General features: G+C 36.3%; 5 protein-coding genes and 1 long non-coding RNA gene across 7 annotated transcripts; 2 read left to right on the forward strand and 4 right to left on the reverse strand.

Annotated features, from left to right (window-relative positions):
* Positions 1 to 297: 297 nt before the first annotated feature.
* On the reverse strand, positions 298 to 2650 carry LOC106376753 (3-deoxy-manno-octulosonate cytidylyltransferase, mitochondrial). Its single transcript, XM_013816871.3, has 8 exons — positions 2387 to 2650; positions 2267 to 2312; positions 1370 to 1456; positions 1165 to 1289; positions 951 to 1090; positions 824 to 875; positions 620 to 730; positions 298 to 556 (listed from the first exon to the last, which is right to left on the reverse strand). Exons 1-8 carry the CDS (start codon positions 2600 to 2602, stop codon positions 464 to 466), a joined length of 870 nt encoding a protein of 289 aa, XP_013672325.1. The 5' UTR covers positions 2603 to 2650; the 3' UTR covers positions 298 to 463.
* Positions 2651 to 8294: 5644 nt separating this feature from the next.
* LOC106376752 (putative ubiquitin-conjugating enzyme E2 38) lies at positions 8295 to 11494 on the reverse strand. Its single transcript, XM_048750570.1, has 7 exons — positions 11294 to 11494; positions 10216 to 10722; positions 10065 to 10128; positions 9844 to 9983; positions 9460 to 9771; positions 8991 to 9298; positions 8295 to 8541 (listed from the first exon to the last, which is right to left on the reverse strand). Exons 1-7 carry the CDS (start codon positions 11363 to 11365, stop codon positions 8496 to 8498), a joined length of 1449 nt encoding a protein of 482 aa, XP_048606527.1. The 5' UTR covers positions 11366 to 11494; the 3' UTR covers positions 8295 to 8495.
* Positions 11495 to 30978: 19484 nt separating this feature from the next.
* On the forward strand, positions 30979 to 33550 carry LOC125583525. Its single transcript, XR_007320542.1, has 2 exons — positions 30979 to 31795; positions 33190 to 33550. It is a non-coding gene; the product is annotated as an uncharacterized LOC125583525 (long non-coding RNA).
* An 18843-nt stretch (positions 33551 to 52393) lies between these two features.
* On the forward strand, positions 52394 to 52792 carry LOC106373705 (thioredoxin). Its single transcript, XM_013813844.1, has one exon. The coding sequence runs from the start codon at positions 52394 to 52396 to the stop codon at positions 52790 to 52792; it is 399 nt and encodes a 132-aa protein (XP_013669298.1).
* A 2978-nt stretch (positions 52793 to 55770) lies between these two features.
* Positions 55771 to 62671, reverse strand: LOC106373704 (carbonyl reductase [NADPH] 2-like). Of its 2 annotated transcripts, XM_048750571.1 has the most exons (4): positions 62446 to 62579; positions 61947 to 62376; positions 61379 to 61695; positions 55771 to 55871 (listed from the first exon to the last, which is right to left on the reverse strand). In XM_048750571.1, the coding sequence occupies exons 1-3, from the start codon at positions 62526 to 62528 to the stop codon at positions 61417 to 61419; spliced, it is 792 nt and encodes a 263-aa protein (XP_048606528.1). In that variant the 5' UTR covers positions 62529 to 62579; the 3' UTR covers positions 55771 to 55871; positions 61379 to 61416. The 2 variants fall into 2 exon arrangements, with proteins under 2 accessions (XP_048606528.1, XP_048606529.1); XM_048750572.1 differs by lacking the exon at positions 55771 to 55871 and having other exon boundaries at positions 61308 to 61695; positions 62446 to 62671.
* Positions 62672 to 67555: 4884 nt separating this feature from the next.
* BNAC03G78100D (probable hexosyltransferase MUCI70) lies at positions 67556 to 70532 on the reverse strand. Its single transcript, XM_013816868.3, has 11 exons — positions 70419 to 70532; positions 70298 to 70342; positions 69934 to 70202; positions 69623 to 69865; positions 69235 to 69451; positions 69054 to 69163; positions 68780 to 68982; positions 68468 to 68571; positions 68214 to 68401; positions 67938 to 68137; positions 67556 to 67861 (listed from the first exon to the last, which is right to left on the reverse strand). The coding sequence occupies exons 3-11, from the start codon at positions 70076 to 70078 to the stop codon at positions 67670 to 67672; spliced, it is 1602 nt and encodes a 533-aa protein (XP_013672322.1). The 5' UTR covers positions 70079 to 70202; positions 70298 to 70342; positions 70419 to 70532; the 3' UTR covers positions 67556 to 67669.
* Between the last annotated feature and the right edge of the window lie 1557 nt (positions 70533 to 72089).

The raw sequence follows: 72089 nt of genomic DNA on the forward strand, positions 1-72089 counted from the left end.
ACTGTAATGCGATATTAGTGAAATACTAGTATTTAGATATCTAAATATAGAAAATGCTATATTGTTTTCATATATTTTTGAGAAAATATAGTATTACTTTACTTTAGAAAAATATAGTGAAGTAAAACTTACCTCTGTTTTTAAAGTTATTCTATTTTTGAGAAAAATATATAAAGGTGAGTTAGAGAAACGTTTGCACCAGAGTTACTAAGTAATGTACATCCTTTTTGAAATTTTATTAATTAATATTTTGCTGCTTAGGTATGGTTGTGATTCTACAGTTTTTCTAGTTACATATAATTTTGAAAACTCAATCTTTGTATTGTTCGTTTCTGATTGCGCTTTTAAACTTAGTCGCCATACTTGCATAATGTTTACAAACAAGTAACAGATAATATTTAGGGAGAATTAGCCTATTGTAGACAGTGGAGACATTATGCATAGGATCTCTGTATTATGTGGACTAGAGGAGGTTTCTTTCGCGCATTAAAGATTCGATTTTTTCGACATCATCAGGTGTATCAACTCCATGAGCTTCATGATCCACCTTTATAACCTGTGAAAATCAACTTTTTAGGTTAAAAGAATTTATCAAAATAGTGGGAAAGGGTTCTGTTACCTTCATTTTGTAGCCATTTTCAAGGACTTTGAGCTGCTCTAGATCCTCTTCTAGCTGCAATGGTGTTGGCTGAAGCTCCGAATATACTTTGAGAAACTTTGAATCAAAGCTCTAAGAACAAGGAAAGCAACCGTACCCGAGATTAAATAGACTATAATAGATACGTGAAATCACTTATATAATAAGGAGAGAAGCATGAGGCACCTGTATTCCAAGATGAAGCATGTAAGGAAAATCTGGATTGACTTTACCACTCCTAAACCGCACAAAACATAATTGATTACAATTTGTGCATATATGCAAAGTATATAATAAGACAAAAGAATATTACTTGTTATAAGGAATCAAACCCCTGGAGAAATAGATAGCGTAGCCACGGTTATCCACTACACATTTGACTCGGTTAGGGTCAAGTCCATCTTCTGGTTTCAATGACGTCACCGCTGTGCTGAACACCGCATCAGGTGCTACCTAAAAACCACAATAACAATATTCAACAGCTTCTAAAGTTTGAGGACATCCCAATAGTATACTAAGATAAAGACCTGAAGTGCTTTGACAACACCGTCTATAATCTCAGGCTCAATGAGTGGTTCATCTCCTTGAATGTTAACAACCACATCATACTTCTTCTCCAATTTTTCAAGTGCTTCATTGCACCGCTCAGTACCTACAGATCGACCAGATGATACAGAGCTTAAGACAAGAGAACAAACCAAATTAGGGGACAGAAGAAAATGGCATACAGACCATTTCTGCAAGACTCTGAAGTCATGATGACATCTGCACCAAACCCACGACAGCAATCCGCAATCCTTTCATCATCCGTTGCTACAACTGATGAGTCAAACATACAACAAAACAGACATTTTTAATCTCAGCAGACACAACTTAACGAAAAGGAAAGGACTTCCAAGTTCTAAGCCTGCGGATTTTGTCCGTACGGAACCGAACCTTCGGTTTTGAGTTCGGTTGAATTTTGAAAATGATTCGGTTTTGGTTATATCAATACGGTTTTCGATTTTCAAAAATAACTAACTGAATTATCCGAAATTAACCAAACTGAAATAACCAAACTAAGAGAAGATAACCGAATTTAACCGAACTGACCGAATTTAACTAAAAATATCTCAGTTTTTAGAAAATGATACCGAAATCTAACCAAAACCAAAAAATCGGTTATCCTGGAAATAAAATTAAAACCTGAAATTAACCAAAAATCGAACTGAACCAATTTTTTCTGTTTACTTCGGTACGGTAGGATTGTGACAGAACCAAACTACCCGAAACCGAAAATTACCCGACCCGAAAAAACCGAATCCGCAGCGCTACCAAGTTCCAACAATGCACTTATGAAAGTCAAGCAAGGAGGTAACAGAAGAGATCTTAGATCCATAAAGCACACATTTTTTTCTATCATAGAACCAGTAAGACTAGAGATCAAACTATGTAAAAACAAGAAACCAGACATCTTGTAATCTCAACTGGTCACAGGTTACCGACAAAACTAAAGATATATTCCAACCAAAAACATGACAATTAATGAAACTCAAGCAACTTAACATCGTAGACGAGATCTAAAATCCATCAAGTAGACAACTTTTTGATGTATAGAGCCATAAAGAGTAGAGATCTGAGCCACATTACCAACGTGATCAAGCGTAGAAGCTAACTTCGACCTCTCCCAAGTTCTCTGATCCAACACATAAGCACGAAGAAGCTGAGAGTTATATACATATATGTATATAAACTAGACTAAGGAGGAACCTGGATCATGGGTTTGCCGAGGATTTGCACGAGAGGCTTGCCCTCGAATCGAGAGGAAGCGTAACGGGCGGGGATGATTCCGACGACCCGGCTCCGGAATTTCCTGGATCGACCAAGATAGGCACGCGCGCCAATCGCCGCTGCGATCGCTGTTCCGGCTAAGATACCGTGAACGATCCATGTCTTTTGAGTAGATGAAGAAGAAGAGAGTGCCATTAATCAAGCAGCGGTCTTTCTGTTTGATCTGGTGAGAGTGTGTTCAGTGGAGAGTTTGTTTATTTAATAAAACCGGTGGACGTGCCAGCGAAGGACCGGTCTGTTCCGGTTAAATTAGATTTACATGACCAAACTCAATTTTGTTAAATCACTTTAATATGGAATCAGATAACAAACTTTACTAAATAAAATATAGTTAATTCAAATATAGTTTTGTGGAAAATATAATTTAGTGGTTTTGAAGGAAAAATATATTTATATGATTTTGGCAGAAAAATAGTTTTTGTGGTTTTAACAAAAAATTCGATTTTGCAGTTTTGGCAGGAAATACGTTTTTGCAGTTTTAGCATAAAAATGTAGTTTTGCAGTTTTGGCTGAAATGTGTTTTTACGGTTTTATGTGATTTGTGGTTTTAGCGAAAAAATGTAATTTTACGGTTCTGGCAAAAAAAAAAATATATGTTCCCACCAAAAATTCAAACACGCATTTTGGTGAGAACATATATGTTTTCAGTTTTAGCAGGAAAACATACTTTTTGTGATTTTGGCAGAAAATTACGATTTTGCGATTTTGGTGAAAAATGTAGTTTTGTGATTTAGCGGAAAAATGCGTTTTTCTAAAAAATGTGATTTGGTCGTTTTGTGAAAAATGCGCTTTGTGGTTTTGGCGAGAAATATATTTTGCGTGTTTTTCAGAAAAATGTGAGTTGCCGGTTCTTTTGTGAAACACAATTCCCACCAAAAAAATGCATTTTTTCATTTAAAAAAACCTCCAAATCACATTTCTCCCAAAAAACCACAAAATGCATTTCCTTTGGTAATTTCATATTTTTGGAAATTAAATTTCGGACATGATTATTGGGGAATTTTTAGGGTGGGATATTTAAAATACGATTTTTAGTTTTTCTTAGTTAAAAACTTCAAGAACCACTAATAAACATGGCCTTAGATACGATATGATAAGTTACGATCAGAACGAAATAAACAAAAAATAGAAAGATGATAAGTCGACGATTTGCAACCGGATTTTCTTTTCTTTCAAGGAAAACATTTAAGAAAACATAAAATAGGCATTTACCAATTAAATCTAATTTTAGCATATTTAATTCGTATAGCATTCTATTTTAATATAACACAAATTATAATTATAAATTTATAAAAAAAAAGCAAAGATTCTTTTATAATAAAATTTGCATTCTTATTAATTTATAATAATATTATATTGCTAATTAAATGAATTAATTTATGATATAATATATATATTTTTTTTTTTTTTTTGGGTAAAATTTTGTTGGATTTTTTCTCAACTGATTTTGTTAGAACCAAAAAATAAAATTTAAATTTATAGTTGAAATTAATTTATTTCTAATATCATTATTAAGATTTCTAGAAATATATTATATTTGACCGATTAATGTAAATTATCAAATATGACATTAAATGATTAATTAAATGGTTCAACTCTATTTTAATATAATAGATAAATTAGAAAAACAAAAATGTCAGAAAGCATAAGAAATTAATTTGAATCAAACCTTAACCTTAGAAATATCAACACAAATCACCCCCTGGCTTATCCTAAACTATTGAACAAAGGAGCTTGAACTCGTTTCTCGCAAGAAAATGATGAGCTCAGAAAAAGATATGCTTAGTTTCATCACCGTCCTTTTCAAAAAAAATAAAAAAAATAATCACCGTGCTTGGCCTCTGCATCTTGCTCGTTATTCTTATAGCAACCTCAGCGATCGACCATACGTGTAATTACATCATCAAAGATTGCATTTTCCAACCACTCTTAGGAGCATGCCTCGACCAAAGAAGACAACAACGTCCTCGGATCGTGATGTACCAAACAATCATGAATCACCCCGACCGATCTATGATTACAACATTCCGAGATAGATGGAAAAAGAAATCGCACCAAAGCCCTACTACCAAAGTTGCTTGTTGTACAAGGCAACAACCACGAAGACGAAGGGAGATCAAGAGAATATGTTTGAACCGAAAATGGTGTGTTTGTCGGATTCATACAATAAAGAATTTAAGAAATATATTTCTTAGATTCTTGAGGCTTAAGAGAAATCAACATAGAAATCAAATGGAAAATGAACATCAAAAAGAGTTTATTGATTAAAAATTGTATTACATGTATGATTACAAGTGTAAATTAAATCTAAGAATTCATAAACTCTTTGTAAGAAGTGTTCAAGGTCTCAAATGGAGAAGAGAAGATCAGAAGTATATCTCTATTTATACAAGTAAGAAGCTAAGGCTTCATAGTAAAATGAGCCTAATTAATTGTCTAATGGGCTTTGAGGTAGGATGTAAATCTACCCCCAACAGTAAGCCTCTCCAAGTTCGTAGAGAGAAATGAACTCGATCTCTATGAATTTTACGAATAGGGTTTATTAGACAAGTAACTAGACACATTCATGCCTACGACGATTTACACGAGTTTACTTTGAACTTGTGCCTAGTAAAAGGCGAGTTTGCTTTAAACTCGTGCTTAGCGAATGACAAGTTTACTGGACTCACGCTGTTACAAATGCGAGTTTACTGAGAACTCGTGCCTAGTAGAAGGAGAGTTCCTGTAAACTCATGCCTAGCCAAAGGCGAGTTTTTGTAAATTTGTGTCTAACAATAAGCGAGTCGACTGCAAACTCGTGCTTAATAACAAGCAAGTTCAATTTAAACTCGTGCCTAAAATATAAGTTTACCGAACTATTGCCGACCCGAAGTCTCGTGCTGAGATCGCGTGTGCCGAGCAAGTCAGGCTGTGACGTTGAGAAACGTTCTGGCTTGCTCCACTTGTACCGCTTCCGGCAAGCTCGTAGCTGAGGGCCGTCCTTCGAAGCATGAGGACATGATGGTGGCAGCCGCTTGTTGGCTCTGGTTCACAAAAAGCATGATCATGATTAGACCAATATAAACCAAAAGAAATGACCAACTGTTGCATAATTAATATGCAAGCTATCAAACTTGTTTTTATTTAGTGCTCTCAAATGCATATGATGATATAATAATTGTCCACCAACAGCAAAGCAATTACAAGAGTCATCTTCATAAAAGTTATATGAGTGAGCAGCTTAGAGTTGTGTTGTTTAATAATCAACCAAAGCTATAATATCTATCGTGACACGTGTGATTTAAAAGAAAAACATGTGATGATAAAAGAACTTATCTTTGTCGTGAGCAGCAAGCTGTGCTGATCTGTTACTGAGGTGATCGCTCGCGCGACTGTTGGGGTCGAACTGGTGTCGAGTCGCCGATGAAATTCATTGCCGCACCTCGACGCCTCACATACGACGTAACTAGGCGAGGAATCGGGAACCAAAGCTTCGTGTCATCTTGAAAGTAAGATTCATAGACGCACTGGAACCTGACCGGCGCCGACCAAGGCCTCTGACTCTCCGAGGGGATCAGGAAAGTCACCCCCAGCCCCCGACGTTCCCTCAGGAGCCTCTTTACGCTATCGGGAGTCGACCGTGTCTTGATAACGTTCTCCCAGGCCTGGCCACTCACATCTGGGGAGCGCAGGAATTCAGGAGCTAGAGCCGGGAGCTCCTCGAAGATTTCTCCAGGGTAATAGCACGTCGGTACATAATTGACGAGAGGGACCTCGTCTCCCGCACCAGTCGAACCGTCTCTTTCACAGATCTGCGGCTCGGATGGAGCTCCTCCTACTTCTCGTCGATGTAAGCGCGACTCGGAAACCAAAATCCTTTGAGACAGCTCCAAACTCCTAGTGTCCATCATCGCTTCGCGATGGACTTGTTCGAACTCGTCGAGCGGAACCCCGCTCGTGTCTCTCGCGGGACTAGGTGCAGCCGCGACCTCTTTCCCTTTCTGTTCACGAGATAACCTCCCACCAGACGACATAACGCAATCTATTCTACAACAACAATTTAGAGAGAGAAGCCGAGAGGATGAGAGAGAAAGTACCTGAATAATGCGGAGAAGAATGGAGAAAACGAGAAGTGGACAAGTATTTAAAGGGGAGGAGCGGGGCGTTTCCCCGAGGCGTCATCATAGGGTCTATGTGGGCCTACTTGCCTCGAAACAATATCTAGCCGCCCAAGAAACTGGCGCGTCGCTTCGACTCCCTGCGATAACCGGCTCAGACCCAGATCAAATCGATGGTCGAAGTAAGAATCAGGTTTAACCGGACGGAAACCGGTTTAACCGGACGGAAACCGGTTTAACCGAGACTCGATCAAACCGACAAAATACGAGATACACGACAACATCTCGCGATACGCCGACCGAGCACCACGTTTTTGCGACGACCCGTCTATCCTTCCAAACCATTAACCTTCCAAATTCATCGAGCTCGACAGAACGTCACTCACCGATGAACTGGGGGGACTTACTGTAGAGGATGGATTCGGCCATCCCTCAAGGCCCGACGAATAGACGGCCCGGCCCGTATAAGATGCTGCAACAGCTCGGCTCGACAGCCAGAGCGCCGATCTCTCGGCGCGACGCGAGAGTACTTTTAGTCGATCGCACATCGACTAGACGCATCCAGCTCGACGGCTCCTCGAAGCAACATAGGTTTCTCGGCCCAACGAGTTAAAAGCCCACGAAGGCGACGCAAGCTAGATCACGAAAGAGCACCAAGTCGACTATAAAAGAGGAGAGGGGTGCAACGTAAAGAAGATCCGAAATCACTCACACATACTTGGCGGTTAGATTAGGGTTTTTACTTTTATTATCTCGCTGTGTTGTATCTTTCCGGTAAAGCTCTTCGAGCTCCGGTTCCCTTTCCCTTACGCATCTCCTTTCCTTGTAACCGACGAAACGCTTTTCCGATTATCAATAAGACGTCTTTGCTTAACCCACATCTAAAACCAAACGTTCCCTCATTTAGTACCGTTTCCCGATCAAACAGAATACAAGAGGTTCATGACAATGACAAGCTAAGCTTGGGCATCCGGGTCTTCGGGTCGGGTTCGGGTCGGGTATTGTCGGGTCCGGGTCCTTCGAGTCCTAGCAATTTAGACCCATATAGATACCTATAACTTTTCGGGTCGGTTCCGGGTCGGATCTTGTCGGGTCCGGGTCGGTTCGGATCTATAATTTCAATACCCGTAAAATACCCAAAATTTATGGGTATATTTCGGATCCGGGTCGGTTCGGGTATTTAGGACCCGAAATAGACCCGAAATACCCGAACTGGACCCGAAAACTCTAAAAATACCCGAAGAACCGCAAAAATTTATCCAAATTCAGACCCGAAAACCCAAAACATACCTGAATTTTACCTGAATACCCAAATTATATTTTCTAAAAATCTAAAATTTCACCAAAAACCTACAATTATACCCGAAAATCCAAACCCGAAACTTTAAAAAAAATCCGAAATACCAAAAATATAGCCAATCACTCAAATATACCTAGTATATACAATTATTTGCGAATACTTCGGATACCCGAACGGATCTCGGGTAGGACCCAGACCCGAACCGAGACCCGCGGATCCAAAAGAAAAAGACCCAATAGGTACTTAGCATGGACCCGGACCCGGATCCGAACCTGTATTTTCGGGTCGGTTCCAGTTCGGGTCTTCGGGTCTGGGTAAAATGCCCAGGCCTATGACAAGCCCCTTGTATTGTCCTTAGCTGTCCATAGATAAGTCATCTCTTCTCCAAGAGATCTCTAATCGATTTTGTTTGTTTGATTTGAAATAGGCCTGATTTGAAATCTCTTAAATTTGTAAATCAGAACTAAAAACACTAAAAACTAAAACTTCTTGTCCACATACTAAACGATTAAAGAAAATCTAATAATAATAGATCAAACTTCTGCGCCTTGTTAGATTCCTCCGACTCACCAAATCTTTCATCCCTCTGTGTTTCTTCAAACTTTATACTTGTTTGTTGCACGCCTCACTCTTACTGAAAAACGCAGCGTCCGATATTCGCGAGAAATTCTTTGATGCTATCACCAAAAAGGAAAAAATAATAATTACATAAATAAATAAATATCAAAAGTAATCAATCAATAATACACTTGAAACTGAGAGAATGCCATGAAATTTCATTACTAAAGATGTACATATGAGAATTATTTTTGTATTTTCCCAAATCCCATATAGTACTCATAAAAATATACTTTTCATAATATAATTTTATTAGTTAAAAGTAAAACTACTAAAAATTAACTTTTTAGAAAATATATTTACTATATAAATTAAATATAACTCAACCAATCATAAAAAATACTTTAAATAATTGGTTACAAAGTTTTCAATAAATATAAAACAGCAAAAACATTTTTTTAAAAAAATATATATTTTGAAGCAAAAAATATTTCTAAAACCAAACATATTATAAATTTGGGAAAAAAAAGAATTAAAAAAAAAAACAAAATGGAGGATTTGGCTTTACCTCGATGATCTGCTTCTCTTACGGTTAGCTGTATTACTCTCAGTATTAGCATTAACCACAGGCGGTGGTTTAGGTTTTTCTTCAAGCTCCTTGATTCCTAACTTAACGAACTCACCAACAACTGTCTTCATAAAGGCAGCCACATCGGTCCTAAACTTCTTAGAGCCACTCTGGCTAGTTTCCTCAATACCTTGAACACCACCTTTCAAAATGGAACCAACAGGAGCTCCATCTTTATAAGCATTACACGCTTTCACTATGTCAAGTGCCCTCACAAAGTAATGGCTATGAACAAACTCTTCAAAATGCTGCACATTCATCAGAACTATTAAAACTCTTCAAAGAACCAATAAACGCTTAATTTATATATTAAATACTAGCATTTATACACCTTCAGATTTTTTATTTATTTAATATGATAATTATATTCAAAGAACCAAAAAAAAAACTAGTTGTCCAATTATTTTACCTTGGGTGGTTTCCTCATGCTGTAAACCATCGTTTTTAACGACAATATGAAGACGTTCTCGCTGTAAACTTTGGAGTGAGCCTCGCCTGATACAGTCCCCTTGGTGGGCTCGTAGCCAGGTTCGTTGAAGTACGGTTTTTGATTCAAGATGAGTGCTTGGATTGAGACGAGAAGCTGCAACATTGTGGACTCCTGTGGGAGCCATTTCTCCCTCTTGTTGCCGGTCCATGTACCGAGAAGGCTCAAGCATACTTTACCACAGTTGTATAGATTGGGGTTGATTCTAAGCCCACCGGAATGGTAATGAACTTTCTGTCAGCAATAAAACGAAACTAATCATCATCTAAGGGTTCTAAAAATAGAATAAAGTTTTTGAGGACATACTGGTGGCACTGAAGGATAGGAATCTGGGAACTGAATATCGAAAAAGAAAAGACCGTCATGGTAAGGAGTTCCCTCAGCTCCAATTATTACAGCTCTTAGTAGATCCATTCTTGACTCACAGGCTCTGACAAATATTGTCTCTGTTAGCAAAACAGAAGAGTGATTTTTTAAGAACACATAGAGAACCAGCATTGATTTACTACATTAGTATATAATCCAACCTGGCAAATCATTCTCAAGAATCTTCCAGTCTGCTTGAACCTTTTTCAACCAAGTCTTTGAGTGCTAATAAGATAAAAGAGAGTCAGATAAAAGTTGAATACCAAAGTAAAGAAACAATCTCTGAGATGATAAGATTGTAACCATCATCACCTGTTTTGAAGCTTTCCCCTTGGAAAGATAGTGATGATCTGAGAAATCCTCAACAGTGTCAAACCTTTTAAAGTCCTTCAGAAAATTAGCCTGAGCTGAAGGAACAGCCTCAGCGGAAGAAGAGCTAGCAGAAGCATCAGAATCAACAGGTTGAACCGCAGAGGAGGAAACCGTTTGATTGTTCTGAGCAAAGGAGGCTGACAGGGAGGCAAAATCCAATGACTGAGGAACAGAAGATGGAGTTGCCAGAAACGAGTTTGAACTGTTTCTACTTGATTTAGAAGTTCCTTTGCTGCTATAATTCTGAAACTCACAGGGCTGAGTAGTAGACATCACCACTTTTACACCGGTTGGGATATCATTTAGAACGACTGTGTAGCTATCGACATCTATAGGCATCACTCCATTAGCTACATGACTAAAGGGGTTATGGCCATCTTGTATAGCCTTCCCTTTGTTCATCTTATCAACATGATATTGCTCCACATCGATCACTTCAAGATTAACCTAAACCCACATAAAACAGAGAAACAAGTGACACAACATAAACTATAACAAAAAAATATACTACAAACAGGAAACTGTAAGAAAACAATGTAACCAACGGCAAAAAGAAACAGTAGAAGCATAGTAAAACGCTAGCAAACAAAACAAGATTAACCTAAACAACCCACACAAAGCCTAAACACACAGAGATAACCCAGATGATCATTACTTCAGGAGCTACAGACAAAATAAAACAGAGAAACAAGTGACACAACAAAAACTAAAACGAATCTATTACAACTCAGGAAACTGTAAGAACACATCAACAAATCAACGCCAAAGGGAAACAGTAGAAGCATATAGTAAAACGCTAGCAAACAAAACAAAATTCAAAATTAAACTAAACCCACATAAACCCTAAACACACAGAAACAACCCAGATGATCATCACGCATTAACGAAGCAATAAGGGTAAAAAAAATAAAGTTCACTTTTTCTCAGGTAAATCAGTAAAATTGAGCACAGTTAAAAACCCTTTTCTCTTCTGGAAAACCCATTAACAGTGGAGGATTAAGAGCACGAAAGATTAAACCTTTCTAGGTTTACGAGTTCTAGAAGCTGAAGCTAAAGGAGGAGGATCGATCTCCATCACGTCGGGATCCATCAACGAAATTTCAGAGGAAGATTGGTTCTTTCTGTTTCACAACTAAATAGAAGAAAAAAGATATTTTCTCGTCGGTATTATAGGGGAAGATTAAAGATATGATTTTTAGGTCTCTTCACATTCGCGCTGTAGTAATATATAAACTGTGTGAATATCCTTTTTCTTAATAGCTTTGAATGGTTTATTTTTTATGGATAAATTTCAAGTTAATGTGTTATTTTCAAATAACCGTATGATTGACATTGAAGCAGTCATCGTTGGAATAAAAGTCTATATGACGTTTGTTTATGGGGATCCTGTACTAGAAAGACGTGATAAAGTTTGGGAACGTCTTACGCATTTCTCAACGACAAGATCTAGACCTTGGTTTATGATAGGAGATTTTAATGAAATTACAGGGCATGATGAGAAGGTAGGGGGAAGACAACGGCCTGATAGTTCATTCCTGCCTTGTAAGAAGATGCTTAATGATTGTGGAATGCTAGAGTTCCCTTTTACGGGAGAAATGCTTTCATGGGTAGGGAAGATAGCAGGCGGCTCAACTGTTAGATGTCGCTTAGACAGAGCAGTAGGATTGGCATGAGAAGTTTTCCCACTCGTCTGTCAAGTATATGAGGTTGTGAAGATTGGACCATCGTCTGATTCTTGCAGATATACTCATAAAGCCAATAAGAAGATCAAAAAAATTCAAGTTTGATAAAAGATGGCTAGATAACGATGAGCTAAGGCAAGTCATTCTTGAGGGATGGAAATCTCCTGATCTTCCTCCCAACGCGACTATTATGGAATATATTTCAAGCTGCCGAAAAGCCTTGAGCGAATGGAGGAGACAACATAATGTTAACTCTGCGAAATTAGTGGAGGAGCTTAAAGAAAAAGTGGAAGGTGTGTATGCAGATGATAATGCTACGACTGAGGAAATTGCTGCAGCGTTGAAGGAGCTCTCTGATGCTTTTAAGGCAGAAGAAATATTCTGGAAACAGAAAAGTCGAGTGTTTTGGCTGAGAGAGGGGGATCGAAATACAAATTTTTTTCATGCCTTGACAAAGCAAAGGAGAGCAAGGAATAAAATTATGCAGCTCCTAGACGCTGATGGGAATATAGTCGAGGATGAAGAAGGCTTAGTAGCCATTGCTACTAGCTATTTTAGACAGATCTTTGAATCGTCTAACCCAGAGGACATTGCAGAGGCACTAGCTAATGTTCCTACGACAATCACTGGGGCAATGAATGATAACCTTACAGCTCCAGTAACAAAATGGGAGGTCAAATTAGCACTTTTTGCTATGCATCCAGAAAAGGCCCCAGGACCAGATGGGATGACTGCGCTTTTCAATCAAAAATTCTGGGATAATGTAAATGATGATTTAACTCTTATGGTTAATAAATTCCTTATTGAGGGAACAGTGGTGAATGGACTAAATGATATGAATATATGTCTCATCCCAAAGACGGCCAAGCCTAATGACATGGCTCAATTCCGACCCATAAGCCTGTGTAATGTCAGCTACAAGATAATTTCGAAAGTCTTATGCCAAAGATTAAAGAAAGTGCTACCATGCTTGATCTCAGAAACCCAGTCAGCCTTTGTTACTGGAAGGCAGATTTCAGATAACATTATGATTGCCCAGGAAATGTTCCATGCGCTGAGAACAAAACCTAGTGGACGAAGTAAAAGGATGACCATTAAGACGGACATGAGTAAAGCTTATGACAGGATGGAATGGTCATTTATCGAAGCGGTCATGCGTAAAATGGGTTTCTCAGAGACTTGGATCACCTGGATAATGAGATGCATTACGTCGGTGAAATATAAGGTACTTATGAATGGACAGCCAAGAGGAAATATTGTTCCTGGTAGAGGCCTATGGCAAGGAGATCCTTTGTCTCCTTTCATTTTTATTCTATGCACGGAAGCGCTCGCTAGCCTTCTCAATCATGCAGAGAATCAAGGGAAGATAACGGGGATGCGTGTCACACGCGCGTGTCCTTCGGTATTCCACCTTCTCTTTGCTGATGATAGCCTTTTCTTCTGTAAGGCGGAGCCCCGTGAATGTGAAGAAGTAATGAAAGTAGTCAAGAAATATGGTAAAGCATCAGGCCAATGTATCAACTTTGATAAATCGCCTTTACTCTTTGGTAAGCGAATTAATGCAACCACCAGAAAAGAGATCAAAGATGCACTTGGAATACAAAATGAAGGAGGAATGGGAACCTACTTAGGTATCCTGGAAGACATTAGCGGCTCCAAGTGTAAATTGTTTGCATTTCTCAAAGATAAGTTGATGCACAGAGTAAATGGATGGACAGGTAGATGGCTCTCAAAAGGAGGGAAGGAGGTTTTGATAAAATCTATTCTGGTATCTCTTCCGACTTATGTCATGTCTACTTTCCTGCTCCCTTTGGAGATATGTGAAAACCTAGCTAGTGTCATCGCACAATTCTGGTGGAGCTCTAACCCACCAAAAAGAGGAATACACTGGGCGAAATGGGAAAAAGTATGTCTACCAAGAGAGGAGGGTGGGATTGGGTTTTGTATGATCCATGAGTTCAATCTGGCTCTGCTGGAAAACCAATTATGGAGGCTAGTTCAATTTCCAGATTCATTGGTTGCCCGGGTTTTGAGGAGAAGATACTACAGATTAAGTTTGCCACTACGAGTACATTATGCTAGTAGCCCATCCTATGTGTGAACTAGCATTTCTGCTTCGAGGAAGTTGCTTCTACTAGGAATCGGATAGAAGATACACTCAGGGTATGACGTTAAGGTGTGGGAGGATCCGTGGATCCCAACGACCCAAGCGAGGCCAGCTATCTCTGTTGCGCCAGTTATGCATCCCAATATAAGAGTCAGTGATCTCATTAATCAGGCAACAAATGATTGGGATGTTGGACTTTTGGAAAACTATGTCAATCTTGAGGACATACCGCTCATAAGAAGCATGGCCATAAGCTCAGCTCATCGCCGCGATACCTATTGCTGGAGCTACACAAGGAATGGCCAATATACGGTTAAATCTAGATACTGGGTGGAACATAATTTATTAAAGCCGAAGGATGAGAAGGAGGTCTTAGAGCCGAGTATCACCAAGCTTCAAGCCTTTGCTTTGAAGTTAAGGGCACCTACGAAGATATGTCATCTAATATGGTAGTTGTTAACTGGTCATGTGGCAGTAACAAGGAACTTAGCGAGACGTAATATGAGATGTGATAATTACTGCCCAAGATGCGGAGATTTAGAAGAATCTGTAACCCACGCCATTTTTGAATGCCCGCCAGCTCTACAAGTTTGGTCCTTATCAGCAACTCCAACAAGCCCAGAGGTATTTCCAGTATCAAGTGTCTACACAAATATGGACTACCTTTTCTGGAGGAAAAACAATATTATTGAGCCGGAAGAAGACATAGACCCGTACCCTGGATTATCTGGTATATCTGGAAGGCAAGGAATGATAAACTGTTTAGGGGGATCGACAGAGATCCTTTGGAGTTAGTTCGATATGCAGAAAGTGAATGTCAGGCCTGGTTTGAAGCGAATGAAGTGGCACAACCAGTGGTACAAAATAACAATATGGAGAATCCCCAAGTCATAAGCTTGGGTAATATATGCTTGCTGGATCGATCTTGGACTGCCTCTGCCAATTATAGTGGATGTGGGTGGGTTTGGCTGGACAGTAGTGGAAAGACCCAGCTCATGGGGACAAGAAATCTCACTCGACGTGAATCAACCTTACATACGGAAGTAGAAGCACTGAGGTGGGCGATGGAGAATATGCTTCAGCACTCAAAATGTCAGAGTTTTGGGACGGACTGCAAGGAGCTGATTGCAATGTTAAAGGAGTTTCATGCTTGGTCAAGCTTTGCGACGTAATTGGAGAGGATAGAGACACTACAGATATGCTTCCCGGATTTCAACATCATACATGTTCCACAAGCGCGCAATCAAATTTCAGATTTTTTACCTAAGACTGCTAGATCCTTCAATAGGGAGTTAAATTTTATTGGTTGTTGTATTCCGGTATGATTACCCAGGCCACATCAAGTTTGAGTAATAAAATAACCGTTTGATGTCAAAAAAAAAAATTAGCTTTGAGTACTTTTTTTTTTGTAAAACCAGTACCTTAATTGTTTTTAATTAATTATAAATTACCACTTTTGGGGTTTAACGCAAATAATACTAGAAAGATGGTCTATGCTGAATTGCTGATGGACCACACTCAACCAGAAACAATTATTTTTCGCATTTTGCTGTCGTGTCATAATTGACGGTGTGGATTTCGCCAAGAAGAAAGAGGTAAAGAATTTACGGTCGTTGGATATGAGAACTGATTTAACGGCTGAGAACTTAAATTTGTTTTTAAAAATTCACAGATCAATCCTCGCAAATCAACGAGAAGATAAGATAAACTTGAATAAGATTACACCAACAATATCGATAATTAAGTTTTTCTGTGAAAAATAGAAAATAAATAAGGAAGTTGAACATATTAAAAAGGGATAATTTAGAAAAATAATAAGGAAGTTGAACATATTAAAAAGGATAATTTGAAAATACCATATTTGCAGTTTAAATTTTGGAAAATAGTGATAAGACGACTTTATTCAAACTCGAATTAATGTTGTATTTTTAATAACTAAAATAAAAATTTGGAAATATAATTATTATTATCTATGTCTAAAATAAATATATCTTCAAGAGAAAAATAATGATTTTTTAATATTTATAATAACACTAATTAATATAATGAAATAGTTTAAATATTATCTTTTTTTTGTCAATCATTTAAATATTATCTCTATAAAATTATTATAATAAATAAATTTCACAACAATTCTTATTCTTCATGCAAAACAAATCCCGTTTTAGATCCAGATAGTTAATGACTATCAATTTATGCTTTAGATTTAGAATTATAGTTGCGGAGATTTTGAATTTAAAAGTGGTAGATGTTACTTAAATATTTTTAAAAGCTTGATGTTATCAAAAGCTTTATAAGTTGTGGCTATTATAAAAATATATTTTTATATTTATGAATCATTTCCAAAACGTGCTAAATGGTTTTTCAATCTACCTTTTTACTTGTTGACAAAATTATTTTTACCTTTTTACTTATGCAAATACATAAATTAGATAGGGTAATTTAAAACAAAAAGTCAGTCAAAATTTATCAGTAAAATATTTTTTATTTTATTTTGAAAGAGAATAATTAAAATTGTAACCAACAATTTTATTGGTTATTAAATTTTAAATAATACTATAATGTATTAAATAAATCAAGAAAATATTAAAAATCTAACGAGTCCTAGCCTATATGTTGTTTGCAACTTCATCTCGAAAACCTTTCATGAATTGTCTTGAACTAAGGTATTATTCCATCGTATTTGAAAGTTTTTTATCATTCGCTAATTGAAAGTCAGTATCCATTTACTATGGTATATTTGGAAGAGTCGGAACAACAAAGAATTTAGTAATATGGATATTGATCCAAGAGATACACTTAAATTAGCGAAACTAGATTCAACACTTTGGGCGGAGGCACAAGTAGTAAGTGACCAGAGGTTTGCATATCAAGTGCAGGACATGACATTATCATCAATTCCAGGAAGATGGTGTTTCATAAATGGTTCCTGAAAAGATAAAGAACAATTTTCAAGACAAGGTTGGTACAATACTTTAGCAGGGTTTGATGGATTGTTAGGGGCAAGGAATGTAAGGGCAAGTCTTTCACCTCTTCATTCGGAAGTGAAAGCGCTAATCTGGCCAACAGAATGTATGAGGAATTTAAGGCAATTTAAGGTCACATTTGCGACGGTTTGTTCTCAATTGGTAAAGATGGTTTAAGAACCAAAAGAAAGGCCAGCGTTTGACAGTTACCTGGAAGACATTAAGCTTTTGAAAAGAAGCTTCTTAAACTCAGAGGCGGATAGCTTAGCACACAGTGCTAAGAAACAACCGTCTTTCGTCGTTCACATGGATGCGGAGTTACCGGTTTGGTTTACAGAGTCAGTATGAGTCTTGATGTAAAAAAAAAAGTCAGTATCCATTAAATTTAACTTGCAAATAAAATTATGGAGAACCATGGTTGTCACCACAATTTGACACATTGTAGATATATTATACATAGCTTCGTCTTTCATAGTAGCCCATTTTTTTCTAGATTCCAAAAGTTTTTTCAATCACTGATCGAAGTAATGAATGGCAACAATTAAACACTTCTCTATAGTTTCTTTATTCTTCTTGATTTTGGAGCCGACTTTGGTGATATCACTATACTAGGAGTTTTACTGCGTCATGCACAGAAATAATAATTTTTAACATAATATTTTTTATTTCAAAAGAAAATTTTGATTTATATTTCAACATTATTAATTTATATTTTAACTTCAATAGTTATAAAAAATCATAAACGTATTTTTGTAATCTTATTTTTTTTATTTGGTATAATTATTTAAATTTGATTTGATTTAATTTTTAATAAAGATAAAATTAGATTTTATAAAAATAGTTTAAATTATATTATTGTGTTTAATGATTATTTATTTTAAATATATATATATATATATATATATTCCCATCTAATTTTAAATATATACATATATATATATATATATATATATATTTACATATAAATATAAATTCTAATAAATTTGAAACTTTGTTTGTTTCAGTTAAACTAAAAAATCTTTTTTTTTTTAATTTAAATGATGAAGATGAACGGATAAATTTAAATAATGTTTAAATATTTAACTATCAATTTTTTTTTGGATTAGTGTTACTTTATTTAGTTTATTTTTATTAATGTGAGATAGATATATACATATATATTATTATTTTAATTGTGATATATGAATTATTAATATATTTAATAGTTTACCATAAATAAATATTTATATGGAAAATTGACATTAATGATGATATATGATTTATTTTTATTACCATATTTAAAATCTCTGAAAAAAATTTAAATTTTTATAAGGAAATTTTACATCTCACAATTAATATGATGACATATCACTATTTTCTAAAACAATGTCATCTATTTTAAGTGTCATGTCATCTTTTTTTCAGCGAGAATGATTGTAGTGACGACATGTGTATAAATCACTTCGCAAATATAGTCTAGGGGATTCTATATAAAAAGAAATCCATGACGTAATACATATCAGGAATCACCTAAATAATATTTACCACTAGGGGGTTGTCCGCGCTTCGCGCGGAATATTATTTTATTATGGTTAAATATGATGTTTTTTGATGATGTAATTATGTTATCAGTATTTATTTGTGAAGACCATGATTTAATATTTTATTGTGTTATGTAGTATTAGGTTATAAGTTAATATATTATGTGTTCGTCTTTTCAATAATGTGTTGTTGTGTGTATAGTAGTATTTGTTAGTGGTGAATTGAGCTTATAATCTAAAACATATTGAATTTCAATAACTTTGAATTTAAGCATTTGTTGATTCTAACATTAACAGTTTCAGCGTCAAAATTGTATTTCATATTTTCACATTTTCGAACATTATTCTTTTTTTAACAACATTGAACATTATTCTTCTAAAATGTTCTTTTGTCTCCGCATATTTTGACTTGAGCCGTCACCATCTATGTATTTATTTACATTTTCGGTATGCGGTGTTTCTTGCCATCACCGGAAAAGGCTCACTTTTGTTGCTCTTGTTTTTCCTCTCCTTCTTCTCTTGTGAGATTATCTGATATTTGTTGTAGATCAGGTTTATGAGTTCCCAGTTGTGCGGTTGTTTCTCATGATGTTGTACGCTGTTCTGGTCAATATTTTTCCTTCTTCTTTAAATTTGGCTAATGTTAGGAACTACATCTCCTTGGACCGGGACAGAGTTTAGTTGTCTTCCTCGTAGTTGGCTTGCCGTTGATAGTCCCTGCTAATCTTGGTTTTCAAGATCTGGTTTTTGGTGATCTGACTTTTATGTTCTCTTCATAGCTCGAAGATGGCTCCACAGTTTACTGATTTTGTGTAGTCTCTTTTTCTTTCTTTGTTCTCTTATCTCGTTGCACTTTTCATCTCTGGTTGTGTCTCTGGTGGCTCTCCATTTCACATATATCTCACTCAAGGTTTGGATAGTGTTTTCCTTTGTGTATGTTTTGTGGGTTTGGAAGGTTATTTCTTGTCTCAAATTTGAGCTATGATTTCTCTGTGGTTGGCTTCCATTCTCCCTCCCTTATGTTGCTTTTCTTTTTTTCCTGCTTCCTTTGGTATAGGTGTGTGGAGTTAGTCTCTTGGTGCTTTGATTTCTTCTATTCAGAGCTTTGTGGTTCTTCATTGGCATGTGCTCCTTGTATGTGGTTGTTTTGTTTGTGAGGTGTTTCATACCTTTTAGTGGTGGTTGTGCATTATGCATGTGTTTTCCTGCTTCGTGGTGACTTTGGTCCGGTGATTATTCTTTCTTTGATCCTTTTTTTGGTGTTTTGGATTGGGGCTTGATACGTTCATTTGTGTTCCAGACTTTTATTGAGTAAGTGTTACTATAGTATTCTATTTTTTCTTTGTGATTGTGAAGATTTAAGTTTAGATTATGTGTCTTACTCTAGTTTTTTTTTAGTTTAGTTATTTTATGATTTTTAATAGTAAAATAAATTATAATTTGTAAATAAAAATAATAGAAAATTAATAAAAATAATAAAATAGTAAAAAAATATATTATTTTTAGTTGTGAATAAATAAAATATTTAAAATCTATTTTTATTTTTTCTTTATTCATCTCCAATTTTATTAACTAATAAACTATATTATAAAACTTCATATAATAATGGTTAGTGTGAAAAAAATAAAAGTGCACAATTAGAAAGTACTAAGCCAAATTACAGTAGTGTAAAAGAAGAAAGATCTAAAATGTAAAAACAAAAATACATAGGGACAAATGTCATCAAACTCCCTTGCCACTTGTCATAAGAAGAGAAAAAACTAATTTTATATATATTTTTTTAGTTTAGTTATTTTATGATTTTTATTAGTAAAATAAATTATAATTTGTAAATAAAATAATAGGAAATTAATAAAAAATAATAAAATAGTAAAAAATTATATTATTTTTAGTTGTGAATAGATAAAATATTTAAAATCTATTTTTATTTTTTCTTTATTCATCTCTAATTTTATTAACTAATAAAATATATTATAAAACTTCATATAATAATGGTTAGTGTGAAAAAATAATAGTGCACAATTAGAAAGTATTAAGCCAAATTACAATAGTGTAAAAGAAGAAGGATCTAAAATGTAAAAACAAAAATACATGGGGACAAATGTCATCAAACCCTTTTGCTACTTGTCATAAAAAGAGAAAAAACTAACTTTATATATATCGATGAAAAAATTACTATTATCAGCAATAGAAGTAGAAGAACTTTGGCATCATGAACAGAACTTGGAATTACAACATAAACATATGTAAATAATATATGTTCATAGATGTATATCCCCGTACATATTCCCAATATATTCGTTGATCTCTTCTAAACATCATAACAGAAATACGAGTTCCACCGATTACAACAATAAATATTTTGAAATATGGTCAGTAATACTTATTTGATTCCAATTTAGGATGAACTTTCATAAGAGATGTCAGATCTGTAGCAAACATATCAATGGCCATTGGTACAAGTGTAACAAGTACTTCATGAAAATTTCTAGAAATTATTTCTACTCAATGAGCAAATGTATGCATTGTAGTCCGTTGTGTTATATTATGTCCACGTATGTAAAAATAAGCCACACTTTCTTTTGCAGACATATTATATGTATCACACAAACTGTACATTATTACAGATCACTGCATAATTTAGTAAATACCTCCGGCAACATCCTTAACATATTGGTGCATTGTGTTGGATGAAAATTGATCATATCATGAAGAAACTGTCATCCAAGGTCTTTATCTGAACATTAAGGCCTCATGACTCTTTTATCTTGATCGGTTTCTTCTGGTTTGAGTAAAAAATAATAACCATGTTCATTTTAATTTTTTTCCTAGCAATGTCATATTCTATATTTATGAGGGAAAATATTAAAAAATTATTCAAACATAGAAAATAAAAATAAGATCAAACCAACGAGGATTTGTTTCACATGATAAAACATATATTTTAATATTTATCATTTGACAATTTTTAAATTACATGTGGTTTACTATAAGAAGAAGAAGATGATGCCATTTTTGATGGATTTGAAAGTTTTAAAATACAAAAAATAATTGATTGAGAAAATATTTCCAGTTTTGTTTTAAGGAAAACTTATAATAATTTTGCTTTTAACTTCTTCGTGGTCACCTGATATTTATTGCTTTTTAATTTTTATTTTATAATATTTTTTATTACTTCATTTCTTGTTAGAATAAAAATTCACATGAGAAGCGGCAGATGTTATTTGAGTGCATTTGAGATCTAAATTTGAAAATAATATTGAATATTTTATTAATAAAAAGTTAAAATATTTCAGAAAAAACAGAAAACATCAAAAACTAAATATTATTTAAATATAAAAATTTTAAATTATTTGTCAAAGTAATTGAAGTCTAGATTACGTACTCTTCGGCGTCACTCGTGTGTGTTGGATGCCGACGTACTTAGTGAAATAGTTCTGAGATATGGAAGTCTCAAGAGGAGTCCAGCACAAGCAGTTTTATTGTAGTGGTCTTTGAAGATTACAACTGTTTGAAGATAGTAAACTTTGGTGAGACTATACGGTGATTTATGCATGCGTGCTTGATCTCTATCTTCATAGATATTTATTTAGAAAAGAGGGATACTTCAGGAGGGTTGTGCCTAATGTATGCATAAGCAGATTGGTGTAATTTAATTTGCGTTTTTGTTCTAGTGATCAATAAATTCTGGACAAGATCACGATGATGTAAGAAAACAAACCCCGTTAACAACTTTAATGTGTCTTTTACTTTCTGCACTTTATTTTATGGCTTACCGATAGAGTGACAGTGAAAACGTGGTGAATTCTATATGAAACTATAAAAAAGCATTTGACTATTAGGAACTTGGAAGAAGAAAGTAATGTCCTGGAGAAATGTATACAAATTGATCAAGTAAACTTAGTTAGTAGTGTGCAACAGTTTTGGTGATTGGTTAATGTAAATCTTGTGGACGCTTAAAAATCCAGTAGAAGTTTAAGAAAAAGAAAGATGTTGAGAAATTCTTTAAACAAAAGATGTTTAGGAAATTCGTGATCCCCTATATATTATTCATGGAGTATTACAACATGTTTTCGTAGCCACGTGTCATCACAAAGATGATTCTTATAATCCTTAGAAAAATAAGTTGGTACATCTAAATATATATTATATTTTTTTTATTAAACTAACTATCAAATTTATTAATAGTGTACAAAATAATATTTTTATTTCCATAAATAAAAGCTACGGAATTACATAATATGATTAACATATATATGACAATTAATTATTATGAATAAAACATATTTGATAACAATTTTGAATCATTTTTTTTTTAATTTTATATTATTAAAAGAAATTAATAATATTTTGAATTTTATATTTATTAAAAGAAACTAAGAAATTAGATTTTTTCTTATATGTTATATTTTGAATTTCTTAGACCGGCTATAAATTACTAAAACTGGTAAACGTCCTATATTGAAAATTTGTGATCAATGGTTTAACTTTTTATTTTTGTTCAAGCAAGATACTAATGATCATAAATCGTATGAATAAGAATTCTCATTAATAGATATCATATTATATATATATTAATTATCATTTAAAATAAATTAGCACTACAAGAAAACATAATCTTAACGAGGGCGGTTATCCTCGTTATTTCGTCGTAAAAGAGGCTTTACGACGAATTAGCGAGGAAACGCGTTTGCTCGTTACACGTCCGTCGTAACACATATTTCCTCGCTAATTCGTCGTAACTTAGCGAGGAATATATTTCGTCATAAAGACGAAGTAGAACGATTCGTCGTAAAGACGTCGCTACAATTCCTCGTAAGGACGTCGCTACAATTCCTCGTAAAGAACTCGAAAACAGTTCCTCGTAATCTACACGTAAATACCTTGAAAGATTTTCCTCGCAAAATACACGTAACAACCACGAAATGATTTCCTCGTAAAATGGTCGTAAACATTTCCTCGTTATTTCCTCGTAAATAATTCCTCGTAAAATACTCGTAAACTGTTTCTCGTCATTTCCTCGTAAGATTTCCACGTAAAGAGGTCGTACTTTAGCTACGAATTTACTTCGTTTTTATTATTTTACAGAATTTTAAAATATAATTAAAAAATAATTAAAATTATTTAATTTAATAATAAATTAAAATTCAAAATAAAAATAAATTCATATGAAAATATTTTATAAATAAATAAGTTTTGAATTTATATAATACAACAACAAAAAAAAAACTAAGGGTCGTTCATCGCCCGGTAGAATTCATCACTCCTCCTCGTAACATCCGCCTCGTTATGTACGTCGTCGGATGACTCGCCATGAATGGGATGTTGTTGTCGCATGTTCCTCAACATGGACTCCCATTCCGGATTTGTGGCCGCAATAACGTCCAAGAAGCCCTCGACTCCACCCATACGAGATTTTGTCGCGGTCAACTCGTTACGCAGCTGAGCGGACTCTCTACGCAGCTCCGTGACTTCATCATCCCGTCGCTGACCATAAGACGATGTCGCTCTCGGAACATCGTTGACGGAACCAATAACCAACGTCCGTCCCTTTTTTTTAGGGACAACCTTAAAAACAAAAAATAAATATTGTAAGTAAATATTTAAAGTTAAATTAAATGAATAATTAAAAATTAATTTTTTTGAAAATTTACCTCCTCGTAAATCTTATCCACTTCAAGTGTGGATAAGGTGACGGGTAATCCGTCAGTAGACTGCTGGGTCAGCTGAGTCTGGCGGTCTTCAACCCGAGCAACTACGTCGTTGTAGATTTGCTCAGACTTGCCATATACAAATACGCCCGCCTTGTTCTTGTGGGTCCTCTCGTAAAGTTCCATAAGAGACGGGAGATGTCCCGTCTCTTTGGCCTAAAAAACAGTTAAGAAAGTTAGAATAAATTAATATAATTATTACAAAAATTATTTAATAAAATATTTAATTACCATTTCCAAACGGACACCGGCGTGGGGTTTTTGGCCCGTAGTGTGAAGCATCGGCCCGTTCCAGTGCTCATCGACCGTGTTACGGGAGTTAGAGCAAGCCTGGGCGATTCTAATCGAATCAGGAAGGCGCCAATAACGGATGAGGCCATCCCACACGTCCGTGGTGAGCTCAGCGGGTTTGCCACGCTCATACCCCTTCACGATCGAGTCACCCTTCCAGTTGGAGACCGTGTCCAACAAGCGAACTTTCGCTTTCGCGTTAAACTTCTTCCTCACCCTCTCAGTGATCCCCAAAGCCCAATTATATTTTTGCTGTTGGAAAAAATAAATTAACAATTAGTTTTTTAGAAAGTATATATATAAATCATGAAAAAATTAAAATATATATAATTAATTAATAGAAACTTACAGCGTAAATTTTGAACCACGTCTTTCTGACGTAGTGAGGCGTCTTACTCCAGTTTGGATGTGCCATGGAGAAGTAACCCTTGATCGCGTCGGTTACGTCCGATGCAAGACATCCGTCAACCCCCCACCTGGAAAATACAAATTTAAAATATAAATTATTTTTTAATGTTATAAAAGATATTTAAACGAATTAAAAAAATTAATGCAACATACCACAACGTTTCGTCCGGTCGGTCTGGGTCGATGACTGGTAAACCTTCTCTGCCTGGCAGACTGAGAATGTCCTCTACCGTGTACTGCGAGTAAGGAGCACTCGGAGGCACCATCAGATCAGGATGAATATCAGCGACCATCGGAGGTGCCATCGGAGGAGGCACAGGAGGAGGCATCGGAGGAGGCACATGAGGAGCCGATGGTGCACTAGAAGAAGTAGACCCAGAGACTCTCTGAGTGTACTGAGTCTCGGGGACAGTCTCCTGGCCCGAAGAACTGGGAGCGGAAGAAGAGGCCGGGTCTAAACGACTACCCGGCTCACCGAAGATCTCTCTGTAATGGGCAGTAAGTCTTCCTTTTCGAACCTGGAAAAAAAAATGAAATTTTTAAAATTAACATCAACAATATATTTTCCAACATTATCCACCTAATCAACACTAAATAACATAAAATCTGCAAACCTATCTAAATTCCCTATACTAACCACCTAATCTATCCTAAACTAACCAAATTAGAGAGGAATCAGGCTTACCATTGCTACGAAATGGAGAGGAAGTAGAGAGGAAGTAGAGAGGAAAGAAAGAGTGAGCGGTCGGGTGTATATATAAGATTACATATCGTCGCAAATTCGTCGTAAATTTACGACGAAATAGCGAGCAGTTACAAAGGCCCGTGTTTTTTTTACGAGGAAATGGCGAGGAATCACAAAGGCCCGTGTTTTTCTTTACGTGGACTTTACGACGATGTTGCTTACGTGGAATTAACGTGATTTATGTTTAAATCTTTTTACGTGGTCTTTACGACGATTTCATCCTACGTGGAATTAACGAGTGTTATGTTTAAATCCCTAGAACCCCAAACCCGAAACCCCAAACCCCAAACCCCAAACCCCAAACCCCAAACCCCAAACCCCAAACCCGAAACCCGAAACCCCAACTCCGAAACCCGAAACCCGAAACCCCAAACCCGAAACCCCAAACCCGAAACCCGAAACCCCAAACCCGAAACCCCAAACCCCAGATTCCTTATTTTCTACTTCATATATTCCAAACCCCCATCTTTAATTTTCTACTTCATATATTCCAAACCCCAAACCCGAAACCCGAAACCCCAAACCCGAAACCTGAAACCCCAAACCCCATATTTCTTATTTTTTACTTCATATATTCCAAACCCCCATCTTTAATTTTCTACTTCATATATTCCAAACCCCAAACCCGAAACCCCAAACCCCAAACCCGAAACCCGAAACCCCAACCCCGAAACCCGAAACCTCAAACCCGAAACCCGAAACCCCAAACCCGAAACCCCAAACCCGAAACTCAAAACCCCAAACCCGAAACCCCAACCCCGAAACCCGAAACCTCAAACCCGAAACCCGAAACCCCAAACCCGAAACCCCAAACCCGAAACCCGAAACCCAAACCCCCATCTTTAATTTTCTACTTCATATATTCCAAACCCCATCTTTAATTTTCTACTTCATATATCCCTAGAACCCCAAACCCGAAACCTGAAACCCGAAACCCGAAACCCCAAACCCGAAACCTGAAACCCGAAACCCGAAACCCCAAACCCCATATTCCTTATTTTCTACTTCATATATTCCAAACCCCCATCTTTAATTTTCTACTTCATATATTCCAAACCTCATATTTAATTTTAGGTTTCGTCGTTTCGGTGTGTGCACTATGAGCGTCTTCTTCACTCGACCACCAAACCTCTTTACACTTCCCACCGAGTCGCCTAATCTGGCTAAAGATGTCTGGAACACCAGCAACTGCATATGTTGGCGCAACACCACCATCATCATATCTTCTTGGAGCTCTTCTCCGTGTACGTACTTTTGACGCAAAGTAGTACGATGTGAAGTGAGAAACTTCTTCCGTCAAACTTCCAGCAATTATAGAACCTTCAACTTTGGCGAGGTTCTTTGCTTTTCCCTTCAAATATTTCATGGCTCGCTCATACTGATACATCCATCCGTAATGTACAGGTCCACGAAGCAATGCCTCATATGGGAGGTGGACAGCTAGATGCTCCATGACGTCAAAAAATCCGGGAGGAAATATCTTCTCCAAGTTGCACAATAAGATGGGAATGTTCTCCTGAAGCTGTTCCACAACTTCTTCTTTAAGAGTGCGTGTGCTCAGATCCCTGAAAAATGCTCCAATGCCTTTTATATTAAAAAAAAAATTAAACACATTGTTAGTCATATATTATTTTGTAAATTATTGTGATATAATACACTACGTACCTGCAAAGTAGCTCCGCAAATGCAAAGGGCAGTAGTCGTTGCATAAATACATGACAATCATGACTCTTCATCCCGGAGAACTTTTGACCCTTTTCAACACATCTAGAGAGATTCGAAACATACCCATCGGGGAACTTCACTTCTGATGCCACCCAGTTGAACAACACCGACTTTTTTTCTGAAGATAATCTGAATATCGGAACGGGAACTTGTCCATTGCTTTTAATATGTAACTCGCTTCTTGAGCAAATATCCGGCAAGTCCAACCTCGATTTTATGTTGTCTTTTGTCTTTCCTGGGACATTCAATATTGTCTTCATGATGTTCTCAAAGAAATTCTTCTCTATATGCATCACATCGAGGTTGTGGCTCAGAAGAAGATCCTTCCAATATGGCAACTCCCAAAATATACTCTTCTTGTGCCAGTTGTGATGAACACCGTAAGAATCTGGCATATTACGAGGGACATGCCAATTACCACCCCAACGAACTGTTTCGTTAGCTCCGTAGTAGTCGATTTGCGCTTCAATTTGTTCTCCAGTTAGATATGGAGGAGGAGTGTCTCTCACATCCCTTTTGTGCCTAAACAAATTCTTGTTTCTTCGGTAAGGATGGCCAATGGAAAGGAATCGACGGTGACAATCAAACCAACTTGTCTTCCTACCATTCTTCAGTTGAAACGCATCTGTCGTTCCATTACAATATGGACAAGCTAATCTCCCATGTGTAGTCCATCCAGACAACATCCCATAGGCAGGGAAATCACTTATGGTCCACAAAAGCATCGCTCGCATCGTAAAATTCGTCTTCGTTGAACAGTCATACGTCCTCACCCCTGTTGACCACAAATCCTTCAACTCTTTTATCAGTGGTTGTAGGAAAACATCCAGGGACCTTTTTGGATGGTTCGGACCAGGTATTAATATGGTCAAGAATAGTAACTCCCGTTGCATGCACATCTCCGGTGGCAGGTTGTATGGAGTAAGAAAGACTGGCCACAATGAATATTGTCTCCCTGACATTCCGAACGGACTAAATCCATCTGTGCATAATCCGAGATACACATTCCGGATATTGCTAGCGAAATCTGGATGTACTTTGTTGAAATGTTTCCAGGCTCTTGCATCTGATGGATGAGTCATCTCACCATCCGTCTGAGTATGCTCGGCATGCCATCTCATCTTTCCAGCAGTCTGCTCTGATTGATACAATCTTTTCAATCTGTCTGTAATTGGTAGGTACCACATCCTTTGGTACGGTACCCTATTACGTCCCCGTCCTTGCGGCTTGAATAGTGGCTTCTTGCAGAATCGACATTCTTCTAGCTTCTCATCATCTCCCCAATAGATCATGCAGTTGTCGATGCAAACATCTATCATCTCCGAAGGCAACCCAAGACTATAAACCAGTTTCTGAATCTCATAATAAGAATCAGCAGACACATTGTCTTCCGGCAAATACTCTTTAAACAAGTCCGCCCATTCGTTCATGCAACTTTCAGGTAGATTGTGATCAGTTTTAATATTCATCATTCTAGCAGCTAACGACAATTTAGAGAGACCTTCTCTACAACCACTGTAAAGTGGTTGATTCGCCGCGCTTAACATTTCGTAAAACTTTTTTGCATCTATATTAGGTTCTTCATCTCCATCATGAGCTACGAATGCATCAGCTACCATATCATGAACCCTATCATAATCTACCATCTCCTCCTGCTGGTAACTATGTTCATTATGCAAATGATGATCAACCGGTTCTTTTTCCTGAAAATTGCTATTACTACTACTAGCTTCATTCTGATCATAATTAAAACCTTCTCCATGTTGAAACCAGATATAGTAATTTGCCGTGAAACCTCTATTTATTAAATGCTTCCAAACATTTTCACGGTTTGCCAGTTTCGAATTGTTGCATTTCCGACAAGGACAGAACATCTTACCACTTTCTTGGGCGAGCGGTGTTGAATCTGCTTGATGCATAAATGTCTCCAGACCCGCAAGGTATTCTTTCGTCACTCTCCCGTTAGCATCTCTATGCATATACATCCACTTCCGCAACTCGTAAATATTCCCGGAGCCAGCCATTTTTTTTTCTTTCACGTTTTTCGTTGTTGGTGTGTTTAAAATGATGTTTAAACATCCATATTTATAGGAAAATTCGAATCTGGTAGTTGTAATTTTGCTATGAATTTACGACGAAAATTAATTAGGTGGGCAAAAAAAACGTGTAACACCTATAAAGTTGGTGGATTCAAAAATTTCCTCGCTAAATACACGTAAACTATTCCCTCGTAAATACCACGCAAAGTTTACGTCGTATTTACGAGGAAATAGTTTTTCCTCGTAAAATACTCGTAAAGTTACATCCACTTTACGACGAAACAGTTTTGTCGTTACGTTACGAGGAAATAACGATGACTTTAGTTTTTCACGTAAATTCATCGTAAACTCGACGCAAATTTACGAGGATTGTTTTTCCTCGTTAATTTTCGTCGTTAAGCATGTGTTTTCTTGTAGTGTAGATACTATATAGAAATATAAATATATGTTAATTTCAAAATTTACAGTGAAAAATTTATTCAGATGTTAATATTTTAATTTTAAAATTTGTATTGAAAAATCTCACATTAAAAGTTATGTGATTAACGGTTTAAATTTTTGTTACAGGAAATATACAAATGTTAATAAAATCATATGAGTTGGAAGTGTCAATAATAAATATTTATATTAAAATATACTATATGCATCTATGTCAATATCACTAAAGTTTAATTATATACCTTATAAAATAAAATGACTGTTCTGATTTATTTACCAAAAACATGGTTGTAAATTAACAAAATGTATTGGTTTTGATTTATGTGTTTACTCTAATGTATATACTTTTAGGGCCCATACTTTTATGTATACAAATTATTTATAAAGTAGGTGGTTTCTAATATCTTATTTGATCCTGACAATCTAAAAACACACTTCTTCAAATCGAAGTGATTTTTAATACTGGAAGCACTATATATTTTATTTCATTCAGATTAAATAATTTAGTCTTGATTTTTATTCTTAAAAAGTTTTTAATAAAATATCATGACAAGATTCCAATCACCTCCTTTTGAGTTTGTTCGAAGAATGAGAGGTTTGATCTTTCGTCTAATATTTGTTTCTCCAAAATACCCTATCTAGCTATTATAATTGTAAGAATGAGATATTTGAACTATTTATTATAAGTTTTCCGGTTTATAATTTAATAAATCAAACAGTTCTTAGTTTATACATAGTTTGCATATACTAGAATGATATAGTATTATATTTTTTTACCGGTATACTCTTAAGTAATTAAAGCTCAAAAGCGTAGATTAATTAAAATAAGTAATTTATTTTGTTGTTCTAGAATTAGATGATTTTTAGACCAAACTGGTGATATATACTAGACAACCATTTCTATTTCGAGCCTCCACTTATATTTTATAACAACTTTTTTTTAAAAAAAAATTGAACACTAACCTGTGAATAGAGTTTGCCGGTAATTTTTTCAACATTTTGATTTTTAGATATGTATCTGGAGTAGAGCTAATTTTTACAGATATCCATCTTTTTATATTGATACTTATGTAATTCACTGAATTCATAGAATAAGTTATAAAAAAGAAACTAAACTCATTTCAATAAAACAAAAACGAGAATCAAAACACAATTTTATAGAGACAGAAAATAAAATCACTTATAGAGATTCAATAGTAAATAAATCGAAAGCAGAAAACCTAATCCCCTTTCGTCATTTTACAATAAATGTTGCCTATCTGGTTTTGGTGATTTGTGTAAGCCGCAAAACTTAATTTTCTTTTGGGAATATGAAGTCCTAAAAATAATTAAAATGAGATGTAATATGTTAACTCTTCAACAACGATAATACATTTAAGAGATCAACATTTGTATTCGTTATTTTAAAATCGATAAAGATTGTAGTGTTGCCAAATGCTAATACCATTTAATAAACAAATATTAATATAAAACCTCATTTCCCGCATGCACGCGGATTGTCATCTAGTTATTATTATTTTGGTGTGCTAAATATCATGTTTAGTACTATTTGAAGAGTTAACTGGGAAAGATAAAGACAAAAAGACAGCTAATTAAGAATAACAAGGAGTGTGAACAGGATGTGGTGGTTTCTTCATAGTAGTGAAAGTCTTGAAGAAAACGTGGGAGCATGATTAACGAATGTAAATGATGGCCCTTATAAAACCAGTAAGAGCCCTGTTCTTAACACTTGAGACGACCAGAGAGATACATATAAGAAAGTATCGATGTTTGGTGTGTTTAGGGTTTAGTTTTGGTATGTGTTCAGAGTCAGATGACAGATTGATCAAGACTTATGCATCATCATCACTACCGTCTAACGATGGCTAGGTCTTTTCCAAGCTTAAGGGTAACCTATGCACACACAAAAATCGTTCTTATTATGCTTCTTATATCTTGCATCGATTTATAATCTTTCAACTCTCTAATGTATGTAGTAAACTGTAAAATATAATAGATATGATATATTATTGTGTTGTATTTGATACAAGATTATAGGTTCATATATATAGTGATTAGCTTTAACATATAACAGAGCCCGATTTGTGCATATTCTTTTGAAACTTTTCAGTGGGCTCCCAACTTTTGGAGTCCCCATTTTTTCAATTTTTTTTTTATAAATCTATTGTGTATCTATTTTTGGTATTTTTGATATTTAAAATTTTCAAAATATTAAATTTTGAAAACGTAGATAAAAATTTTAGTTCACAAAAATGTTCCAGATTCTATACTGGTATGACTAAGATTTTAATAATTTTAAAGCTATGTTTTTCTAAAATTTTTTTGTAAAATTTATGAATAGTAATAAACTTTTTGTGTCGAATAGTAATAAACTTTTTGGCTCTGAACATATTGCTAACACAATATAATGTAAATTTTCTTAATCCAAAATCTAACATATATGGAAAATATTGATACCATATGGAAATGTAGTAATAATTTAAATATGTTAGAATGATATCGGTTTATTCTTCAAGTGTTTCCATTTATTCTTCAAAGTTTTTATGGGTTTCACGGATTTTATAATCTTGGTACTTGTAAGATACACATCTTCGGCGCAATATATCCTTAATACCATACTAGTAGTATTCCAGCGCTACGCGCCGGGTTCGTATGTTATTCTCTAATGAGTTTAAAATTGTTCATAATCCTTGAATCACCAGTATATGTGGATAAGCTCTTACATCATGTGTGTCTGTTCTTTTACCTGCTTTGTATGATGTTGTTGGAGATGTTGCATTTTGATGGTCGATATGAGTTTCTAGCAAACATATATTATGTTTTTATGTTTTCTAGTTGTTAGGTATTTTTTTCTTTTGATTTTTCATTAGATATATAATTGTTTCTACTAAATAGTAAATTAGTAATTTTTTTTTAGGAAATGTCACATTATACAATTAATGTACTATATCTTCAAAAGCATCTTAGTAGAAAGGAGAAGTTTCTGTTTCTAAATTCCCAACGTTGGTCTTCATTTGTTTTGTTGCTGATTTTTGAACTGTAAATTTATTATAATGGGATAATTATAGGTTCATTTTAGGTCAATAGATGTATACTTCTATAGTTTTATGCCGAGGAGAAAATGATAGTTTCTCGTGCTATTTAAGTGTGTAATGAAGAAGACGAATAGCATGTGACGAAGAAGGATAAGCATTTATATCTTTTAAATTTTCTTTAGTTTGCTCCAGTTATTGCTATTGTATTACTGGTTAATGCTAATTTTTTTAATTTTTCTTAATGTAGAAGCTAATTGCATGTGGATTTGGAGCTTAGATTGTAGGCGATTTGGGTGACTGATGAAGGAGTGATAGGGCACAAAAAGGATTTATTTATTTGGGCTAAGTTTGGCTTATTATCCATTTGGAGGTGGATGTTATTTTGTTGGTTTACTATGTTCCCGGACCTTGATTTTCGTGTAACTTTCCTTTTTTTTTTATTCATTTTTTCCTGTCCGCCAACGTATTTTTTTGTCACATTTGTTGTTGTAATTAGTAATTTTTTGGTGTAATGTTTTAGATTAATGGTTGACCATATTTCGTATTTGTGTAATGAAATCTATCCTATATCAGTAAGTTGCGTAATATTTGTGTGTTTCTTCTTTAAGTTGAGCAGTAAGGCTGACTTCCGATCAACCCAACCAATATGTTGATAAACCAGACATTTTTATAGAAGATCCGTTTAGGATGAAATGGTTTCTTTGTGGACTTTCACTACAAGAAAACAGCGGTATTCTGACGGACATTCCGACGGAAAATGAAATCCTCGGAATTTCCTCGGAAATTCCGAGGAAACACAAAATTGGGTTTCCAGAATTTCCTCGGAATATACCGACAGAATTCCGAGGAAATATCAATCCGTCGGAATATTCCGAAGAAATTCCGAGGAAAAATGTGTTCCTCGGAAAAAACCGATGAATTCCGAGGAAATATTATAGCCGTTGGAGAGCCGTTGGGGGATTTTACAAAATTCCGAGGAAATTCCGACGAACTAGCCTTTTCCGTCGGAATTTCCTCGGTCTGTCGGCAGGATTTAAACTATAAATACAAGCACTCCTCTTCCTCTTCATTCACTCCATATCTTCATCCTTCCTCTTACTCTATTTACACACGAATTTGATTCATAAAAAATATGTCTTCTTCAAATTATTTTCGTTCTTGGATCGATTGACCTCATTTGGATCCGAACACGAGATTGCTTACGGAAGAATACCAACGAGGTATAACCGAATTCATGGGGTTAGTTCACCGACAACCGGAAGAAAGAACAGGTATGTTAAGATGTCCTTGCTCTAATTGAAAAAATAGAAAGGTTATTAAAGAGTGGGATGTTTGGACTCATCTATATTTGAGTGGGTTTACACGAAGTTACAAAATTTGGTATCATCATGGGGAAACTGATTATGAACATGGTAGTACTAGCGAACCTCAGCCAGCGGTTAGATTAGAAGAACCAATTAGAACGGATGTACATTATGGTGTAGGTACTGAGCAGATGGTAAATGATCATTTTAGAGGGGAAGATTTACCCAATGCAGAAGCTAGGAGATTTTATGATATGTTGGATGCTGGAAAGCAACCATTGTACGAAGGTTGCAGAGATGGTCATTCAGCTTTATCATCTGCTACAAGATTGATGGACATTAAAACAGATTATAATTAGGCTGAAGACTGTGTGGATGCGATTGCTGATTTTGTAAAAGGTATTCTACCCGAGGATAATGTAGCTCCTGGTTCATACTACGAGGTTCATAAACTCGTAGCTGGTCTTGGTTTATCGTATCAGGTAATAGATGTATGCAGCGACAACTGCATGATTTATTGGAGGGCGGATGAACAGCGGGTTACATGCAAATTTTGTGGAAAGCCTCGTTATAAAGATACGAGTGGAAGAGTTCCAGTGCCATATAAAAGGATGTGGTATTTACCTTTGACGGAAAGGTTGCAGAGGTTGTATCTGTCTGAACGCACAGCGCAACCAATGAGATGGCATGCGGAGCACTCAACAGATGGTGAGATCAGACATCCTTCAGATGCAAAAGCGTGGAAGCATTTCCAATCAAAGTATCCCGACTTTGCGTATGAGAGAAGAAATGTCTACCTTGGATTATGTACTGATGGTTTCAGTCCGTTTGGCAAGAGTGGAAGACAGTATTCTCTATGGCCCGTCATTCTTACACCATACAACCTACCCCCAAACTTGTGCTTGCGACGAGAGTTTTTGTTTCTCTCGATTCTCGTTCCCGGACCAGAGCATCCTAAGAGATCACTTGATGTGTTTCTTCAGCCACTAATATATGAGTTGCAACAACTATGGGCTCAAGGTGCTGAAACATACGATGTTTCGTGTAAAGAAAACTTTCAAATGCGGGCAGTACTAATGTGGACAATAAGTGATTTTCCAGCATATGGTATGTTGTCTGGATGGACAACGCATGGAAGGCTATCATGTCCATATTGTCAAGATAACACTGATGCTTTCCAACTAAAACACGGAAGGAAAACGTGTTGGTTTGACTGTCACAGGAGATTCCTACCACCTGATCATCCATATCGTAGGAGTAGGAATTTGTTTACGAAGAACAAGAGGGTGTTTGACAGTCCACCTCCGGAAATTTGTGGGAAAGATTTGAAGATACAACTAAGAGATTTTGGTGCAGAAAGGACGCCAGACGTCGGTGGACATGAGCGTTTTCCGGTAGATGCTGTTGGAGAACTACATAACTGGCACAAAAAAAGTATTTTCTGGGATCTGCCATACTGGGAGGATCATCTGCTAAGGCATAATTTAGATGTCATGCATATTGAGAAGAACTTTTTTGACAATCTCATGAACACGATCCTTAATGTTCAAGGTAAAACAAAGGATAATTTGAAGTCAAGACTGGATTTAGTCGATATATGTGCTCGTTCAGAACTTCATGTTGATGAGAATGGTAGGGCTCCTTTTCCCATATACCGACTTGATGCAGTGGGAAAAGATGCGTTCTTTGATTGGATTTCAAACGATGTGGAATTTCCAGACGATTACGCATCAAATTTGCGTAACTGTATCGACAGAAAGGAAGGAAAGTTTACTGGCTTGAAAAGCCACGATTGCCATGTAATGATGCAGCGCCTCCTTCCGTTCGCCTTCAAGGAACTATTACCACGAAATGTTCATGAAGCAATTGCAGGGATAAGTGCTTTCTTTCGCGATTTATGCACGAGATCAGTGACTCTTGAAGGTATTGAAATTTTGAAGACTAACATAGCTGTGATTCAGTGCAACCTTGAGAAGATATTTCCTCCCTCATTTTTTGATGTTATGGAGCATCTTGTTATTCACCTGGCAAGAGAATTGGAACTTGGTGGTCCTGTGCAGTATAGATGGATGTATCTGTATGAGCGGTATATGTTCCATTTGAAGAAGATGGTGAAAAATTTAAGTAGGGTGGAAGGTTCTATAGTCGCACAGATGATCAATGAAGAAACTTCAAACTTTGCCGAGTACTACTTTCCAGCAGAAGTTCAGACCAAAAACAGAAGACCTGCTCGGCATGATGATAGAGGCGAACGGGCAACATATCATGTTACGGTTCCAGACATTTTCACAGACGTTGGACGACTTAGCGGAAAACCAAAGGACCGTCGACTTACTGAGCAGGAGCGCAGTCATTTGCAAACATATTTGCTCACCAACTGCGAAGACGTTCTACAATATGAGAGGTAAATAAATGAGCTTACAAATTTTTATTTTAACAAGTTGAAATTTAAATCTTAATTAATTATATTATTGTCATCATATACAGGATTTTCATGGCAGAAAAGCGGTTCGAGTATAGATACGCCACAGAGGACGAACTAGAAGAAATGAAGCAGAGAGAATTTACTGGATGGATGTTTACTTATGTGAGTGCTTTAAACAAATTAAAATATATTTTATCACATATTTATACTAATTCACATTTATTGATATAACATATATATATGTGCTATTAATAGGTGTCTGCTGGTTTGGCCAGAGGTGAAACATTTGACGATTGGATACGTGAGATGGTCGTTGGACCAAACTTTGTTGTGAAGTCATATCCGAGATTTTGTACTCGAGGATATGCATTCACAACTCAGAAGAGGAGACGTTCGAGTACGACTTATGATGCTGGCGTTTGTTCTGCATCAGGAGATGATGTATACTACGGACACATACATGAGATTTTGGAAATCAAGTATTTGGGCATGGTTGGATTGCGCTGTACTGTTTTCTATTGTGATTGGCACGACAACACTCCAGATCGAGGTGTGAGAACAGATGCATTTGGTGTTACATCAGTAAATTCGAGGCGAAAGCTGCAATATTATGATCCTTTCATTCTTGCTTCTCAGGCCGATCAGGTAATTAAATGTTAATTATTCAGAATGATTCATCATCATGTGTATTAATTTATAATTTTTCTAAATGTTACAGGTTTGTTATATCAAGTACCCCCGGGTAAGGAACAGAGATGATCCATGGGTTACTGTTACAAGACTCAACCCGAGAGGCCGAGTTCAGGGAAGTTCTGAGCTGGAAGACCCACTACAACCAAGCACATCCGGCAACTTAAGTGCAGCAGAAGATTTAGCTGGAGTTGGCCTTGTTGTCGATTTAACCGACTTTGGAGAGGAAGCCGTCGTTCACGTAGAGGATGAACAGTGATTGGAGAGTTTCACCAAGATCCAGATTCAGATTCATCTGGTGATGATGACTCGGAAACAGACTACCATTGATTTTTTTTTTTTTTTTTAAGAAATACCGAGGAAATTCCGAGGAACACTTGATATAACCTCTTTCCTCGGATATTAGTTATTTGGTTTATCTAGCAAGGCAAAGCTGAATACGAATTAAAAACTACTCAAAACACAACCAAATAAAACGAAGAAACCATGTAAAAGAAATACGAACTCATAATTAAGAAAAAAAAAAACTAAGTTCAAAATTAACAGAAAATAAGACCATAAAACGTTAGAATAGAAAAGAAAATAAAATAGCGCGGTCGGAAATCAAATGGCAATACTGGCCGGTGATAGCTCCTACTCCTCGTCTCCTGCTCCAGATGTTCCTGCATCGTTGGGTCTCTTGGACCTCTTTCTTACCCTGTGTGTACCACTCGAACCCGAACCAGAGCTGGATGGAGAGTTGTCCCGATGAACTACATCATCCTTTTGGCAACGACACGGCCTGATACGTGAAATGGCAGCCCAGATCTTGTGTAGCATGTCGTTGTTTATCTTTATGCTCTGATCTCTCCAATGTTGTTGCTGGCGCGAAGTGGCGTTCGGTGGAAGCTCTTGCAGCTTGTACTGGCTGGAGTCTGATGGGAGTAGCTGATGGGGTTGTGAATCATCTGGAATGGCTTGTGCAGCCTCATCCTCTCCTTCTTCATCAACCACGGCCTTGCCTTTGGTCTGATATTTTGGCGTGAAGAAGGATGGCTTGTCTACTAGTGCGGTAGCAGGGGGTAGGAACTCAACTGCAGCCTCTGAAAGTAGAGCAGTCAGGCCGATCTGAGGCAGGTGGCAGTAGAGTGTTTTCTTCGCTCGGTCCTGGAATACGTAGACGTAAGGACCATCCCGATCGATCCTCGAGTGGGGACCAGCTATGAACTCCTTACTTACAAGATTTTTGACATCCAGGTAGTTCCAAGCAATGTTGTTCGATCTGTCCAGTGCTACCTGCTGGTTCTCGCAGTCTACACCCACATGTCTAAGGATCCGAGTAATCACTGAACCAAATCCACATGCATTGCTCTTGGATTTGGTTACTTTCCCCTTGTATCCTGCTAAGTTTGCGGCCAGCACCGCTCCCATGTTGAAGGTAGTAGCAGGTGGGAATGTAGAGTTTCCAAATGCCGGTAGCAAATGTCTCACACCTTGGTACAGGAGGCACAACTCCCATTGCGTGACTGATGCGGCTGTGGTTGTCCCGTATAGCAATGAGCCAATGAGGCGTGTGGCATATCTCAGTACTGGGCTCCGGATAAGTGACTCCTTTGCCTGAGAAGATCTATAAACCCATGTGCCAATCGTTTCCCAGAAGTTCAACAGCTCTGAAGTCCAATAAAGACCAGATGTCCTCTCCCCTGCACTCAATCCAAATAGTCCGCAGAGGTGTGTGAAAGATACCTCATAGTATACTTTCTGCACTACGAATGCCAGAAAACCTTCCTGATGGCTATCATCGGGACGGCTAACGTATGCGGATGCTATGAACTGGCGTACCAACTCCGGATAAGTGGGTTCGTTGAGGTTGCATAGTTGGCCTAGACCCATGTTGTGGAACAGCCCTTCAATGTCTGCTTTGATTCCCAATATTGTCATCGTCTCAGGACATGCTAGTTGTGTAGCCGGAACAGCTACCTTCTTCATGTTGTTGTAGTGGGTGGTATCAGACTTATCCCAATTCTTTGGCCTTTGCTTCTCTCGCTGAGACGAACCCTCTTCTTGTGTGTTCTTCTTTGCTGATGTTTTCGTGCGCTTCATTCTCTACAAAATAGAATCATTACTCTCAACATGGTTATAATCAATTAAGAACTCAAAGCAACATGAAAATGAAAGGCGAAATCGAGTTGTGATAAAAAAAAACCAAATTGAAAAAAATTCTCAATCCCTAAATCATCTCAAATCCTGTTCCAAACTCGTTGATCACAGACAATTGTATTCTATTACATGTTTAAACATCTGTTTCATGCATATTTGATCAATGAATCAACACGGAAATAAGAAATTCACAAAACCCAAAAAATTGCTCAAGAACACGATTTCAGAATGTGGAGATTCGCGGAGTATACCTGTCTCAGGGTGAAAACGAGTGTAGGAATCAGGTAGAGCTCAAAAAATCAAGGGGAATAGAGCCCAAAATTGTTCAAATCGGATGATTATAGAGAGAGAAAGGAGGGGGGACGAATTATAGGGGAAATCGGAGGGGATGAGAGTTCTGAGGTTTAGATCAAAAAAAGGTTGGGTTTTGCCTTATAATTCTGTTTCCCGCACACGCATCAATCGATGCGTTTTTGAACAAATATGGATCAATCGATCACATTCTTACGCTTTGGTCCATCTTAGTGATCGATCGATCCGTTTTTGGACATATATCCATCGATCGATCCGTTTATAAAAAAACTTACAAGATTTTCCGAGGACATTCCGAGGAACATTTGAGATTCTCGATCGATCGATGGGATAATCTCATCGATCGATCACATTCTTACGGTCTGGTCCATCTTAGTGATCGATCGATGCGTTTTTGGACATATACCCATCGATCGATTCGTTTATAAAAAAACTTTCAAGATTTTTCGAGGACATTCCGAGGAACATCTGAGATTCTCGATCGATCGATGGGATAATCTCATCGATCGATCACATTCTTACGGCCCGGTGCATCTTAGTGATCGATCGATGCGTTTTTGGGCATATATCCATCGATCGATCCGTTTATAAAAAAAACTTACAAGATTTTCCGAGGACATTCCGAGGAACATTTGAGATTCTCGATCGATCGATTGGATAATCTCATCGATCGATCACATTCTTACGGTCCGGTCCATCTTAGTGATCGATCGATGCGTTTTTGGATATATATACATCGATCGATCCGTTTATAAAAAAAATTGACGTATTGAAACCCCAAACACTAGTTCCTCGGAATTTCCTCGGAATATTCCGAGGCAATTCCGAGGAAGAAGAGGGTTTCCTCGGAGTTCCCTCGGAATAATCCGAGGAAATTCAGAGGAAATAGGGTTTTTAAACCGAAAACAACGTTTTGCGGTTTGAATAACACCTATATAACCCTTATTAAGTGTCTTACGTTCATTATGAAGTCAAATATTTGTTCCTTACCGTATAATTAACACTTTTCCGATTGTATGAACGAAATCCCACAACATAAACACTTATACCTTTTCTATTTGTAAATTTGGCTATTTTCTATTCAGTCGGTTCCAAAGAAGAAGGGACGTTTGGTCGGTTTGGGTCGTCGTACCCGGTTGGTTCCTCCTTCTTCTGCACCACCGCCCTTTGTTGATCCAGAAGTACTTACGGCTCAGTTGAAGGACAAAGATGATCGTATATCTTTGTTGGAGACCCAGATGGCGGCTCAACAGGCGGGCTATGAGGCACAGAGGAGGCTGAACCAGCAAATGATGGAGATGATGCAGAGGATGTACCCGAACGAGGTGTTCCCGGACGTGCCAGACCCGTAGTTTTTTTTTTTTCCAAAAACTCGGAATGTTTTATTTTTATTTGTGAAACTTTGAATATTAATTAATATGATTTCAATTTTAATTTTAATTTCATATTTTCGAATTTAAATTTCAGAAATTTTATTTTTTTAAAAAAATTAATATTTTTTACATTCCGAGGAAATTAATTATATTTTTTACTCGATCGATCGATGCGTTTTTGGACATAAATCCATCGATCGATCTGTTTACAAAAAAACGTTCGGAATATACCGAGTGAACTGTTCCTCAGAATATACCGAGGAACTGTTCCCTCGGTATATACCGAGGGACATTTCCCTCGGAATATTCCGAGGAACCGGTTCCTCGGAATATACCGAAGGACATGTTCCTCGGAATATTCCGAGGGAACGGTTCGTTGGTATATTCCTATCGGTCGATGTATATATGTCCAAAAACGCATCGATCGATGAACGTCCGAGGAAATATCCCGACGAAGTTCTCCCTCGGTATATTCCGAGGACATTTCCGACAAACTAGTGATCCTCGAAATTTCCTCGGAAGTTTGTTTCCTCGGAATTCCGTTGGAAAATTCCGAGGGATTTCCGAGCAAAGACGAAATTCTGGGGAATTATTTTCGACGACTTGTTTCGTCGGTATGTCGTCGGAATAACGATATTCCGACGAAATTCCGACGATTTTTTCCCTCAGAATCCTCGCTGTTTTCTTGTAGTGTTTATGCATTTCACTTAAATGACCACTGATGTATAATTTCTTACCAAATGGATTATGTTACTTTTCAATGTGTTTGAAACAACCGAGTCAAAATGATAGACAATTTATTTGCTTGATCATCAAGAAATCAGAAGATAGGTTCTCGTTCTAATAAATTTGGTGTCTCCATTTTGGTTTTCAGAAATCACGTCCTTTCTTGTTTGTTAACTAAGAAGTAAGAGTTTTAAAATTCAATTTTTTATTGGAGCTGCTTGTGTTTATTTGTAAACTAATTTATCGATGAGGAGCTGAGTTTGTACATTCATTTCCGAAGCTATCTGTGTTTGCCTAAGAAATATCTAATAAATAATAACTTCTATATTTTTTTAAAAGTAAAGCTTTGGTCCAACAGGTTTTTCAGTTAGCAAGCCAAAAAAAAAAAGAAATTGAAGTGATATATAGGTGGGTGTTCGTATAGTGTTTTGATTTATAGCTAAGAAGAAAATTATATTCTAAAATTTCATTTGATTGAAAGGAGATTTAAAAAATCTATCAAAATCAGTTTATAAATGCAGATTATCATTTAACTCTCACCTAATATCCATCCCATTGTGTTTATCACCATTCCAACAACTCGAGAAACAAAATTTTTGAGAAACTCTCGAACAATATCACATAAGTAAAAAAAAAATCACAAAAGATGATTTCAACAAACACAAAGTCAATAACCTAATTATTTCACTAACAAAACACAAACACACAAAAATAAACATATTCCAAAGGCTTATCACCCTGCTAGATTTCATACTAAACCAGCCTAGAATCAAATCTTGAAAGACCATTCACTTCGAAAATACTTGTAACCGTTCTAGACACAGAATATGAACAGTTATGCAATGATTGTGAACAATTCATTACTTTGTTCATTGTGGTCTAGACTCAGACCGTGTATTGAAATAATGTCCAAAGGGAAAAATATAAGTCCATCTCATACTAAATACACCAAATTTTCACAGTCTTGAACTTCACTTTTTGCTTATAAGTTCCTGACACTACAAGAAAACACACCGAATTCCGACGGAGGTTCCGACGGACACCAAGGTCGTCGGACATTTGTGACGGAATACTGACAAATTTCCGACGAAATACAAAAAAACTAAGTCGTCGGAATTCCGTCGGCCATTTCCGACGGAATTCCGACGAAATATGGTTCGTCGGAATTTTCCGACGAAATATGGTTCGTCGGAATTTTCCGACGACTTTTCGACGACATTCTGATAAAAAATGTAACCGTTGTAGTCGTCGGAAGTTCGTCGGTATATTCCGACGAGTTTCCGACGACATTCCGATTAACAGCAAAGTCGTCGGAATTCCGTCGGTATTTTCCGACGGAATTCCGACGAACCATGTGACCGTTGCCGACAAATATATATGACCGTTGTATAGCCGTTTGGGATTGGACAATTCCGACGGAATTCCGACGGACTGCTTTACATCCGTCGGAATTTCGTCGGAAAGTCGTCGGAGGTCCGTAAGCAATTTCCTATAAGTACAACCCCTCCTCATTCAACTCATTCACACTTCATTCTCTCTTCATTCTCTTTAGTCATAATAATTCCGTGAAAATCATGTCTTCAGAAGTTTATTATCGTTCGTGGATGGATAAACCTCATTTGGATCCGAACACCAATTTGCTTACGGAAGAATACGTTCAAGGGATTGGAGAATTCATGAGGCTTGTTCAACAGCAACCGGATGCAAAAAGTGGTATGTTAAGATGTCCCTGCTCTTCTTGCAATAATAATAAGGTTATAAAAGAATTTGATGTTTGGACTCATTTGTATATGAAAGGGTTTTCACGTAATTATAAAGTTTGGTACCTTCATGGGGAAACTGGTTATGAATATGGTAGTACTAGCGAACCTCAGCCTGTTAGTGAACCTCAGCCTGATATTAGGTTAGAAGAATCTAGAACGGATATAGATTATGGTGTAGGTACTGAGCAGATGGTACATGATCATTATAGAGGGAAAGAACCAAACCCCGAGTCTAGGAGATTTTTTGACATGTTGGATGCAGGAAAACAACCTTTGTATCAAAATTGTAGAGAAGGTCATTCAGTCTTATCATCTGCAACTAGATTAATGGGTATTAAGACAGACTATAATTTGGCTGAAGAATGTATTGATGCGATTACTGATTTTGTCAAAGGTATTCTACCTGAGGATAACCTTGCACCGAGTTCATACTACGAGGTTCAGAAACTTGTTGCAGGTCTTCAACTACCGTATGAAGTGATAGATGTATGTATTGACAACTGCAGGATCTACTGGAGAGCGGATGAGACACGGAATGTATGCAAATTTTGTGGGAAACCTCGTTATCAGGAGACGAGGGGAAGAGTTCCGATCCCATTCAAAAGAATGTGGTATTTGCCTTTGAAGGAAAGATTGAAGAGGTTGTATCAGTGTGAGCGCACAGCAAAAGCAATGAGATGGCATGCAGAGCATTCCACAAATGGTGAGATTAGACATCCTTCAGATGCAAAGGCTTGGAAGCATTTCCAGTCAACATATCTAGAATTTGCGGAAGAGAGAAGAAATGTTTATCTTGGATTATCTACTGATGGTTTCAGCCCATTTGGAAAGCATGGAAGGCAGTATTCTCTATTGCCAGTTATTGTGACACCGTACAACTTACGGCCGAGCTTGTGCATGCGACGAGAGTTTTTGTTTCTCTCAATTCTCGTCCCCGGGCCAGATCATCCTAAAAGATCACTAGATGTGTTTCTTCAATCACTAATATATGAGTTGCAACAACTATGGGCGCATGGTTTTCAGACATACGATGTTTCGCGCAAAGAAAACTTTCAGATGCGGGCAGTACTTATGTGGACAATAAGTGACTTTCCAGCATATGGTATGTTATCTGGATGGACAACACATGGGAAGCTATCATGTCCATATTGTCAAGATGACACAGATGCTTTCCAACTAAAGAACGGAAGGAAAACGTGTTGGTTTGACTGTCACAGACGATTTCTACCACCTGATCATCCATACCGCAGGAGTAAGACTTCGTTTACGAAGAACAAGCAGGTGTTTGATGGTCCACCTGAGGAAGTTAGTGGGAAAGATTTGTTGAAGCAGTTTAGGTATTTTGATGCAGAAAGGACGCCAGATGTAGGTGGACATGAAAACATTCGAGTCAATGCGGTTGGAGAGCTACATAACTGGCACAAAAAGAGTATTTTCTGGGATCTGCCATATTGGGAGAGTCATCTATTGCGGCATAATTTAGATGTCATGCATATTGAGAAGAACTTCTTCGATAATCTGATGAACACAGTCTTTAACATCCAAGGTAAAACGAAGGATGAAGTCAAGGTTGGATTTAGTCGATATTTGTGATCGTTCTGAACTTCACGTTGATGAGAACGGTACGGCCCCTTTTCCCATTTATCGGCTAGATGGTGCTAGAAAAGAAGAGTTCTTTGATTGGATTACAGATAAAGTGAAATTTCCTGACGGATATGCATCAAATTTGGGGAACTGCGTTGATAGAAGCGAAGGAAAGTTTACTGGCTTGAAGAGTCATGATTGTCATGTAATTATGCAGCGCCTCCTTCCGTTTGCTTTTTCCGCATTATTGCCACGTAATATTCATGAAGCAATTGCAGGGATTAGTGTTTTTTTCCGCGACTTATGCAGCAGAGTAGTGACTGAAGAGGGTATTAATAATTTGAAGACAAACGCACCAGTCAGCATGTGCAACCTTGAGAAGATATTTCCTCCATCATTCTTTGATGTAATGGAACATCTTGCTATTCATCTCGCAAGAGAATTGGAACTTGGTGGTCCTGTGCAGTACAGATGGATGTATATTTTTGAGCGTTATATGCATCATCTGAAGAAGATGGTCAAAAATCAAAGCAGGGTGGAAGGATCTATAGTGGCACAGGTGATCAATGAAGAAACTGCAATCTTTGCTGAAAATTATTTTCCACCAGAAGTGCAAACAAAACACCGAAGACCTGCTCGGCATGATGATAGAGGGGAGAGAGCAACATATCATGTTACTGTCCCAAGCATGTTCAAGGAAATAGGACGACTTAGTGGAAAATTCACGAAGCGGAGACTTACGGACACTGAGCACGCTCATTTGCAAACATATTTGCTCACCAACTGTGAAGATGTTCTACAATATGAGAGGTAAAAATATTTATTCATTTATTGTTAGATTAATATTCAATAAATTTATTTCATATTGATAATATTTTTGTATATAGTGTATATATGGCGGAGTTGCGTATGACTCACAGGCATGCAACAGAAGATGAGGTTCGACAACTTAGAGATAACGGATTTGCTGCGTGGCTTCGTAGTTATGTGAGTCATATATCATATTACCCTATGCAAATGATTAGTTTAAATTTAATATATATAAACTAATTAATTTTGCAATCATATATGTTTTTTTTTATAGGTGAATGATGGTTTGGCCAGAGGTCTTGTGTTCGATGATTGGATACGCGAATTTGTGCAGGGACCAAACTATGTGGTCAAATCATATCCTAAATTTTGTACGCGAGGATATGCATTCACAAGGAAAGGTCATTCTAAGACAACATATGATGCTGGTGTTTCATCTTCTTCTGGTGACGATGTCTACTACGGCAACATAAAAGAAATATTGGAAATCCAATTTCCTGGAATGGTTGGATTGCGTTGTGTAGTATTCTATTGTGATTGGTATGACACGACCCCAGATAGAGGAGTGAAGATTGACGTGTTTGGTGTTACATCAGTCCATTCGCGGCGGAAACTTCAATATTATGATCCATTCATTCTTGGTATATTTTTGCGGATCGGCATTTGGTATATTTTAATTATACCGACGGAATACCGACGAACCCGTGTCCGTCGGAATCCTCGGAAATAAAAACCCTTCTCCTTTCTTCTTCGTTATCTCTGCGGCCTCTCTCTCACAAACACTCCGACGATTTCTCCCCCTCTCCGGCGATTCCGGCCTTTCTCCACCTCTCTTCACCGGCGAATCCTCTCCTCACCCTCATATCTCTTCCCCAAACCCCAAATCATGTAAGAATCATCCCAAACCTTTTTTTTTATCAATTGTTTAGGGTTTTGGAAGTTGATCTCGGATTTTAGGTTGTTTGATTGAAAATTTTAGGATTGAATGGATAGTTTAGGATATATAAGTTAGGATTGTTGTTTGGATTGTTGTTTGGATTGTTGTTTTAGTTTTTTTTGGAACATTTTTTGATTTTTAAAAACGTTTTTTGATTTTAAAAAACGTTTTTTTGATTTTTTAAAACGTTTTTTTTATTTTTAAAAACGTTTTTTGATTTTTAAAAACGTTTTTTGATTTTTAAAAACGTTTTTTGATTTTTTAAAACGTTTTTAAAATTTTTTAAAAATATTTAACAACATTTTTCTATATTTATAAATTTTTTATAATTTTGTATACATATATCTATATTTATAAATTTTTTATAATTTTGTATACATATATATATATATATGTAAATCATGTATAATAAAAATTTTAAAATTTTTTATAATTTTTTTTAAGTTTCCACTAATAAACTATGTATAATAAAACGTTTTTTAAAAAAAAATATAAATATTTAACAACATTTTTCTTCATTTATAAATTTTTAACAACATTTTTCTATATTTATAAATTTTTTATAATTTTGTATACATATATATATATATATATATATATATATATGTAAATCATGTATAATAAAAATTTTAAAATTTTTTATAATTTTTTTTAAGTTTCCACTAATAAACTATGTATAATAAAACGTTTTTTAAAAAAAATATATAAATATTTAACAACATTTTTCTTCATTTATAAATTTTTAACAACATTTTTCTATATTTAGAATTTTTTTAAAATTTTGTATACATATATATATATATATATATATATATATCATGTATAATAAAAATTTTAAAATTTTTTATAATTTTTTTTTAAGTTTCCACTAATAAACTATGTATAATAAAACGTTTTTTTAAAAAAAATATAAATTTTTAACAACATTTTTCTTCATTTATAAATTTTTAACAACATTTTTCTATATTTATAATTTTTTTATAATTTTGTATACATATATATATATATATATATATATGTAAATCATGTATAATAAAAATTTTAAATTTTTTTATAATTTTTTTTAAGTTTCCACTAATAAACTATTAAACCTTTTACATATATATATATATATATATATAAAAGGTTTAATAGTTTTTTTTAAAACGTTTATAAAACCTTTTGTAAATATATAAATGAAAATATGTTTGATGGGTTAATTTTTTTTTTTTAGGGCCGAGGATGAAGCCCGCCCCGCAGCCCGTCTTCGACGTAGTTCGGTGAGCGGTTCTCGTGCATCGGTATCGTCTCATGACTCGGTTCCCGCATATATTCCCGCTCCAGCTCCCTCTGCCCCTCACGCTGCCCCTTACGCTGCTGCTCAACAGGATCCGGGGGTCATGCCGGTTCATCTATTGGTTCAACAACCAGGTCGAGAGCATCTCCCGTTTCTCCAACCCAACCCACTACGAGGCCATAGCACTTGGTTAGTATTTTTTTTTATTTGTACCGTTATATTTTTTCCTTTAATTAACTTGCTAACTTGTATTTTTTTAAAAGGTTCACTAAGTCGAAAAATGGCATTAGCCGGAGCATCAACCAGATGATGTACTCCATGCTCCGTTTTGGATATCCAAAGTGGAGTGTGATCCCTTCCGACGAACGAGAGTTGTGGTTTCGTCAGTTTGCGGTATAGTAACTCTTCATTTTTTTAAAGTTTTTACATTTTTTTACATATATTTACTTATTAAATTGTGTTTGTTTTGTAGCAAGAGTTCAACTGGCACTCCGATCTTACGGAAACAGTCCGTAAGAAATTCAACGAAAAGGCCATGGACTCTTACACAAAGCAGATAAACGCGTGGAAGACAGTTTGGCAGAAGAACAAGAAGCCACGGTTCATCAACGGGACGGTGTGGGAGCAGTTGATAGCTCATTGGGAGAAGGAAGACACTGCAGAGACGTCTTCTAGGAACTCCAGGAACCGGAAGAGCGATCGTGGCGGGAAAGGTATGTATGTGCACAACCTCGGCGCTTGCTCCATGTCTACTAAGGAGGATGAACTTGTAAGTTTTTTATTATTATTTATCTTTATATTTTTTAAATAAATATTTTATATATTTCTTGGCTAATAATGGCGGTTTTTTTAGATCGAAGCAAATGACGGTAATCCCGTTGATCGTCTCCAACTCATTAAGGTGGCTCACACTAACAAGACGACGGGTCAAATTCAGGACCCCGTGATCAAAGGTGTAGTTGATTTGGTGGAAGCTGAGATAGTTTCTCAATCTCAGCCTCTCTCTGATGACGGCGACTCCACGAGAGCTTCAACCAACCTGTCTCTATTGCAAATAAATGAGATGGTTGAAAAGGTAATTTTTTTTATTAATATATTTTTTTTATAATGTCGATTACTTACTTGTCCCTATTTACTTACTTTAAATATTTTTGTAGGCGGTTCCTAAAAGGAAAGGAGGCCGTTTAGTTGGGTTGGCCCGTCGTGCTTCTTCGTATCCGGCATCTTCTTCGCAAGCTCCGTATGCCGATCCCATGATTCTTGAGGAGCTACATGACAAAGATGAACGGATTGGGGCATTGGAGGAGCAGAACACCACTATCCTTTCGGAGAATGCCACTATCCGTTCGGAGAATGCCACTATCCTTGCTGAGTTGGCATCCCAGAAGAAGTTCAACACCGAGATTATGCAGAAGCTAGATCGTTTGATGTCTTCGAGTTCATCTTAATTTATTTCGGCTTTTTAAAACTTTCGGAATGTTTTTTTTTTCTATTTTGGTTTGTATGAATTTTAAACTTTATGAATGTTTTTTTCCTATTTCGGTTTTTATGAATTTAAATTTTATAATATTATTAGTTTTAAATTTCCGATTTTTTAAATTTATTAATATCAAAAAATATATAAAAATGCAAAATTAATTTGTAAAAAAAAATGGGTATATACCGACGGACAATGGTCGTCGGAATATACCGACGGACATATATCCGTCGGAATTTACCGACAAACCACATTTCCGTCGGAATATACCGACAAACGTGGTTCGTCGGTATATTCCGACGAACGTTGTTCGTCGGTAATTTCCGACGAACGTGGTTCGTCGGTATATTCCGACGAACATTGTCCGTCGGTAATTTCCGACGCCCAAAGTTCGTCGGAATAAACCGAGGAACACTCTACGTCGGAATTGTCCGACGAACGTTCTTCGTTGGTACGTTGTTTTCCGATGAACTCTGGTCTCGTGTATCCGCATCGTAATATCGTCGGAAGTTCGTCAGAATGACGTTTCTCAGTATTCGTCAGAAAGTCGTCGGAAGTTCTGAAGAAATTCCGATGAATTTTTTTTTTCCGACGAAACGATACCGACGGACGGGTTCGTCGGAAATTCGTCGGAATCGGTCTATTCCGACGAATTTCCGACGATTTCGGCCATCAGAATCCCCCTGTTTTCTTGTAGTGTGAACACCTGAGACTTCAAAAGTTCATGAACCCTATAAATCTTTACCAGTCAAAACTTGTATCTTGGAACTATCTCACAGTTATAACATATTTGATATTATTTTGGATCACCCACCCTTGTGGATAAGGGACATCTAGGGCAGCCAAGTGAAGATGCCCGTTCAGTATCCTCGACCAAGCTGGTGGAACACCTTCCATATCGCTTTCATCTGCTACCACCTGCTCTATAAATGTTTTCTCCTGCTTGGAAACACACCATGTCATGTTCAAGTAAGATTACAAAGACAGTTCACTGAGCACAAGAGATAGAAGTAAAAAGCCATACTTGGAAACTTTCCTTCACTGTGTCTAGATATGGTAATCGAAAGGCACACGTGTGTAGTGGAGACAGTCAACAGGCCATTTCATAGCAGTGTAGTTTTCAACGGAAGTAACCCTAGAGTTCCAAGTAACCGTAGAGTTCTCAAGTCCGTCCATGTTTTCCCATCCATCGATCCCTTCATACCCATCAAGCCACACATAATCTTCCTAAGGTGCTTATCTTAATAAGACATAAAGTCTAGGGTTAAACATATAGATAAGATACCTGAATCTTCCAAGACCTAGCGTATGCTCTTGACCCATCGTCTGAAAGTGTAGTAGCTGCACATAAGCTGCATCCCACAATACTTATCTGGTTAGGGTCTTAGATATCAAACTAAAAACGAAATAAGTTTTCTGATACTCAGGTTATGAAGTTCTTGGACTGCATGTGTATTTACGAAAATAAATGATACGATAAAAAGAGAAGTAATGGAGGAGACCTGGTGATCTTCGCCTAAGTCCACCATCCACCAGGAAGATATACGTTTTTTCTTCCATCCAAGGCCCTGCAAAGGAGGTAAGCCAAAAAAATAAGTTGAAATCATATGATTGAAATCGGATATACTCGTAGAAGCAAGGATATTTTTATAGTTCAAGCCAAGTTGCAATCATATAAAAAAAACAACCTTTGGTGGACCATACCACATGGGTTTTTGAAGCTAAAGCCTTCGGATAAGTGAGTCTTGAAGTGGGGCTACTGGATGTAATGATGATTTTCTGTTAACATCGAGAAATTTAAAGCATAAGGAACTCTTGCTCCAGTTAAACTCCTTCTCATGGTTCTTGCAAGAAGACTTCAATGATCTCCTTCACCGACCTACCTGCTCACACGACAACAAAACACACAACTGTCTCTAAAATTCATTCACCCTTTTTTTCCGTTAGTAGTTGCCAAGAATCTAGTTGCATACCTTTCTCGGTACCAACATCGAAGATTCCAACTTTGCGGGGCTTAGGCTTTTTAAGAGCTTTAGTTACGCAAGTTCCATGAAGGGTCTTGTAGTATGTTCGTTCCTTTAATATGCAGACAAAAAACAAACTAACATCACACAAAGATTGGTATGTAGTGAATCTAATGACACAGCAAAGAGAGCTATACTTACCTGTTGAACGGAGATGATGCCTCGTCCAGCATCAAAGCAAGCACCAGAGATAGAGATCCTTCCATGATCTCTCAGTTGACTCAAGTTAACAGAGAATTTTCTTAGATTTCGTCGAAGCTTTGATGACCAAGTTGAGGGATAGTCTACCTCATCAAGTTGTGGTCCGGAGAATCGAGCAGCGTCTGTCTGCTCTTGGAAATTGCATTGCCTGCAACGACCATGTTGCTCTTGCTCACACCGATCTTGACGAGGAAACTGAGGAAATAATAGCGGACGTTCTTGGTGTTAAAGTTTTCCGTCAGACAGTTGCAGGCAACATTCTTGTCGGCTGTTACTGTGCCTTGTCCAACAGAGGTGGCATTGTCCATTCTCACACCTCAGAGGAATAGTTGGACGAACTCTCGACGCTACTTCGGGTCCCACTCGTCGCAGGAACTGTAAACCGTGGTAGTGAAGTTATAACTGGGGGAATGACTGTCAATGATTGGACTGCTTTCTGTGGTTCAGACACAGCTGCAACAGAGCTCTCTGTTATAGACAGCATCTTCAAGCTAGGGGAAATCTCTAATATATACAAGATATGGGATTCGCTTGTGACCGAGTCCGAAGTCCCGGTGATGGTTATGTTCACACAAGACGGGTGGCCCCCATGTCGATACGTGAGGCATGTAATGGATGAACTCGACTCGAAATACACTGGTCGGTTCAAATTCTACACACTCAACGTTCATGAAGAGACAGGCATCGCAATACGCTACGACATATTCAATGTCCCGACTACTATTGTCTTCAAAGGCGGAGACGAGATGGCTAGAGTATATGGATCTAATGCTATGGAAGTAAGAAGACTAGTGGAACAATACGTGTGAGACGAGTCTAGAGTCAGTTAATTTATATTTGCTGGTTTGGAATCGGTTATGCTGGTTTGGGCTTCTGTGTCCCGGTTTATTGTGTTTTCTTCTTATTTGAACTTTCTTAGTTCAATCTATTAATGGAAAGTCTTTTATCAACAAAAGAAAAATGACTAACCGACCCGAGGTAATCAATAATATTTTTAAATCAGGCATCCATTGATTAGTATTAAAAAAAAGAATATTATAGGAGTCTGATCGACCAGAACAGAAGGTAATGGATCAGATCGACCCAGAGCCGGTCTTAGGTTTTAGAGGACTGGAAGCAAAAAAATATGTGGCCACTTGTGAAAACAAAAATAAAAACAAAAGAATATGTCCTAGAGGAGTTTTGAACCCGGGCTGCTTAAACAAAGATCATACATAAATGAATCGTCCGCAAACATGGGCTTCATTGGCTTGGTCCAAGGGCCGCCAGTTTTTGATCGACCATCTATTAAATCTATATAAAAGATTTTCGACCTCCACACAAGCTGATCCTGCTCACCTTTCCAAAAATATGGAAACTTTCCATTTTTCTTGGGGTTCGGTGTGTATTCGTGTTGGATTTTCCATTTTTCATGGGAACTAAATTATCACTATTTGGTCAATTTGGGATTGAGTTTCGTTCTAAGTGGTTAATATGGTGGATCGTAACAGATGATTGGTCCATCCCTTAGAATTAGTCGGAAGGTATTCTAAATTCGGGTCATGCAATGTGGTATCCTTTCGAGTCAGTCCACTTTCTAGCACTAAGTGTGTTTTTCCCAAAGTCGACTGGATCAACCAATAGAGCATATGAAAAAAAATTCTCATTTTTCAACAGACTTTTCTCAAATCTCTTGTTTTTTTATGTATTTTTACTTAAATGTTAGATTTAATTCAAAAAGAAACTTTTTACATGAAATGTACCTTTTGTAATAAATGAACACTTTCTATTATTTTCCTATTCTTTCTCTATATTCCATCTTTTTTACATCTCTATGTAGCAAACCAAGATGACATTCCTTCTTCAAGATCCCCCTTCCTCTGAATAATGGTAAATCTGTTTTTCATGCTTTTATCTACCATCTTGATTAGACGTGTTGCTGATGAAGAAGATTCACCATGCCTTCCGATTTCTCTCCCTCCAAATGCTATGTACTGTTGATTGAAGCATGGTGTTATTTCCCTATTGTTATGCTTAAAGCTTTGGTATATAAGTGGATAAAATATGTTGTGAAAGCTTGATTCTATTCATTCCATACAATGTGTATATATACAACATATGAGATCGTAGGTTGACTAGATAATGATACAATAGAAATAAGTCTAAGTCAACGTAGAAATAGGAAAACACTTCATGTTTATCCCTTTACTCCCCCTCAAGTTGGCAATGAGGTATCCTGAATTCCCAACTTGAACAACAGATACTGAACGTTAAGATTTCACATGTTTTAATATATATATATATATATATATATATATATATATATATATATATATATAAAATATATAAAAACTAGGTCCCGCGTATACTTCGATTCTTTTATAACTCGCTAGGCCCGGGATCGCCGCCCGACTAGCGCCTAGTGTAGTTCTGAACCGGGGGTGTGATATAGCGAGATGGTAATCCTCCTGACTGGATTATTTATTATTATGGGTCAAAAATGGGCTACAAGAAGCCCCTAACCAAAAATAAGAATACGAGATTGTACATTCACAATGAATTTGGATGGATTCAACAAATATAGAGGATCTACATAGCAAAAAATGATATACACAAAAAGCTCGTCTTAATCCTTGATTTTCCTAATATGTTAATCAAACTATTTATTGTTTAATACAGTGATATGGTCTGAATTGTAATAGATGCTTTCAGTTTCCTCTACCATCTGGTCCAAAAACATGATCAATCAACAATCATACTTGTTTTTCCATGATTAGACAAGAAAGAAACACCAAGAGATCCCAAAAGCTATGTGTCCAAGAGCTTGTTTAGACCATTCCTAACCAAGACTTCAATTTTCCACTGGAACAAAACTCGCCATGAGCCATTAACAGATTAAAAAATCTTAGAGCCTCCAGGAAGAAGCTATGAAACTCTTTTTCTTTCACGAAAGACGCTTTCAATAGTTCCAAACCAATTGCAAAGACAAGAAAACCAATGACTGGGAATTCTGAATAATGGTAAAAGAATAGTAAGGTAGCATCTAGTAGAACTCTAAGAATATCATTATTATTATTTATATCTCTGAACAGACAAGACCACATCAGCATGTGTTGTTTATATAGTAACAAGATGATGTTGTAAAGTCTGGTTCAATCAAATTCCGGGTTAGTCTGAATAGAGTTAAACCGGGATTGGAGGTTTAGCGAAGTGATCAGAACGATGAAGTTTTGATAAGTGGGAAACACATGTACAAGAGGTCGTTACACGTTAAAGAGGACGTTAAGAAGTTTGTTACGATCATCGGAGAAAGAGAAAAAGATCAGAGAGAGTTTTGGCGATCTGATCGGAGAAGAAGAGCTTGAGCCGTCGTGTTGAAGAAGCTTGGGAAGCATCACACTGCAGAGTATAGGTGGTAGATCGATTACATGTTGTAAGTCGATCACATACTCTGTTCTCAGCTCGATTAAGATCTTCGTATCACGGATCTTTGATGTACGTTGTATATCGCCATTGTTGATTGTTTGAAGCTCTCTGAAGCGTAATAAAACGCGCCGAGGGACGCTCTTTCCCTCCCCTGTGAGTAGATCAGCGAACACATGGTTAACAAAATTGTGTCATCTTGCTCTTGCTTTACCTGACGATTAAACCTGAATCGATAGTGTTCTAGGTCAAACTGGTTAAGATCTTGAGCTCAAATCGGTTTAAAACTCTACAGATGTCTATCACGTGTATCCACCGAAGTTGATTCCATTTAACAAGTATTCATTCAAAAACTTAAAAAAATGAGGGATCTCAAATGATGTTGAGATCGTTGACTTTCCTAGCTTGTTCCATATCAGTCAAAAGCATCTTTTTATTAAAACCATTGTACTTATTCAAGCTTTGATCCATTCAATTTTCAAGAAAGTAATAATACAGGGTTAACAAAATCTTGTCATCTTGCTCTTGCTTTACCTGGCGATTAAACCTGAATCGATAGTGTTCTAGGTCAAACTGGTTAAGATCTTGAGCTCAAATCGGTTTAAAACTTTACAAGTGGTATCAGAGCATCCAGGTTGGGATTGCGAAGGTTCAAGAGTTGTGAATTTGAGGTCATCTTGAAACTCAAGGGATTCGAGAAAGTTTTCAAGATCAGATCTGAGATCAGGAGGATGTCGTCGGTGGAAGTGTCGACAATGGCTCCAACGATGGGGAAATTTCAGAAGGACAAGTTCGATGGAAAAGGTGATTTTGGTCTCTGGAAGTTCAAGCTTATGGGGCAGCTTGAGATTCAGGGACTACTGACAACAATCACTGAAGGATTCACAATCTATGCCTCATCAGAAAAACTGGAAGAAGGAGCTTCTCCGAAGGTAGATCAGAAGAAGGCTGAGAAGGATCTGAGAACAAGGAGCTTGCTTGGAACGTGTGTAAGCGACTCTATTCTCAGAAAGATAATGAATGAACCCACTGCATTGGGAATGTGGAAGGAAATGGAGAAGATCTATCAGACTAGATCTCTTCCAAACAGAATCTATCTTAAGAAGCAGTTCTCATGCTACAAGATGGAAGAGGATAAGACCATTGAGGAGAATATTGACATCTTTCTCAAGCTTATTGCGGATCTAGAAAGCCTAAAGGTCACAGTTTCAGATGAAGATCAGGCAATACAACTTCTATCTGGTATGCCACCTGCGTTCGAACAGCTGGTGCATACACTACAGTATGGTACTAGTAGGGGAACATTAACTGTCTCAGAAGTGGTGACATCAGCTTATTCAAAGGAAGCTGAGCTGAGACAGAAGGGATTGCTTGGCAAGAAGAAGAACGGAGCTGAAAGACTATATGTTGAAGCTCGTGGTAGATCTTCAAAGAGACAATCTGAATCAGGATACAGAAAGGATTTCAAGAAGAACAACAAATCAAAGGGTCATGGAGACAGATCAAAGTCTAGAGGAAGATCTGAGAAAGAGAAGCGAGGCGGATGTTTTATCTGTGGGAAAAATGGACATTGGAAAAGAGAATGCCCAGAGAGGAGTGAAAGGAGTAACTCAGAGCCATTGGTAAACTCAGTTCATGGAGTTAGGCAACCAATGGTTCTAACGGCTAGTCCAACAGATACAAAAGGCGACTGGATCCTTGATTCAGGATGTACATTTCATATAACTCCAAACAGAGAACTATTGTTTGACTTGGAAGAATCAGATGGAGGAAGAGTACTGATGGCAAACAATACTCAAAGTGAGGTAAAAGGCATTGGGAAGATACGAATTCTGAATGAAGAAGGGCATGAAGTTATTCTTACTGGAGTGAGGTTTATGCCTAACATGAGAAGGAACTTGATCTCATATGGTATGCTTGAAAAGTCTGGATGCAGATACGAAGGAGGAGACTTCAAAGTCACATTCTACAAAGGAGACAAGAAAGTGATTAGTGGAGAATACATTGATGGTTTGTATTATCTTCAGGGATCAGTTGTCAAGGGTGAAGTGAATGTAGTGAAGCCAAAAGAGAAGAATGCCATGATCTGGCACTCAAGACTTGGACACATCAGTAAGAAGAACTTCGACATACTAATAAGAGACGGCTACATACCAAAGGCAGAAGCAGGAGAGATGGGTTTCTGTGAGGATTGTGTTCTAGGAAAGTCCCATAAGCAGAGCTTTCCAACGGCGAAACACACCACCAGTGGCATTCTTGAGTATGTACACTCAGATCTTTGGGGTTCTCCATCAAACACACAAAGTCTAAGTGGATGCAGGTACTTTATCAGCTTTATAGATGACTTCTCAAAGAAGGTGTGGGTCTTCTTCCTGAGGACTAAGGATGAGGCGTTTTCAAAGTTTAAAGAATGGAAAGAAATGGTAGAAAGCCATACAGAGAAGAAGATCAAATGTCTGAGGACTGATAATGGGTTAGAGTACTGCAATACTCAGTTTGATGAGCTGTGTAGGAAGAGTGGGATAAAGAGACATAGGACATGCACCTATACACCTCAACAGAACGGGACTGCAGAGAGGATGAACCGTACTATCATGGATAGAGTTCGAAGCATGTTGTCAGAAACTGGCCTGGGGAAAGAGTTTTGGGCAGAAGCTACCTCAACAGCTGTGTACTTAATCAACAGAACTCCAAACTCAACGATTGAGTTCAAGCTTCCTGAAGAAGCATGGTCTGGGAGAAAGCCTGACATCAGTCACCTCAAGAGGTTTGGCTGCACCGCATACGTTCATGTTACACAAGACAAAACAAGTCCTAGAGCAGTAAAAGGGAACTTTGTATGTTATCCTTTTGAGGTAAAAGGATACCGAGTCTGGATCACTGAGGATTCAAAGTGTGTAACCAGTAGAAACGTTATCTTCAGAGAAGAAGAGGTGTATAAAGATGTTGAGAAGGCTACAGAAAAGACTGAACCAGAAACTGAGGTGAGTAAGGAGAAGAGGTTAGGAAAGAAAAAGGTCACATTCAGTTCAAACTTGATTCGAGGATCAGGATATGAGTATGGTGAGACATCAGGCTCAGGTGGAGAAATCTCAGAGACGCAGACTGAGAGTGGAAGTGAGAACACTGTAGGATCTAAGGGATATTCAGAAAGTGATGAAGAAGAAGGCCTCACGTTTCATGAAGAGACAGAAACTGAGAATCAATCTGAGGTTAGTGGTTACTTGTTGGCAAGGGACAGAACAAGAAGAAATATAAGACCTCCATCAAGATACGAAGATGCAAATCTTGTAGCCTATGCTCTGTCAGTTTCTGAAGATATTGAGACTGAGGAACCAAAGTCATTTGCAGAAGCGAAGCTAAACAAGAAATGGAAACTTTGGAAAAATGCAGCTTCAGAGGAAATGATTTCTCTTGATAAGAATCACACATGGGACTTGATTGAAAGACCTGAAGGACAAAAAACAGTTGGATGTAAGTGGTTGTTTAAACTCAAGCCAAGGATTCCGGAAGTAGAAGATGAGAGACACAAGGCTAGACTTGTAGCTAAAGGCTATTCTCAAACAGAGGGGATAGACTACAATGAGATCTTCTCTCCTGTTGTCAAACATGTTTCTATAAGGCTGATGTTGTCGATTGTAGTCAACAAGGATTATGAGTTGGAACAGCTTGATGTAAAAACTGCTTTCTTACACGGGAACTTAGAAGAAAGAATCATCATGGACCAACCTGAGGGATTTATAAAATCCAGAGATGAGAACAAGGTTTGCTTGCTGAGAAAGTCATTGTATGGCTTGAAACAGTCACCAAGACAATGGAATCTCAGGTTTGATAACTTCATGATAGATCAGAAGTTCAAAAGGAGTGAGTATGATTTGTGCGTCTACATGAAAAACCTCAGAACTGAACAAGCTATCTATCTTCTACTGTATGTTGATGATATGCTTATAGCATCAGGAGATTTGTCAGAAATAAGGAGGATAAAAGACAGTCTGAGTAGTGAGTTCGAAATGAAGGATATGGGAGCTGCATCTCGTATTTTAGGCATGGACATCACTAGAGACAGAAAGAATGGGTTATTGACATCGTCTCAAGGGAATTACATCAGAAAGGTGCTTAAGACTTTTGGGATGAGTGAAGCAACTGCAGTTACCACTCCACTAGCGTCTCATTTCGACCTCATGAGCTTAAAAAAGGATGAACTAGTGACAGAGAAAGCTCTGATGGATAAAGTTCTGTATGCAAGTGCTGTAGGCAGTATGATGTATGCTATGATTGGGACAAGACCTGATTTGGCGTATGCTGTTGGTGTCATAAGTCGATTCATGTCAAAACTAGGGAGGAAGCATTGGGAAGCAGTCAAGTGGGTCTTGAGATATTTGAGAGGCGAGACTTCAAGATGTTTGGAGTTTAGGAAACATGAAGATTTTATCATTGAAGGCTTCAGTGACTCTGACTATGCCACTGATATGGATAGGAGGAGGTCAATCACAGGGTATATCTTCAAGGTCTGGGGTAACACAGTGAGCTGGAGATCAAACTTACTGTCTGTTGTTGCTTTATCAACCACTGAGGCAGAGTATATGGCTATGTCAACGGCTACTAAGGAAGCTATCTGGTTGAAAGGGATTTGTGAAGAATTGGGATTTGACTCAGGGAAGGTTAAGATGCATTGTGATTCTCAAAGCGCTTTAGCTCTTGCGAAAAACGCAGTGTAATGAGAAGACTAAACATGTGGCTACAAAGTTCAATTTCATCAGGGACATTGTAGCGCAAGGAGTGTTCATCCTGTATAAGATACATACAAGCAAGAATCCAGCAGATTTCTTGACTAAGGCTCTTCCTGGACCTAAGTTCAATCTCTGCTGTGATTTGTCAAATGTTGTATGAGAAGCAGGGCTTCGAGTAACTCTGTGAGACTGGTCTACTGTGCCTGCAAGATCAGCGTGTTTGAGGGATTCATTTAGTAAGAGTTACTCAGGATGCAGGATAAATGGTTCAGAAGATGTTTAGTTTAAGGTGGAGCTCGTCTTGATTAGTTCAAGGTGTACGGTCTTGGAATTGAAGTTTTGCTTTCAGTTCGTGTGGAGTTCAGCTTCAAGTGGAGTTGATAATCAGTTCTGTTCAGTTAAGCTTCAGGGATCAAGTTGAGTATTTGGAAGGAGTTCAGACTATACTAAAGCAGCTGATGCTTCTACGGAGTGGTTATTGAAAGGTGGAGATTGTAAAGTCTGGTTCAATCAAACTCCGGGTTAGTCTGAATAGAGTTAAACCGGGATTGGAGGTTTAGCGAAGTGATCAGAACGATGACGTTTTGATAAGTGGGAAACACATGTACAAGAGGTCGTTACACGTTAAAGAGGACGTTAAGAAGTTTGTTACGATCATCGGAGAAAGAGAAAAAGATCAGAGAGAGTTTTGGCGATCTGATCGGAGAAGAAGAGCTTGAGCCGTCGTGTTGAAGAAGCTTGTGAAGCATCACACTGCAGAGTATAGGTGGTAGATCGATTACACGTTGTAAGTCGATCACATACTCTGTTCTCAGCTCGATTAAGATCTTCGTATCACGGATCTTTGATGTACGTTGTATATCGCCATTGTTGATTGTTTGAAGCTCTCTGAAGCGTAATAAAACGCGCCGAGGGACGTTCTTTCCCTCCCCTGTGAGTAGATCAGCGAACACATGGTTAACAAAATTGTGTCATCTTGCTCTTGTTTTACCTGACGATTAAACCTGAATCGATAGTGTTCTAGGTCAAACTGGTTAAGATCTTGAGCTCAAATCGGTTTAAAACTCTACAGATGTCTATCACGTGTATCCACCGAAGTTGATTCCATTTAACAAGTATTCATTCAAAAACTTAAAAAAATGAGGGATCTCAAATGATGTTGAGATCGTTGACTTTCCTAGCTTGTTCCATATCAGTCAAAAGCATCTTTTTATTAAAACCATTGTACTTATTCAAGCTTTGATCCATTCAATTTTCAAGAAAGTAATAATACAATTATAAGCAGCTTTATATAAACCAAATCACATGTAGGATTTGAGACGTGGTCTCATAAGAGACTGTGCCCCATCCACCATCACAGTGGTACCTGTCATGAAACGTGAACCATCGCTGATCAAGTAAATCACAGTCGAGTAGATATCTGTCTCGGGGTTCAGCCACTGGCCAAGAGGAGCAGCGTCCTTCACCAGTTTCTGCGCTCGATCTATCCCCACTGAAACTGGATATTCATCGCCAAGATGCAGACCTCTCGAGATCATGTTCACCCTTATCTTGTGCTTCCCTAGACTCATGGCTGATGCCTGAAACCCCACAAATAAATAAATAAAACATGTATGTCAAGTTTAATCCGGAGATTACAGGGCCAGTCTTGGACATAAACAAGTGACCATTGGCCAAAGACCTCTAAATTTAAGAAATAATTTACATAAATATAGATCTCTAAATTTTTTTAAAAAATAACTTTTATTAGAACGTTTACTATACTAAATTGTCTATAGCCTCCAAAATCTCGGAACTAGGCGTAGACTAGGAGATGTAAAAAGATGTATACCCGAACCAGCTGGTGAATTGCAGCAGCGGCTGTAGCATAGGCATCAGCTCCAGGGTAAAGCCCTCTCTCACCACTAGCTATTGTAGCCAAAAAGACAATGGAGCCTCCTGTTCCATTCTCCTTCATCATGCTTGCCACAGCCTTCAAGATAAACCATGTAGCCGTGAGATTGATCTTTGTGATTTTCTTGAACTCATCTTCAGACACTCGGAGAATGTCCTGCATCTTCCCTTGGTAGGTACAGCAGTTGACAAAAGCATCCAAAGATCCTAGACGAGTCCATGCCTTTTGGACAGCAACATAGAAAGCTTCCTCACTATCAGCTTCCATGTCGGCTCCAATGAGCTCCACTGGGAAGGCTCCATCAACAGAGACTCGTATGTAGTCCACAGTGCTCCTTAGAGAAGCCTCGTTTCCCATCAAAACCAACCTGATATCTCATTGGTTAATTAATCTCGTAACTAAACTACGAGGATGAGCAAGGGCAATAGAAACTCACCGACAACCGTGTTTGGCTAGTTCGATAGCGATGTTCCGGGAAACCTCGTCGCCGTTGGCTGTCATCAACACCTTCTTCGCCATTAGATTCAGAGTATTACTTCTTCTGATCGATGGAGGAACAGGGTATGGACTGGCTTTATTAATATAACATTTAATTAAATACAAGAAAATATTAATAATATATATTCGATGTGCCTCGTGAAACTCGCCTAATAATTTCTTAACCAAAGGACATCCGAATGACTTTTGGTTAAGTGTCATTCATACGTGAAATTTAAAATTAATTCTCTTAATTTGATTGATTGTTTTTATTTGAATTTTTATTTATTTAATTAAAGTTTTAAAAACAAAACTAATCATAGAACTACGTAATCTAATATATACTCCCTCTGTTCCTAAAAGATGTATGTTCTCGAAAAAAATTTGTTTCAAAAAGATACATTTTTTACTTTTCCAATGTATGATTTTATAAAAAATTGTAAGTTTCAAAAAAATTAATGGTGTTTATTGAATTTCTATTGGCTAAAAATTATGAAAAATTGTTATTCACAAAAAACAATGCATATTTAATTAGTTTTCTTAATATATGTGAAAAGTTTAGAATATGCATATTTTCAAAACAGAGGGAATATTACCTTACAAACAATTAAACATTTTAAAGTTAGAAGAATTAGCATAATTCGTTTATAGAAACAATTAAATACCATAGATTACATTATAGAAATTTAAAATATACATATAAATACATATGGTATGATAGAAATAATTATATAAACGATTTTAACATTTTTATATAAATAGTGGATACAAATATAATTTTACGAAAAAACCTAATTAACCTAAACCTAAAAATATTTTTTATACTCAATATATATATATATATATATTTGTTTTTTTCTAAAATGTGTTCAATGAATGTAGAACAGTCAAATATACAATTTTAAAAATATTTAGTCATTTTTTCAGTGACAAATGTTGATTGTATAGTTGAATTATTACTTTCAGAAATGATTAAAGTTTTTGTATATTTAAAAATAGAAAAATATATGGTAAGTATTTTAAAATAATATTAATAAATGAAAATATTCATTATAATATAAAACTGAAATATGGGAACATTATACTAATACGAGACTAAAGTTAATATACTCTATTAATATAATTCTTATAGCTTTGATTATAATAAAATTATATGGTAAATTTTTTAAAATAATATTAATCAATAAAAAAGTTTATTATAATATATAAATTGAAAATCAAAAATAATATATTAATACGAGATTAGAGTTAAGACTCTATTGATATTTTTTTGATTATAATAAAATTGACATGCTTATTTTCTAATAGAAGAAAAAAGATACATATATAAAACATCAGTGAAGAATAATAAAACTTATTTTTTTTATTCTTGGTTGTATTCTTTGTTATTTTATACTTTTACATATTGAATATTTTATATGTTTGCCGAAATACATGTGTTTTATGTAGTACTGTAAATGTTAATTAGTTATTTGTAACTATTTTACTTCTAAATAAAACAAAGTGATAGAAAAAATAATGCAAAAATAGAATGTGTTATAAAATTACTTCTTGTTCATTAATCTTTGTTTTTTTTTATTAATCAAAAATTATGTCATAAAAAAACTTTTGGAAACTTATTATATCTGAATAATCTTCTAAGATTATACAATATCAAGACTTTGATTTTCAAACTATTTAAAATAAAAGATTATTTTTAATAATTATGATTATTATTCAAAATTATAAAATTATAAACATAATATATAAGTTTCATAAATATTTATACCCGCGAAATCGCGTATAACCACCAAGTACAACATATTCCCTATGTTTAAGAGTGTTATTTTGACATTTTTCATTCAAATTAGAAATAATTGAAATACATAATGATTAAATCTATTTCACTAATAGTGTTTGAATAAATATGAATTACCATGAAATTTTAAATTTACTTTTTGTATAATAAAATTATGTATAGAAGAGAAAGAATAATTCTTCGAATTCCGATGCTCATCTACCTTTTACTAAAATAGAAATCACAATTCTTTTGATGTGTGATTTATAAATTAAATTATTTATTAAAATATATTAAATATATGTTTTTATCTACCTAATATTGTCCCTAATGTTATCCTAACAATAATATCATATAAACCCATATTTGTCAATTTAGATACCGTCAAGTGTCAACAATCTTTACAATTGAATTGCAGTGTTCATACTTTAGACATATAGTGTGGATCACCGGTCTAAAGAATACAACATAGCCTAACTCTTGATAGCGAACCAAACTCATGATAGTGTATACATCAAATGTAACAGATCATGATAGTGGACCAAACAAAACCAAGATAGTGTAAGTTTCCTAATTATAATCATTGAATATATTGAAACAATAAAAAGAATCATAAAATAATTTGATACCAATTTTGTAAAGATTCCTTAAAGTGGGTTAACAACTAACTGAGTTCAAAATTATTTTTTAATCAAATGTTTGCATTATAACTTGGTGTTAAACTAATTTTCAAGTACTTAACAACTAGGTGTTTGCCCACAATTTTGCGGGTAATTATATTATATGAAGAAATATATATTATGTTTACATTGTTATAATTTTAGAATAATAATTAAAATTAAAATTTTAAATTTTAAATTTTAAATAGTTAGATAATCAAAAATTTCAGTATAAAAGCGAGGACGGCCCAATGGTCTTAAGGGAGCTTTGGTCCCAATACGGATCCGGGTTCGAATCCCGCTGGCTACCGTCGATTAAAATGAGGTGAAAAAGGCGGTCCTCCAGGATGCCTTCTGCGGAGGTGTACTTAGGCGTTAGTCGGGTTCCATCCGGAATGTCCGGATTATCTGGATTATCAAAAAATATATATATATATATATATATTTCAGTATATATTTTTGGAAGATATGTGAGATTTAAAATAGTTCAACAACGTAAACCTTAGTCATTACAAATATTTCTCTTACAAAAAAGCAATGTTATAATTCATTAAGATAATTGATTGTAGAATTACTTTATATTTTATTTTAACGCGTGAAATAACCAGGAATACTCTAGCTTTCAAGAAATAAAAAAGAGAGTTTTTTTTGTAAGATCAATACAATGATCAGATGATTTTATTTTATAGATGACTTCTAATTTAAATTCTAAAAAAACAAAATTTTCATTTCTATCCGGATAACTCATTTGGATGGTAAAACGAACAACTCCATAATCTATCCGAGAGAATTGCCTATAAACATATATTCCCACAGGTGTGATCATACCAGCATTAATACACCAAGTCCCATCAGAACTCTGCCCGGACGAGAGAAGTACCGAGATGGGTGACCTCTGCCACAAAAAAAAAAAACATTTTTCCCCACGAGTTTTTAATGTCATGTGGAAAAGACAGCATCAATAATAATACAAGGGTGAATCTGCTGAATATTTGTAAGAGGCAAAATAACGAAGAATATGTCCATGCTACAGTAATACAGAACATATGGGACAATTTACGCATAAACGTTACGTTACCGAAATCTCCTTCTACGCGTGCGCGTGACGTTGATACTCCAAATCTAAAGTTGTCGTACTATGGTACATACCATATAGTATAATCACACATAATTTAATTAGTTACGAGGTTGTATTTCATCAATTACGTGGTTGAATTTCATCCATTACATAACTATATTATACATGATTCCGACATAGTATGATAGTATAAGCGAAGTGGCGTATAGAAAGAACACTAAATGTGGTGAATATACAAGATATATAAAAACTTATACTAAACATAGTACAATCATCTATTATCAACTGCACTAGTCAACCCAAGCAAAAGAGAAACACCTAATCCATGGAACACAATAAGGACCAAAATATATTACAATCTCCCATTATCAACTGCGATAGTCAACACAAGCAAAAAAAATGAAGAGGGAGTGATGTAGAGAAAGAAAAGATAGGGACCATGGAAAAAAAAGAGTGATGAAAGGGATGACATAATATACTATGATACTGCAATTTTTCCAAATCTACAATATATTAACATTGTTCATCTTTTCCAAATCTGAATCTCATCTTCATTATTATTTGTTAAATCATTACATGATCACATGATTCACCTTAACATATATAAATCTATTAACACTGACATCAATCTCATCGTTCTTCCTCTCTACTAAACCTCTCATGTGTATTTGACGCGTTATGCATAACTACCATACTATACTATAGCTATGAAATAAATAGTATTGAAGGCTCGATACATAGAAACATCACAATGTTAATCATTCTTAGGTTAAGAAAGAATGATAATGATGCTTCGCCGCAACAAAAAAGAAGGAGAAGAAAGAAGAGGAGGATGACAAGACGTGGAGATGATGTAACACTACATATTGCGTTGCACTATTCTATGTTTATCAAATGGAATAGTACAACCCAACGTGTATTGTTTATCTTCTCCACTAGTTCTACACATTATCTGTTTCTTAGTCCACATATATCGAAAAGTAGTAAAATTGTAAACTCAAACAATGATACGAAGAAAGTGACCAGACATAGTTGTTGATCAAGTGATAATTACACGGCATGCAAAGTATCACTTTCCAAAAATTTCATAAAATTTATAAATGAACATGTGATAAAAGGAAGAAAACAAAAATCAATATAAATTTTAGAAAAGAAAAAATAGTTCAGAAAAATGAAATCAACGATATAGAAGTGAAAGTGAGAATGAAACCGTGGAATAAAGGGTATTTTTTGTCTTTATACATATTATACAAAGAATATTATAATCTAAAAGTTGTTATGGCCTAAAAGTTATTATGGTTATAAATTTAATTTTTAGTGATTATATGTATATGCATTCCAATTTCCCATAATACAATGTCCCCACTTGGACGTGAATATCTATGACCAATTTCCCATAATACAATGTCCCCACTTGGACGTGAATATCTATGACCGACCAAACATCTCCACCTGTTCAAATTTCGGTTTAACTTTTTACCGTTTCAATTTTTCTTTTTACCGTTTCAATTTCGGTTCAACCGGTCTGCTTACTATACCAATAACCGATATAGAATTGAATTGAATTGCTTTCATTAAACCAAAGGGGGAACAAAATTGCTTCAAATACTAACACAGAAACAATATTAATGGTTTTTTAAAAAATATAAGAAAAGTGGAAAAATCTCTGTTATCTCATGTTTCTGCCACCGGCTGAAACTTTCCGGTGACGCCTCTTTCCACGTTGCCCCGGACTCTTCTTCCCTGTGTTGGCTCTACCACCTACTGATTTTCCACGTGGCAATGGCAGTGGCTCGGGAAGCACCTTAGAAGAGGAAGCTCGAGGAGGTTTCATGTTCATCAACACGTCTCTATGATAAACCTGTTAATCATCAAGAACACGCTAAGTCTCACTTTTTCAGACAAAACAAACCAACTCTTTCAGTTGTGTCTTTTACCTGTTTTACAAAGTTGCGTCTTTCACAGTCCAAGAACATATTAATACTCCAATCAACTTTCTCTCTTATCTTGTCTCTTGCAACTGCAAAGCTTAATTGATCTCTTGAAGTAAACCGATCTACTTCGTTGAACCAGACACACGTGAAGAGGCTTGTGATCGGTATGTGTTCTCTTATGATTGTACAACCTTCAGGAACATCTACAAAACGACCAAAAAACACTCAAACTGAGCTCAAAAGACACATCAGAATCTAGGCTTTTGTTAAAACCATTACCACTTGTTATTGGAAGCTTAGCATCAGTATAAGGTGTTAAGCCTTCCTTCTTGTAGAACTCTACTTGGTAATCAATGGATGCATTGTCATATTTTCTTGCGGCTTTGTTCGCTTCAGCCTCCACAAACACATCAAAACGTCTGTAATGTTTCGAGATTGCTAAACTAGAGTTCGTTCTCCACAAGAACCTGAACATTTGAGAAGACATATGAAGCTTTGGCTTGACACAAAACACTTTTCAAAAGATAGAGTACCTTTCAAGTATTTGGTATGGATCTACAACAAGCTGCAGCTTTGCATCAACCCATATAGAGTACTTGACGTTTGGGAATAATCTATGCAATAGAAGCTTCGGAATCTGTAAGATATGCTAATACTTGTTACATAAGGAAACATTCAAGTCTCTATTCTCAAATCTTTTCTAAGTAATGTTCAAGAAATCATTACGCGGTAGTTAAACGAGATTACTAACTATACAGTCGATTTTTTGAACACCTAAACAAAATTGTTTCAAAAGAATTGTTTCGCTTAAGTCCTAGAATGATTTTTAGAACACTGTTTCTGACCTTTCCATTACGCCTTGCATCGGTGTAAGGGACATTGTGGGCAACAATAATCCTCCACAATCCTATTCTCTTGTTATCCTCTGTGTAACTTGAAGTGTTCTTGAGATATGAATGTGTTTCTTCATCAACAAACATGTAGAAAGGGATGTTCTTCCTCGCCATTTCACTGATGTTCACCGGTTCTTGAATTAGATCATACTTTCCTGAGGAAAAAAGAACCAAAGGATTGAAGCTTTGTTCTTGACTAGCTAAAAGAATGTATGTTTTCTTTTACCAAATATTGCTGAAGCAACAATCACTTCATGGAACTGGTCCATCTCAGGAAGGATATCCTCATCAATGTCGAAACCGGTTTGATGACCCGGTTTAGTTCCTTTGACAAATCTACAGAAACAAGAAACAAGAATCACAAAAGAAGAAACTACAGAGTTAAAAGTCAAGAGAAGCTTACTTACCCGCAGTGCACTGTCATGGACTCTTTAATGTCAAAGGAGTTCGTCCTATCTTCAAGAGAAGGATAACCTCCAAACTCAGAGCCTCCTTGACCTTCTTCACGTTTTACAGGACTCTCTTCATGGATGAATGTCAAATTCTTAAGCATAGGAGATTCAAATTGACGCTTTGGCATATGAGCTAAGGCCTCCTCTGGAGATAGATAGCATACAGGACACGCTGCACACAATCACAAGCAGAAAAGGGTAAACTCTGAGCAGGGCCGGATCCGAGCACAGCCTAATGAAACATTGGCCTTTTGACGGTTCTTAAGAATATTTATAACCCCAAAATCTCATATCCGGCCAGCAAAAGCAGAAACTAAAACAGAGTAAGAGAGAGAGAGCTTACGGCGCGGTCCAGGCCTTCTAAGTCCAGGTGGAGGAGGAGGAGGAAACGAAAAGCTATCACATGGATGGTGAGAAGGAAGTGAAGGAGGAGGATGAATGATGTCTACATCACTTCCTCTAGTAGTTTGATCATTACTAGAGTCTCCAGTGTAGAAAGAACTCAGTTCTCTACTTAGTGGTGTTTGGTTGATTCCAAATTCAATCGTCTCAATACTCTGATGAATGTTTGGACTATTACTACTCTCTGCGGACATAAGTCACATATCTAATCACAACCCATTGAAGAATAAAAAGACATGTAAACTTACTAACCTTTGTTGATAGTGTAGGAACCCAAGACGAAGACAACAAAAGCAAGGCTGAGAAGGAGCAGCATTGCCACTCGTCGTCGACCTAAGTACCAGCAACATAAGAAGGAGAGAGATCTCTCCTTGTCTTTAGAATTTGAAGTGAGCATTGTGGAGGCAGAGGTAGATAGAGACTCAAAAGCTCAAGGCTTGTGTTAGTCCAATGAGCCATGACATTCCAATCATTGATCTCGAAAAATCCAAACTTTTTTTCTCACAGATATCTCTCACAAACTGAAACATAAGACAAAACCAAGATTCAGTTCCAAATACATTGCAGAAGAAGAAGGTGACCCATTAACGAAAGCAGAGAAAGGTTTGTGATTTACCAGCAAAGAATCGATTTTGATTCGAATCAGATCGTACAAAGAGACCTGCATTTGCAAACGAAAAGGAACAAACTTTTAAATCACAATCAAAAGTTTAACACGCAGGGAAAGAGATGATCACCTTTTACAATATCAATGTCAGACTACACTGATCTCTTCCTTCGATCTGCACAAAATCATTCAGTGTGTGTATTTGGATTTGTCAAGGATTCAGTGTATTTCTATTTGAGGGATTAAAAAAAACATATTTTTAACGTGCAAGTATGTTTTTCATAATATATTTATTTGTTTTAGAGTAATTAATAATTGAGAAAAAGACAAAAATAACACTAAATCAAGTTTATGTTCCCAAACTAGCACTCAAGGTCAAAAGTCACAAAAATAGCACTTAATGTTTTATCAAAAGTCACAAACTTAGGGTTTGGAGTTAAAGGGTGGGGTTTAGGATTTAGGGTTTAGGGTTTAGGGTTTAGAGTTTAGGGTTTAGGGTTTAGATTTTAGGGTTTAGGGTTTAGGGTTTAGGGTTTAGGGTTTAGGGTTTAAAGTTTAGGGTTTAGAGTTTAGGGTTTAGGGTTTAGAGTTTAGGGTTTAGGGTTTAGAGTTGAGAAATGAAGTTTTGCGGATAAGATTTCAAATTTTGAGAAATAAAAAAATTAAAATTTTCAAAGGATAAACTTAGAAATGTGCTATTTTGGTCATTTTAGTTTTTGAGTGCTATTTTTGTGATATAAACTTATTTTAGTTTTTGAGTGCTATTTTTGTGATATAAACTTAGAAAGATGCTATTTTGGAGATTTGCCCTTAATAATTTGTAGTTGACAATACAAATGTTCATCAAATATATATAAAAAAAAAGATAAATGATAAACTGATTTCCTTAACTTAACAAACCAAATTATTAACAAAAGGAATATGGATTTTGCCGGAGCTACACCCAGGTTTATTCAGATAACATTGTATTTAATATCCATATTACAACATATTATTTCTATGTTATAAAAATATAAATAGTAAATTGAAGTATAAATGAGTAAAACTTACAATTTATTTTTTACTATCTAAAATATCTATGGTGATTAACAACATAAAATGAATAAATTTTTTGTTAAACCTTAGTTATTGACCGGGTGATTGTGGTCGAGTGGTAAGGAGACGGGACTGAGACGCCAACACGTTTCAGGTTCGATTCACCTGCTGCGCGAAACTAAGTCACAATTATCCTGGTCACCCAACACGGATATGGGCATATGCTTTAGGGTCCATTTGAATACCCGGAGAGAGGGCCTATCCGTGGGTTGCACTTCCCCTTGGAGATTAGTCCGGGCCTCTCCATGGACCTGGGATACCCCCAGGTTAACAAAAAAGAAAAAAAAAAAAACCTTAGTTATTATCCAAAATAATTTTCTTACATATTTAGGTTATTAAGAAAATATGTTATTAATCTCCACATCCCATATTTCTTTGTTATATGTATAATTTATATCATATTTATGTTTTTATCTATATGTTTAATATTTTATAATATATTTATTTATGATTATAATCTATTTTTTACAATTATAATAAGAAAGCTAATTTAAATAATCATTTCTTTAAATAAAACTATTTAAATTTTTTTTGTATATGTTAAATACACTGAAAATCCTATGAAAATATTATTATTACTATATTTTTTTTGTCAGAAATTATTATTACTATATTATTTGTTTAGTTATAGACAAAAGAAATTATCTCACAATCTAGCTATAGTAAAATATTATTCTGGATTAAAATTCAGTGTAAAATGATAATT

Source organism: Brassica napus, chromosome C3 (assembly GCF_020379485.1).
Source record: "Brassica napus cultivar Da-Ae chromosome C3, Da-Ae, whole genome shotgun sequence".
Lineage (NCBI taxonomy): Eukaryota > Viridiplantae > Streptophyta > Magnoliopsida > Brassicales > Brassicaceae > Brassica > Brassica napus.

Excerpts from the sequence above, each read along its gene's own strand:
- LOC106376753 (XM_013816871.3), bottom strand. The coding sequence starts at position 2,602 with ATGGCACTCTCTTCTTCTTCATCTACTCAAAAGACATGGATCGTTCAC. Across the intron at positions 1,457-2,266 it reads TTCTACGCTTGATCACGTTG|TTGTAGCAACGGATGATGAA; the intron begins GTAATGTGGCTC and ends TTGACTCATCAG. Across the intron at positions 1,290-1,369 it reads TTCAGAGTCTTGCAGAAATG|GTACTGAGCGGTGCAATGAA; the intron begins GTCTGTATGCCA and ends GTCGATCTGTAG.
- LOC106376752 (XM_048750570.1), bottom strand. The coding sequence starts at position 11,365 with ATGGATCCCGACGTGATGGAGATCGATCCTCCTCCTTTAGCTTCAGCT. Across the intron at positions 9,984-10,064 it reads TCTTGAGAATGATTTGCCAG|AGACAATATTTGTCAGAGCC; the intron begins GTTGGATTATAT and ends TTTTGCTAACAG. Across the intron at positions 8,542-8,990 it reads AAGAGAAGCAGATCATCGAG|CATCAAAGAATTTCTCGCGA; the intron begins GTAAAGCCAAAT and ends TTTTGGTGATAG.
- LOC106373705 (XM_013813844.1), top strand. The coding sequence starts at position 52,394 with ATGACTGTCAATGATTGGACTGCTTTCTGTGGTTCAGACACAGCTGCA.
- LOC106373704 (XM_048750571.1), bottom strand. The coding sequence starts at position 62,528 with ATGGCGAAGAAGGTGTTGATGACAGCCAACGGCGACGAGGTTTCCCGG. Across the intron at positions 62,377-62,445 it reads CTAGCCAAACACGGTTGTCG|GTTGGTTTTGATGGGAAACG; the intron begins GTGAGTTTCTAT and ends ATGAGATATCAG. Across the intron at positions 61,696-61,946 it reads CAATTCACCAGCTGGTTCGG|GCATCAGCCATGAGTCTAGG; the intron begins GTATACATCTTT and ends GTGGGGTTTCAG.
- BNAC03G78100D (XM_013816868.3), bottom strand. The coding sequence starts at position 70,078 with ATGCTCACTTCAAATTCTAAAGACAAGGAGAGATCTCTCTCCTTCTTA. Across the intron at positions 69,866-69,933 it reads TTCCTACACTATCAACAAAG|AGAGTAGTAATAGTCCAAAC; the intron begins GTTAGTAAGTTT and ends TTATGTCCGCAG. Across the intron at positions 69,164-69,234 it reads TCCATGACAGTGCACTGCGG|ATTTGTCAAAGGAACTAAAC; the intron begins GTAAGTAAGCTT and ends TTGTTTCTGTAG.